General features: G+C 44.9%; 1 pseudogene; it reads left to right on the forward strand.

Annotated features, from left to right (window-relative positions):
* Window positions 1-4,296: 4,296 nt before the first annotated feature.
* Window positions 4,297-45,998, forward strand: LOC141220425 (uncharacterized; annotated as a pseudogene).
* Window positions 45,999-72,089: the final 26,091 nt, after the last annotated feature.

The raw sequence follows: 72,089 nt of genomic DNA on the forward strand, positions 1-72,089 counted from the left end.
TAATAGTTTCCTCCTCCTTTTTTCTTTCTATAAACTCCTCTTTCAGAGCAAGAAATGTTCAGCTAAATTGAAACATAAAGAATGTGCCTTATGCAGCAATCTGCTCCCAGATGCATATAATAAGAAATTGTGCCAGCTGTGTATTAACAAAGTAATGGCGGAGGAAACCCCGGGGTTTTCCCTGGGCCTAAAAACTTTAATTAGAGAGGAAATAGGCAAGGCTTTGCAAGGCTCAGAATCTACTCATATTTCTCAGGAACCTCAGCCGGGTTCAGACTCTGACATATCTGACATTTCCTCCTCTGCTCTCTCTTCTTGTGATAGTGAATCGGATAGACAGTGTTTTCCTCTGCAGGAAGTTGATGCCTTGGTAAAAGCTGTCCAGCCTACCATGGGCATTGTAGACATGAGGGCAGAAAAATTTGTGGAGGACGTAATGTTTGGTGGATTAGGTCAGAAAAAGAGAAAACGTTTTCCCGTGAATACAAGAGTTAAAGACCTCATTGATAGAGCGTGGAAAAATCCCGACAGGAAGGGCAGTGTTCCTCCATATTTCAAGAGGAGGTACCCATTTGAGGATGCCATATGTTCCTCTTGGTCAAAAGCACCAAAGCTGGACGTTGCTGTCGCTAAAGCGGCAAAAAAGACTTCCCTCCCGTTTGATGACATGGGAGCATTAAAAGACCCCCTGGACAGACGAGCTGATACCTTCTTAAAAGGTGCATGGGAGACAGCTGCAGGAGCACTGAGACCAGCAGTAGCAGCCACCTGCACATTTAGAGCCCTGATGGTTTGACTGTTTAACTGTTCCAGTCAGCTAAGGGATGGTGTCTCTAGGAAGGAGATTATTTCTTCCCTTCCACTGGTTTAGGGTGCAGCGGCCTTTCTTGCTGATGCGTCTGCGGACTTAGTCAGATTGGCAGCAAAGTCATCAGCTCTGTCAAATGCGGCTCGACCAGCGTTATGGATTAAATGCTGGCCTGGGGATGTACAGACAAAGTCCAGGCTGTGTACAATCCCTTGTGAAGGGGAATATCTCTTTGGCCAGACTATGGACGAATTATTGGAGAAGGCCGGAGATCCTAAGAAGGGTTTTCCATCGGTACCTCTACCCTCCTTTAAGAGATCGTTTCGGAAAAGAAAATTCATCCGAAGAAGATTCTTCAGGAAACCGGACAAGTCCGAAGAAAGAGGTCGAAAAGGTAGAGGCCTTCTCTTTGGTTCATCTCCAAAAAATGAGCAGAAGCCAGGGAATGCACAATCAGCCCAGGTGGGAGGGAGATTGTCATTATTTTTCCCAGCTTGGGAACAGATTTCTCATAGTAATTGGATTTTGAGCCTGATTAAGTATGGTCTAAAATTTCAATTTCAAGCTTTTCCTCACAAGAGATTCATGATTGTTCCCTCTAGTTCCTCCCCAGAACGCCAGACTGCCCTCGTATCGGAAATTCAAGTCTTAATAAGGAAAAACGTCCTGATTGAGGTTCCAGATTCAGAAAAGGGTCTCGGATTCTACTCCTCGCTCTTCTTGGTCCCAAAAACGCATGGGAGTTTCAGGACAATTATAAATCTAAAATCTTTAAATAGCTTCCTTAAAGTAGACACTTTCAAAATGGAATCCTTGAAAACAGTAATAGAGTTGCTTTTTCCCCACTGTTATATGGTAGTTCTCGATCTCAAGGATGCGTATTACCATATTCCCATTCATAGTTACTATCAGAAATACCTGAGGCTGGCCATTGAAATTGAGGGGGTGGTTAAACACTTTCAGTACTTCACTTCCCTTTGGGTTAGCAATAGCCCCGCGAATTTTCACCAAATTAATGGCAGAGGTTATGGCCCATATAAGAGAAAGAGACATTCTAATAATCCCTTACCTAGATGATCTCCTGATAGTGGGAAACTCTTTTCTCTTTTGTTCAATGCGAGGCCCACCTTCGGGTGACCATGTCTGTCTTGGAGGGCTTGGGGTGGTTTCTAAATTTGGAAAAATCTAGATTAACTCCACTCAAAGCTCCGCAGTATGTGGGGGCCATTTTAGATTCTAAAAGAACAGTTATGTTATTTATCTGAAGAAAAAATTACAAGAATCCAGGGTTTGGTAAGACAGTGTATGGATAAACCCTCTATGTCACTCCGTAAAGCCATGTCGCTATTAGGGACCTTAACCTCGAGTTTTTCCGCAGTTCGTTGGTCACAATTTCATTCAAGGGCTCTTCAGTGGGATGTATTGTATAACAACTCAGTCCTAGAGGGACATTTAGACCGTGAGTTTACCCTGTGTCCTCGGGCCATACATTCCCTTCATTGGTGGTTACGACACGATAATCTTTCTAGGGGGGTCCCCTGGGAGTGTAAGCCGATGGCAGTCTTAACTACGGATGCGAGTGCTGCACGTTGGGGAGCTCACTTCAAAGGAAACTTAGTTCAGGGGACCTGGTCAAGGAGTGAGATACAGTTGTCATCAAATGTTAAGGAGCTTTTGGCGGTGGATTATGCATTCAACAAGTTCCTTATATATTTACAGGGCCAGCATGTCCATATACTCTCGGACAATCAAGTCTCGGTAGCTTATATAAATCACCAAGGGGGAACCCACTCAAGAGACTTAATGAGGGTAGCGGACAGACTTCTTCAGAAGGCAGAAGATCATTGTCTCTCCCTTTCAGTTATTCATCTAAAAGGGAAAGAAAACGTCACAGCTGATTTCCTAAGCCGTACTTCCATAAAAGAGGGAGAATGGTCGTTGAATCCTCAAATCTTCTCCAGAATTGTGGCAATGTGGGGTCTTCCGACAGTGGACTTCTTTGCGACAAAATACAACCGACCTGGAGGAAGTTTTTATCATTTACGGAATTTAAACCAGAGGAGGGGCCCCCTATTGGGAAAATACTAGAGTTTCTGCAGCGGGGCTTAGAATTGGGGCTTACCACTAGTACCTTAAAAGTACAGGTGTCGGCTTTGGGAGCTTTGTTTTCTTCCGATATTGCAGCTAATTATTGGATAGCACGATTTATGAAAGCTTCCTTTAGGTGTAGACCCATTATCAAAGCAAAATCCTCTCCCTGGGATTTGAATTTGGTCCTAGATGCCTTAACTAATCCTCCCTTCGAGCCCCTAGATTTAGCCTCCCCAAAAATTATTTTCCTTAAAACAGCCCTGTTAGTGGCCCTGACTTCCACCAGAAGAGTGAGTGACATACAGGCTCTTTCCATATGTCCGCCATTTACTCAGGATGATAGGATTGTATTAAAACCTGACCCAGCCTTTCTTCCAAAAGTAGTCACTCGGTTCCATAGAACTCAGGAGGTAGTTCTCCCAACCTTTTGCTTTCCCCCAAAAAATCAAAAAGAGGAGAGGCTACACACTTTCGACGTGAGGAGGTGCGTACTCAAATACCTACAGATTTCACGCAGTTTTAGGAAGGATAATTCCCTATTTATATGCCATCAGGGGGCTAGAAAGGGTTGTAAGGCCTCAAAGTCTACGATTGCAAGATGGATTAGAGAGGCCATATCCCTCGCCTACTCCTCATGGAATAAGGAGGTTCCGGAGGGGTTGAGAGCTCATTCCACTAGAGCGATAGCAACCTCCTGGGCGGAGAAAATAGGGCTTTCCATCGAAGAGATATGTAAGGCTGCCACTTGGTCTTCTCCTTCTACCTTTTATAAGCATTATAGATTGGACCTGGGTGTCTCTGCCGATCTCACCTTTGGGAGAAGGGTGCTTCAAGCAGTGGTCCCTCCCTAATTTCCTTTCGTCTCTGTAATTCTCTCGTGGTGCTGTCATGGGAGAACGAATAAAGCCTTAGTTACTTACCGGTAACGGGATTTTTCGGAGCCCATGACAGCACCCGTATATTCCCTCCCTTCACTGGTGTTTTGCACTCCCGTAGAGTTGGCTTTCCTTTGTTTTGTGCACCTTTGGGAGAAGTTGGTGAAAGTAATGTACTTAATGTAATGATGTGTTTATTGTAACTAACCTTGGCGGTCCTCTCATGCTCTGTTAACTAAACTGAGGCGAGAGAGAGGTGCTGCCCTTTTTAACCTGTAGGTTTCCTGTCCTTGATGGGCGGATCCTCTCTCTCGTGGTGCTGTCATGGGCTCCGAAAAATCCCGTTACCGGTAAGTAACTAAGGCTTTTCCATTGACAGATGATGGATCTGAGTGGGGACTTGTTTTTTGTCAAATAAGTAGAAGTTTTTATTGGTATTATTTTCGCCTACATAACATTGTTTGGTGGCTTTTTATTCCATATTTTGGAGGCAGAATGAACAAACAGTTGAACACTACGCTCTACTGGTCCATCCTATGAGGTTTTCTATTAGACAGTCATTGTCCTGGTGAATAAGTGAATTTTTTTATATAACTTGCCTTTTTTACGGACAGTTTATGTAGAAATGTTCAAAAATATAAAATTCAAGGATTTTTTATTAAAAATAATAATTGGTTTTATTCTTGGCAGATGTCTGTACCAGGAGATCAGAGGGACAGCTGACATCTTCAATTTTTAAATCAGATAATTTTCAGATCCAACAGGATACAATTCAAATGAATGACATTTCTCCAGATTTACAATCATCCCTTCACAGCCAAGATCTGTCATCTGATCCTTTGAAACAGGTCCTGTCTTCTGATCCATTACCAACTACTAAGGAAAATCAAAGTCACAAAATAAGCATTAAAAAACAAACTGCTCCTAATGCAAAGAAGCCATTTTCACATTCAGAATATAGAAATAGTTTTCCTCTCAAAAAGTCTTTTCTTAAACCTCAAAAAATTCACACAGCGAATAATAGATTTTCTTGCTCCAAGTGTGGGAGATGTTTTAATCAGAAAACAAGTCTTGTTAGGCACCAGAGAACTCACACAGGAGAGAAGCCATTTTCCTGTTCAGAATGTGGTAAATGTTTTACAGAGAAATCAAATCTTATCGCACATGAGAGAACTCACACAGGAGAGAAGCCATTTTCCTGTTCAGAATGTGGTAAATGTTTTACAGAGAAATCAAATCTTATCGCACATCAGAGAACTCACACAGGGGAGAAGCCATTTTCCTGTTCAGAATGTGGAAAATGTTTTAACCAGAAATCATATCTTAATATACATCAGAGAACTCACACAGGGGAGAAGCCTTTCCCATGTTCAGAATGTGGAAAATGTTTTAACCAGAAATCATATCTTAATATACATCAGAGAACTCACACGGGGGAGAAGCCTTTTCCATGTTCAGAATGTGGAAAATGTTTTAACCAGAAATCTAGTTTTCTTAAGCACCAAAGAACCCACACAATGGAGAAGCCTTTTTCATGTTCAGATTGTGGGAAATGTTTTGTACAGAAATCATATCTTAATATACATCTGAGAACTCACACAGGGGAGAAGCCATTTTCCTGTTCAGAATGTGGGAAATATTTTACAGAGAAATCAACTCTTATCAACCATCAGAGAACTCACACAGGAGAGAAGCCATTTTCCTGTTCAGAATGTGAGAAATGTTTTTCAGAGAAATCAAATCTTATTGTACATCAGAGAACTCACACAGAGGAGAAGCCATTTTCATGTTCAGAATGTGGGAAATCTTTTGCAAAGAAATCAAATCTTATCAAACATCAGAGAACTCACACAGGAGAGAAGCCTTTTCCATGTTCAGAATGTGGAAAATGTTTTAACCATAAATGTAGTTTTCTTAAGCACCAGAGAACCCACACAGAGGAGAAGCCATTTTCATGTTCAGATTGTGGAAAATGTTTTGGACACAAATCATATCTTAATAAACATCAGAGAACTCACACAGGGGAGAAGCCATTTTCCTGTTCAGAATGTGGGAAATATTTTACAGAGAAATCAACTCTTATCAACCATCAGAGAACTCACACAGGAGAAAAGCCATTTTCCTGTTCAGAATGTGGGAAATGTTTTACAGAGAAATCAACTCTTACCAAACATCACAAAACTCACACCGGGGAGAAGCCTTTTTCATGTTCAGAATGTGAGAAATGTTTTACAGAGAAATCAAGTCTTATCAAACATCAGAGAACTCACACAGGGGCGAAGCCTTTTTCATGTTCAGAATGTGGGAAATGTTTTAACCAGAAATCGGATATTGATAAGCACCAGAGAACTCACACAGGGGAGAAGCCTTTTTCATGTTCAAAATGTGGGAAATGTTTTAACCAGAAAGCGCATCTTGATAGCCACCAGAGATCCCACACAGGGGAGAATGCCGCAACTACACCCAACTAGTCTCTGTAGAAACTAGAAAAAAAAAACATAGCAGCACAGCTAAAAATGCCACCACACACCTAACTAACTAATAAGCCGTTGAGGAGTTTCTCATACCTCCTGAGGAACTAGAGAGGAGGCTGCAACACACTCTCAACGAGGGAAAAGGAAAGTATGAAGTAAAATACGAAATCTCTGAATGAGAAACAAAAACACATTCATATAGGGCAAAGAAGGCAGGCTAAGGAGAACCAAAAATAAAAGGAACAAGTATAATCTCCCAGAAACCTATCACTGTTAGAATGAAAAGGTACTGGGAGGGAAAGCAAACTGACCGGGAGGATAGTTTCACCTTTGTGGTGAAGCTTACAAAATTTTTTCTCACCAACTGTATATGTAAAACCCGTCCATTTATAATGACCACGGACAAGATAAAGATTCCCAACTCACATCATGACCACAAGATCCCAGCTACTTTCAGCTGCATCACAACTAATGTAATGTACTTAATTATATGTAGCAAATGTCCAACTGGGGGTCTGTATGTAGGGAAGACAGGGCAAAAAATTAAAACAAGGATGAATTCTCATCGCCACCCAAAAAAAGAAAAAAAAGAATAGATCTACTTGTGTCCACACATATTTACGGCCACAACTGCTTATCCCTTTCCGAAACTGATAGTTCTGCTTCACGTCACTTGTCTTATTTATTGCATTATTGCTGTGCCCTCTTGTGTATAAATATGTGACTCTTCAGATTTTGTGTTATACTATGTCTGCTGAAGAGATCTGAGTAGTCTCGAAAGCTTACTGACTAATGGCTAACTGAAAAGATTGTATCAACCACTGAGGACTCTCAAATTTTAATGTTTTTCTCCAAACAGCAATTTTAAGATCTCTCCACAGGTGTTCAATGGGATTTAGATCCGGATTCATTGCTAATCAGAACTGTCCAGCACTTTGTTTCCATCCATTTTCTGGGTGCTTCTTGAAGTATGTTTGGGGTCATTGTCATGCTGGAAGACCCATGACCTAGCACGCAAACCCAACTTTCTGACACTAGGCACTACATTGTTCCCCAAAATCCTTTGCTAATCTTCAGATTTCATGATTCCTTGCACACAGTCAAGGTACCTGACCAGAGGCAGCAAAACAACCCCAAAACCTCTTTGAAGCTCCACCATATTTGACTGTATGTGTTGTAAATGTATTGATTATGTTGCACATTGGACAGAGGAACATCCGGATCTCAAAAGATGGGCTTATAACCTTGAAATTATTGATATTTTTCAACAATTTTGGTTCTCAAGTCCTCAGACACTTCTCTTCTTCTTTTTCTGTTTTCTCCATGCTTAGTGTGCCACACATATGCACACAATGCAAAGATTGAATCAACTTCTCCCTTTTTTATCTGGTTTTAGTTGTTATTTTCATATTGCCCACACCTGTTACTTGCCACAATTGCGTTTGAACAAGCTTCACATGCTTGAAACAAAGTTGTTTACCCACAATTTTGGCAAGGTGTCAATAATTTTGTCCGACCTATTTTATGTGGTTTTGTGTGAAATTATGTTCAATTTGCCTTTTTTTTCTCTGTTTTCTTGTGCTGTTTCAATACACGCTAAGGAAATAAACGTGTATAATAAAACATGTAATTGCAATAATTTTCATTTTCTGGAACAATTTCAAGAGAGCCAACACTTTTGACCATGACTTGTTTTTGTTGCTTTTTTAATTTGTTGCAGCATATCATCCTCTACGTGTTCAGCTATATTAGGAGGCTTCTAGCAAAGTCCAGTTAGCAGCTTTCCATTATTGCCATTCCATGTACATTACCCATACTGATTTTACATCAGAGATGTAAAGGTCAAAACATGCAGAGGGCCGAAATGAAAAACTTGGATAAAGTTGTGGACCAACCAGTATACAGTATAATGGGCCCCACATAGTCCTCCATACAGAATAATGGGCCCCACAAAGTCCTCCATTCACAATAATAGCCCCACATAGGTGTGGTGGTTCTGGTGTCGTGGGTCAAATATAATCACCAAGAGTTGGGCATGTGTGCTGTACATTGTCGAAGCTGCCCCCCATGTCGTCATTGAGCTTGAGGTCTTAAGTTGGTTTTAACGAAAATACACACCCGTCTACCTATTTTTCTTTCCTATCCGTTTGAATGTAGTGTAACCCTCTATGTTTGACTCCAAGTCATGGCTTTCATCCAACCAGGTTTCTGTAATCTGTGGCTGACCTAAGAGTCTCTGATTCATTCATTTTGTTTTCAAGACTTCTTTCATTTGCCTGCAGACATTTAATACTATTAGCACATTTATTACTGTTACTTTCCTCCTTACTTTCCTTGAATGTCTCACTCTCTGTCTATTCTACCTCCTTATTTGCACGGCTAACCTCTCTCCCCCAGATTCTAGTTTGAAAGCTCCTCCATCCATCTGACCATTTTTTTCCCCAGCACATCTGCATTCTTCCCATTGAGGTGCAGCCTGTCCCTATTGTAGAGCCTGTAGCCGACAGAGAAGTCAGCGCAGTTCTCCATGAACCTAAACCCTTTCTTCCTGACAGTTATCTTCTTAAGTTCCTGCTGACTTTCTAGTGACGTAGTGGAATCAGCAGTATTTCTGAAAACACCACCTGTACTTCAGCTTCTCTCCTAATTCCCTGTAATCATTTTTAAAGACCTTTCACCTCCCTCTAACTTTGTCATTGGTACCAATGTGTACCATGACTGCTGGGTTTTCCCCAGCCCCACCCAATAATCTGTCTATCTGATCCCATGAAGATCCCCGTTAGGGGCACACAAAATGTGTGTGTTCTCGTCTTAGCTGTCTGCCGCCAAATTGTATATAGGATCTATACGGTCGGAGAAATCACAAATGAACACTGAGCAGTGTCTCAAATAGGCTTTTTATAGGAAAAATCAGGAACCTTTCCACACATTACCTCATTGCCTTATCTCATAATTATGGCTGACATCTGTCGCTAATGAGTCATTTTAATATGTAAACAATTAAGTCAAGCTGACTCTCAATTAAATCAATTAAGTCCGTCTTGCACTTAAGGTTCAAAGGTCAATCAGAATAGTCACTTATCTTTTGTTATTCTGTAATTTCCCTAAAAGAAATAAAGATCATTAGCAAGCTCTTATTATCAGATTAATATGTTAGTCAATAATCATTAGGGATTTTCAATAATTCCATGTTCCACATAGTATGTGGATGTTTGATCATTATGAGGTTATTGGTACAATGTGGTACGAACAGGAGGAGGGCATTTTGTATTGTCTGCAATTCTTAACCCCTTTCCGACCATGTCAGTAATAGTACGTAGCTGTGCCCTGGGCCTATTGGGCCAGCTACGTATTATCACGCGCGAAGCGATCCCGCCCGCACACAAGCGGTGCGGGGCATTCGCCGCCGGGTGTCAGCTGATTGTCACAGCTGACTCCCGGTGCTGGGAGTGGTCCTGCACCGCTCCCGGCACATTAACCCCCGCAATGCTGGTGGCAAGGGGGGAGGTGATCGTTACACTCACCTCTCCTGCCGGCGTCCAGCGATGTCTGTGGCGACTTCCGGATGTTGCCATGACAACCCGATGTCGTCATGACAACATCCGGGTCACCAGGAGGCAGGACGTTACTTTGGTCATGCGCAGTGCGCGACCAAAGTAATGTCTCCCCTGTGTGCAGCGCTGACAGGCTGCATGACAAAGGGAGCTGCTGTTCTCTATGCCATGCAGCCGATCAGGCTGCAAAAAGTGAAAGTCCCATAGTGGGACAATGTGTAAAAGTAAAAAAAAAGGTAGAAAAGTAAAAAATAAAAAAAAATTGTAAAAATATAAAAAAAATAATCCCCTAAAAATATATTGAACCCATAATATTTATTTATTATGAAAAAAAAAATAAACCAATAAAAGTACACATATTTGGTATCGCCGCGTCCGGAATGACCTGACCTATAAAACTGTCCCACTAGTTAACCCCTTTAGTGAACACGGTAAAAAAAAAAAAAAACGAAGCAAAAAAACAATGCTTTATCATCATACCGCCAAACAAAAAATGGAATAACACGCGATCAAAAAGACGAATGTAAATAAAAATGGTACCGCTAAAAACGTCATCTTGTCCCGCAAAAAACAAGCCACAATCCAGCTCCATCAGCCGAAAAATAAAAAAGTTATAGCTCTCAGAATAAAGCGATGCAAAAAAATAATTTTTTCTATAAAATTGTTTTTGTGTAAAAGCGCCAAAACATAAAAAACTATATAAATGCGATACCGCTGTAAATGCACTGACCCGAAGAATAACGCTGCATTATCAATTTTACCACATGCAGAACGGCATAAAAAAAAAGCAAAAAAACAATTCCTGAATTGTTGTTTTTTTTTATTTTGCCTCCCAAAAATCAGAATAGAAAGCGATCAAAAAATGTCATGTGCCCGAAAATGGTACCAATAAAAACGTCAACTAGTCCCGCAAAAAAAAAGCCATCACATGACTGTCGGCCAAAATATGGAAAAATTATAGCTCTCAAAATATGGTGATGCCAACACTAGTCTTTGCAAAAAAAGTGTCTTTTAGTGTGTGACAGCTGTCAGTCATAAAAACCCGCTATGAATCTGATATTGCTGTAATCGCACCGACCCGAAGAATAAAGTCGTCTAATCACTTATACCGCACGAGGAATGGTGTAAAAAAATAAACTCTAGGGTTACGGTTGTGCTAGGGTTAGGATGGGCTAGGGTTAGGGTTGGGGCTAGGGTTGGGGTTTTTTCAAAAGTAAAGAAAAAAAAAATGATGACAACATAGTTGTTGACAGTTGTTTTGAGGAGCCCATGATGCCACTCTTCAGAGGAGATTCAAACATGAGAACAACTTGCAAGTGGCCACTTTAAGTAGCTTTTCTCATGATTGCATACACCTGGCTATGAAGTTCAAAGCTAAATGAGGTTACAAAACCAAAAAAAGTGCTTTAGTACGTCAGTAAAAAGTAGGTAGGAGTATTTAAAACAAGAAAATAAGGGTGCCCATACTTATGCACCTATCAAATTTGTTTGAATGCAGATTGCACATTTTCTGTTAGTACAATAAACCTCATTTCAAGGCAGAAACATTACTGTGTCCAACAGTTATTACATATATCAAACTGAAATAGCTGTTGCAAAAACACCAATTTTTATAAAACATTAAGCTTAAGATTAATAGGGGTGCCCAAACTTTTTCATATAACTGTATATTTATCTATAACACCCCAAATTAACTTAGGAATAATCTTAAGGACCATAATCTTTCCACTTGACGAGATAATGCAGACCTGACCCACCTGGAACCAAGAATTCGCCTTACTTCATACTCCCAATACCCTTCCAAATCCACCTCAATTATGTCTTGAGGTCCCCTCAAATTTTTTTAAAAGAGAAGAATCGAAAGAATTATTGGTTTTCCAGGCAATAGGAAGTTGCAACTTAACTGTCACAGAATTTAAAATTGTAATAATTTTATAAGGACCTACAATTTTAGGTGCAAACTTTCTATATGTGATCTTTAAGCACAGATTTTTTGAGAACAACCACACAAAATCCCCCACCCTAAAGACAGCAGCCTTCCTACATCTGCGGTTAGCAACTCTTTTCGCCCAATCACTATCTACCAAAAGATACATTTCGACCTCCCTCCAATCCTTAAAGAGGTTGTCCACTACTATTAACAATGCCCCCATGGATTTAAATTGTGCCAACAAGTTTTTTTGTAAATACCTTGCTTGTTCTTTATTGCCTGTGAGCGGCGCTATTGCTAGCCGCTCACCAGCCATCACGTGACCCCGGCTGCAGCCGGCTCCGGTATCCGCTGATGTCACGTCAAGTTCCGGCTGCAGTCAGGCGTGAGCAAGTGACGCACTCCTCCTTGAGTGATGGGCTGTGGTCGGGGTTTCACCGCACATCACAGCCCAGATCCACCGTGCGCTTTCCCTCTCTGCTTTAGTTGGGAAAGAGCAATAAAAAATTGAATTGCACTCGGACCAATGTTAATGAATGAATGACATCTCATCTGCAATTTTTTTTCTGAGCTGAAATCGGGCTGATTCACAGCATGCTGCGATTTGCCGCGTATCTCAGACGAGACTCGCCAATGCAAGTCAATGAGTGCGTGAAAAAAAACGTACGCACAGCACTCGGACCATGCGAGTGGCATCCAATTTTCACGCACCCGTCTCTTTAAAAGCTGGCAATTAATCAGCCGCATACAGTTACAATACATCGGTGCCCAACAATTTAGAATAGAAAGAATAGCTATACACATAGAATAGATAGAAAGGTGTCAGTCATGTATATAATTAGTACAGTGACTGTGTTGGTTACTGTACTTGTCATTTATTGTTAAATTAAAGGATTTATTAAAAAAAAATTGGTGTGGGGTCCCCCGTAATTTTATAGTCTAGCAGAGGTTAAGCAGACAGCTTGGGTAGATTTTTGAAGCCAGGGAAAAGTGTAATACCCACGGAGCTTCCCAGGCTACTAATATCAGCCCCCCAGCTGAATACTTAGCCTTTACAGGCTATTAAAATGGGGGACCCCCCAAAAAAATTGACGTTGGGTCCCCCTATTTAACAGCTAGCAAAGGCTATGCAGACAGTTGGGGACTATATTTGGCCTAGGAAGGGGCCATGAATAGTGGTCCCCTCCGAGGCTAGAGACAGCAGCCCTCAGCCCCCCCAGAAGTGGCGCATCAATAGGATGCATCAATTCTGGCTCTTCCCACTGCCCTGTAGTGGTGGCAGTGGGGTTATAGGGTTGGGGTTGATGTCAGCTTATAAGGCCAGCTGACATCAAGCCCGGTTAGTAATGGAGAGGCGTCTATAAGACGCCCCCATTAATAACACCGTGGTGAAAGTGATATGTGAAATAACTACAACACCATGAATAAAATATTTTATTTGAAATAAACACAGAGACCTTTTATTGTTCTAAATTAAACCCTACTTACCATAACGCCCATTCCAGATGAAGCCAATGTCCCCTGCAACAAAAGTTAAATAATAAAGCAACCTCATCTTTACCTAACTAGAAACACTAGTGATCTTAGGCCACGGTCCCACTATCAGTATTTGGTCAGTATTTTTTCTCAGGAGTGGGAGCCAAAAGCAGGTGAGGAACAATCAGAGAAAAGGTATAATAGAAACGAGTCACCAATTCTGCATTTATCCCCCATTCCTGAGAAAAAATACTGACTGAATACTGATAGTGGGACTGGGGCATTAGAATAAAAAACTTCATTGTATTGACATCAGGGGTATAGCTTTGAGTAACTAACTCAAAACCAACGAGGAATAAAGTGCAGATTTTTGGGGGCACATGATACAATATATACAGTTGAAATCAGAAGTTTACATACAGTTGAAATCAGAAGTTTACATACACTATATAAAAAGACACATCTACATGTTTTTCTCAATATCTGACATGAAATCATAATAAATCTTTCCCTTTTTAGGTCAATTAGAATTACCATCATTTTTTATATTTGCCAAATGCCAGAATAATGATAGAGAATGTTTTTAAGGCATTTTTATTACTTACTGCAAAGTCAAAAGTTTACATACATTTCATTAGTATTTGGTACCATAGACCTTAAACTGAATGACATGGGTCAATCGTTTGGGATCTCCTTCCACAAGCTTCTCACAATAGTTGGTCGGAATTTGGGCCCATTCCTCCTAACAAAACTGGTGTAACTAATCCAGGTTTGTAGGTCGCCTTGATGCCACCTGCCTTTTCAGCTTTGCCCATAAATTTTCAATAGGATGGAGATCAGGGCTTTGTGATGGCCACTCCAAAACATTGACTTTGTTATCCTTAAGCCACTTTGTTACCATTTTGGCAATATGCTTCGGGTTATTGTCCATTTGGAAGACCCATTTCCGCCCAAGTTTTAACTTCCTGACTTATGTCTTGAGATGTTGCTTCAGTATTTCCACATAATCTTCTTTGCTAATGATGCCATCTATTTTGTGAAGTGTACCAGTCCCTCCTTCATCAAAACCCCACAACATGATGCTGCCCCCCTATGTTTCACAGTTGGGATAGTGTTCTTAGGCTTCCAAGCTTCTCCCTTTTTCCTCCCAATGTAACAATAGTCATTATGCCCAAAAAGTTGAATTTTAGTTTCATCAGACCACAGGACGTCTCCAAAAATTAAGGTCCTTTTTCCTGTGTGCATTTGCAAACATTAATCTGGCTTTTTTATGTTTCTTTTGGAGTAATGGCATCTTCCTGGCATATATATGTTGATATAGTACTCGTTTCACTGTGAATATTGACACAATCTTACCAGCATCCGCCATCATCTTCACAAGGTCTTTTGCTTTGGTCCTTGGGTTGATATGTACATGTCGGACCAAAGCACGTTCATCTCTGGGACACAGAACCCGTCTCCTTTCTGAGCGGTATGATGGCTGGACATTCCCATCTTGTTTGTTCTTGTGTATAATTGTTTGTACAGATGAACGAGGCACCTTCAGGTATCTTGAAATTGTACCCAAGGATGTGCCAGACAAGTGCAAGTCCACAATTCTCTTTCTGGTATCTTGGCTAATTTCTTTAGACTTGACCATGATACTGCACAAATAAGCAGTATGTTTCAGGTGTGCATTAAAATACATCCACAGGTGTGTCTCAGAAGCTTTCAAACACATGACATCATCATATAGGCAGTCCAGAATTGTTTAAAGGCATAGTAATCTTAGTGTATGTAAACTTTTGACTTTGCAGTAAGTAATAAAAATGCCTTAAAACATTCTCTCTCTCTCTCATTATTCTGGCATTTGGCAAATATTAAAAAATATGGTAATCCTAATTGACCTAAAACGGGAAAGGTTTATTCTAAATTCATGTCAGATATTGAGATAAACATGTATTTTTATACAGTGTATGTAAACTTCTGGTCTCAACTGTATATATTTACTTAAGTATAAGAAATGCCTAGTGGCATAAAGTAACCACACCGATCAAAGGGAAAAAACATGCTTTTCGCACCGAGCTTTGTCAATGGGTGATGGTGGACTGAACAACCAGGCTATTTACACATGTAGAAGCCAATCAAAACAGTTGTAACACAGGTGGATTCCTGTGCATACAAAATGAATGGGACATCATCGAAGAAGCGGTAGTGGCTTCAGACGCTATCCTCAGATGGCCCACCCACTGAAAACAAGGTGCAGGAGACACCTGTATTCCCATAGGAGTCACCATACTGGTAAGCACAAGATAGATGATGTGATAGCCATGTGGTCAGTAATGTGACCAACACATGGCTAGAAGAGATCATCCCACCGCTAACACGCAAGACCAATGATGCCGTGGTCATGTGACCAGTAACGCGACCAACACATGAGCGGAAGCAGTTATCTCACCGCTGATGCACCAATACTGAAAGTGTTGATGTATTCGCCACTTAAAAGAAATCACATGATAATGAGTAATGTGGGGGCAGAATGGGAAGTGATGTACAATCACATCATTATAATCATGGTCATGTGGCTGGGCGGAAAAGGTTATATGAATGGCAGTCACATGATCGGCGCGTCACAATACAGATGGACAATGACACAAAACATAGTGTGAAAGGAACCCAGGAGTTTTTTACTGTAAGAAATGGAATATTCTGCAATGGCCGCATCAGTCACCAGATCTCAACCCCATCGATCTGCATTTCACAGACTGATCACAAAACTTAAGGGAGAAAGACCCACAAACAAGCAACAACTGAAGTCACCGCAGTAAAGGCGGCAAAGCCTCACAAAGGAGGAAACCCAGCGCTTTAGCTCCCAACTGTCCCGCATATTGTGGGACCGTCCTAATTTTAAGACTCTGTCATGCAGTCATCCCAGTCAGGACCTTACTTCTTCCACGCAGTGAGAAGCAGACAATATCCCGACACGCACTCCCCCCCCCCCCCATGTATCAGACTACACCCCTTCCATCTCCTCTTCTACCGGTGGTTCAGAGAGTGAGAGAGTGAGCACACCGCATATCCTGATTCCGGCATTCTCCTGGACTAGTCTAAGGTAATAATTTCAGCAGCAAAACTGCAATCATCTTCAGTAGCTCCATTGTGTCTGATTTCTCAGTCTCTGTGTGCCTGCAGCAACCCCACAGCATTGAAGAAGCAGGCATACACAGGGACTCAGAGAGCAGCCACAAAACGGAGCACACAGGCTGTGGCTGCTGCTGGGGGGGACCCTGAGGAGCAGACACGATGGATTGTCTCCTCTTTTGCAGGCAGCATTTTAGTACATACTAGTTCAGTTCCTGTTATCATTACCTTACCATGGGCGTGGAGAAGAGTGAATATTCATTCTCTTTAGTAGTAGGCATAGAAAATCACTGAACCGTAGCAGGAGCTGCAACCGCTGCTAAAAGTGTGCGCTAATAAGGAGAATGAATATTCACTCCTCTCCATGCCCATAGTCCCGGCATGGAGAAGAGTGAATATCCCCGCAGCTCACACCAGCGTCTTAGGGCACATGGCAGTGATGTCATGCGCTGCTCAGATGCTGATGTGAGCTGCTGCTGGCAGAACAGGGCGCAGCGCTAGAACAGAGGGAAGGAATCTGAGTATGAGTGTTTATTTTTTTTATGTGTGCAGTGACGGGGGAGACATGTATACCAGGATTGGGGATGAGGGGACCATGCATACCATGTGTAAACATGAAAAAAACTCAAAAAAAATAATTTTTATTCTGATTCCTTTTAAAACACACCAAAAAACCCCTGTGATATGCAAGTAAGAAGTCGACCCCCTTTGCGGGTCATCGTGGAACGCAAACGTCATTTCCGGTCTAGAAAGCGATGCGTCCTGCTCGTTGACGACGCAACCTCTAGCATCCTGGGTACTGGGCATGCGCAGTCTCAATCTGCAGACAGGAGACAATACAGGATGGGGAGGATGGTATCAGAAGTAGGCGTACGAGATTTACGGGGCTATGATTGAGCACGATATTTAAATACAGCCGTGGCACATACTAGCATAGCCTGCCATATCCTTCATTGAGCGACATCTTCACTCATGCTTTTCTGGAGTTCTGTACATTTGGCCTCCTGATGAACCTACAGGAAGGGGAAACGCGTTGGGGTGATTTCCGGAATATGAGATAAGTTTGACATTATGCTGCATTCTCTATTTGTAATCTATAAGCATAGTATAAAAAATGTATTAGAATAGGCAGTCACTCATTACCTGTTTATAACTCACATTATCAGGGTCTAGCAGAGAAAGTGAGGGACAGCCGCCGTTGAATGGGGGCGCCAGATTCGTATACTAGGGTGCCAAGCTCCATGACAGGCAGTATCAGTTGAGGCTTTCTAAGATAGGGCAGTTTTAAGTCTATATTGTAAATGAATGTTTATCATGTTTAAGACTTCACTGACCCATGTGTGATTATCTATTTCTATTTTTGACTCAATGCTAAGTAGTCCCTAAGGGATTTTTAGACGGATCTTGATATAATCATGAACCTTCTTACTTGCATATCACAGGGGTTTTTTGGTGTGTTTTAAAAGGAATCAGAATAAAAATTATTTTTTAGAGGTTTTTTCATGTTTACACATATTCTAGTTACCTCTATTTCAATAGAGTTTTTTGTACGTTTAGACCATGCATACCATGATTGGGGATGGGGGGGCCATGCATACCAGGATTGGGGATGAGGGGGCCATGCATACCAGGATTGGAAATGAGGGGGCCATGCATACCAGAATTGGAAATGAGGGGGCCATACATACCAGGATTGGAGATGAGGGGGCCATGCATACCAGGATTGGAAATGAGGGGGCCATGAATACCAGGATTGGGGATGAGGTGGCCATGCATACCAGGATGGGGATGAGGGGTCCATGCATACCAGGATTGGGATGAGGGGACCATGCATACCAGGATTGGGGATGAGGGGGCCATGCATACCAGGATTGAGGATGAGGGGGCCATGCATACCAAGATTGAGGATGAGGGGGCCATGCATACCAGGATTGGGACATGTGAACATGGCCTTACAGACACAAATAAGCAAGATGTCGTATAATAGTGAAGCTACATAAAGATGAGAAAGTTCTGGCGCCTCAGACTGTGAATCAAGGAACAAAAAATAATCCTCAGATCCCAACTAGAGATGAGCAGGACGCACAGATGATGTTGTGTTGCCCTGGTGATCAAAAACCGCCAGGGACAGCGGAATATTAGAAATTCACAGCCTCCTGTCCAGTCGCCAGATACCACTGATCTGAACGCTGGACCAGAGACCCGTGAATGCATCCGCTCATCTCTAGTCCCAATGGTCCCAGATACAGTGGACAGTCCTGGATTTGGGTCTGCACCCTGCGTCTGCTGAATGCCCCTCATTACCAGCGCCCCTCTGACAACACCTCCTCCCAGAGGATTAAGTCAAGGTAAATGGGCATGGATTGGGGTGTGGCCAGGGGCATGGCCAAAGTTCCGTACTCCTCGTACACGCGCGGCTCAGCTCCGTACACCTCGTACACGCGCCGCTCCGTACACCTCGTACAGGCGCGGCTCCGCTCTGCTCTGTACACCTCATACACGTGCGGCTCCGCTCCGTACACCTCATACACGCGCGGCTTCGCTCCGCACCCCTCGTACACGCGGCTCCGCTCCGTACCCCTCGTACACGCGCGGCTCTGCTTCGTACGCCTCGTACACGCGCGGCTCCCCTCCGCACGCCTCGTACACGCGCGGCTCTGCTCTGCACGCCTCGTACACGCGCGGCTCCGCTCCGTACACCTCATACACGCGCGGCTTCGCTCCGTACCCCTCGTACACGCGGCTCCGCTCCGTACCCCTCGTACACGCGCGACTCTGCTTCGTACGCCTCGTACACGTGCGGATCCCCTCCGCACGCCTCGTACACTCGCGGCTCTGCTCCGCACGCCTCGTACACGCGCGGCTCCGCTCCGTACGCCTCGTGCACGCGCGGCTCCGCACGCCTCGTGCACGCGCGGCTCAGCTCCGCACGCCACGTACACGCGCTGCTCCGCTCCGCACGCCTCGTACACGCGCGGCTCCGCTCCGTACACCTCGTACACGCGCGGCTCCGCACGCCTCGTACACACGCGGCTCCGCTCCGCACGCCTCGTACACGCGCGGCTCCGCTCCGCACGCCTCGTACACGCGCGGCTCCGCTCCGTACACCTCATACACACGGTTCCGCTCCGTACACCTCGTACACACGCGGCTCCGCTCCGTACACCTCGTACACGCGCGGCTCCGCTCCGTACACCTCGTACACGCGCGGATCCGCTCCGTACACCTCGTACACGCGCGGCTCCGCTCCGTACACCTCGTACACGCAAGGCTCCGCTCCGTACACCTCGTACACGCGCCGCTCCGCTCCGTACACCTCGTACACGCGCGGCTCCGCTCCGTACACCTCGTACACGCGCAGCTCCGCTCCGTACACCTCGTACACGCGCGGCTCCGCTCCGTACACCTCGTACACGCGCGTCTCTGCTCCGTACAACTCGTACACGCGTGGCTCCGCTCCGTACATCTCGTACACACGCGGCTCCGCTCCGTACACCTCGTACACACGTGGCTCCGCTCCGTACACCTCGTACACACGCGGCTCCGCTCCGTACACCTCGTATACACGCGGCTCCGCTCCGTACACCTAGTACACACGCGGCTCCGCTCCGTACACCTAGTACACACGAGGCTCCGCTCCGTACACCTCGTACACACGAGGCTCCGCTCCGTACACACGCGGCTCCGCTCCGTACACCTCGTACACACGCGGCTCAGCTCCGTACACCTCGTACATACGAGGCTCTGCTCCGCACGCCTCGTACACGCGCAACTCCGCTCCGTACGCCTCGTACACGCGCGGCTCCGCACGCCTCGTACACGCGCGGCTCCGCACGCCTCGTACACGCGCGGCTCCGCACGCCTCGTACACGCGCGGCTCCGCTCCGTACGCCTCGTACACGCGCGGCTCCGCTCCGCACGCCTCGTACACGCGCGGCTCCGTTCCGCACGCCTCGTACACACGGCTCCTCTCTGTACACCTCGTACATGCGCGGCTCCGCTCCGCACGCCTCGTACACGCGCGGCTCCGCTCCGCACGCCTCATACACGCGCGGCTCCGCTCCGCACGCCTCGTGCACGCGCGGCTCCGCTCCGTACACCTCATACACACGGCTCCGCTCCGTACACCTCGTACACACGCGGCTCCGCTCCGTACACCTCGTACACGCGCGGCTCCGCTCCGTACACCTCGTACACGCGCGGATCCGCTCCGTACACCTTGTACACGCGCGGCTCCGCTCCGTACACCTCGTACACGCAAGGCTCCGCTCCGTACACCTCGTACACGCGCGGCTCCGCTCCGTACACCTCGTACACGCGCGGCTCCGCTCCATACACCTCGTACACACGCGGCTCCGCTCCGTACACCTCGTACACGCGCGGCTCCGCTCCGTACACCTCGTACACGCGCGTCTCCGCTCCGTACAACTCGTACACGCGTGGCTCCGCTCCGTACACCTCGTACACACGCGGCTCCGCTCCGTACACCTCGTACACACGCGGCTCCGCTCCGTACACCTCGTACACACGCGGCTCCGCTCCGTACACCTCGTATACACGCGGCTCCGCTCCGTACACCTAGTACACACGCGGCTCCGCTCCGTACACCTAGTACACACGAGGCTCCGCTCCGTACACCTCGTACACACGAGGCTCCGCTCCGTACACACGCGGCTCCGCTCCGTACACCTCGTACACACGCGGCTCAGCTCCATACACCTCGTACATAGGAGGCTCTGCTCCGCACGCCTCGTACACGCGTGGCTCCCCTTCGCACGCCTCGTACACGCGCGGCTCCGCTCCGTACGCCTCGTACACGCGCGGCTCCGCACGCCTCGTACACGCGCGGCTCCGCTCCGCACGCCTCGTACACGCGCGGCTCCGCTCCGCACGCCTCGTACACGCGCGGCTCCGCTCCGCACGCCTCGTACACGCGCGGCTCCGCTCCGCACGCCTCGTATACACGGCTCCGCTCCGTACGCCTCGTACACGCGCGGCTCCGCACGCCTCGTACACGCGCGGCTCCGCTCCGCACGCCTCGTACACGCGCGGCTCCGCTCCGCACGCCTCGTGCACGCGCGGCTCCGCTCCGTACACCTCATACACACGACTCCGCTCCGTACACCTCGTACACACGCGGCTCCGCTCCGTACACCTCGTACACGCGCGGCTCCGCTCCGTACACCTCGTACACGCGCGGCTCCGCTCCGTACACCTCGTACACGCATGGCTCCGCTCCGTACACCTCGTACGCGCGCGGCTCCGCTCCGTACACCTCGTACACGCGCGGCTCCGCTCCGTACACCTCGTACACGCGCGTCTCCGCTCCGTACAACTCGTACACGCGTGGCTCCGCTCCGTACACCTCGTACACACGCGGCTCCGCTCCGCACGCCTCGTACACGCGCGGCTCCGCTCCGCACGCCTCGTACACGCGCGGCTCCGCTCCGCACGCCTCGTACACGCGCGGCTCCGCTCCGCACGCCTCGTGCACGCGCGGCTCCGCTCCGTACACCTCATACACACGACTCCGCTCCGTACACCTCGTACACACGCGGCCCCACTCCGTACACCTCATACACACGCGGCTCCGCTCCGTACACCTCGTATACATGCGGCTCCGCTCCGTACACCTAGTACACACGCGGCTCCGCTCCGTACACCTAGTACACACGAGGCTCCGCTCCGTACACCTCGTACACACGAGGCTCCGCTCCGTACACACGCGGCTCCGCTCCGTACACCTCGTACACACGCGGCTCCGCTCCGTACACCTCGTACACACGAGGCTCCGCTCCGTACACACGCGGCTCTGCTCCGTACACCTCGTACACACGCGGCTCTGCTTCGTACACCTCGTATGCACAGCTCCGCTCCGTACACCTCGTACACACGCGGCTCCGCTCCGTACGCCTCGTACACACGCGGCTCCGCTCCGTACGCCTCGTACACGCGCGGCTCTGCTCCGTACGCCTCGTACACACGCGGCTCCGCTCCATACACCACGTACACACGCGGCTCCGCTCCGTACACCTCGTACACACGCGGCTCTGCTCCGTACACCTCGTACACACACGGCTCTGCTCCATACACCTCGTACACACGCGGCTCTGCTCCGTACACCTCGTACACACGCGGCTCCGCTCCGTACACCTCGTATACACGCGGCTCCGCTCCGTACACCTAGTACACACGCGGCTCCGCTCCGTACACCTAGTACACACGAGGCTCCACTCCGTACACCTCGTACACACGAGGCTCCGCTCCGTACACACGCGGCTCTGCTCCGTACACACGCGGCTCCGCTCCGTACACCTCGTACACGCGCGGCTCCGCTCCGTACACCTCGTACACAGGCGGCTCTGCTCCGTACACCTCGTACATGTGGCACCCCAGGGGTCTGGTTTCCACAGTAATGCAATGTTATGTCTGAGAGCAGGTGGGAGGTCTCTTGGTCAGGAATCCTATGCATGCCACACCTCCTGCCCAGTCCTGGGAGGGGAAGGACTTCCCCTATATAAACCTGGGGCTGAGGCAGGGTTAGAGGGTTCGGGGGGGAGAGTTCGGCCAGGAGGGCTGACAGGGAGCTGTGGCTCCGGCTGGGCCCAGCTCCTGGGCCATGCCAGAAGTAGAGACAGAGAAGAGAAGCAGCTATGGGAAGAAACAACAGGAGCTCTGTGGGAGCAGTGTTACAAGGAGTCAGGGGCTGGCAGCTGCAGAGCTCGCCCTGACTGAGAAGATTTCTTACCGGACCCGGAGTCCGAGGCTGTGGGGACTAACTCCTACCCAGCAGCAGAATCCGTCAGGCAGGGGATTTCAGGTCCTCTGGCCAAGAAACCCGAAGGCACGGTCACACGCATGGGAACAGCACCGCCGTCGTGGAGCGGAAGCTACTAGAAGGCCCCGAGTCACCGGCCATACGGGTGAGCACCACACGGTACACTCAGGGACGTGGGCTACTTATACCCGCCTCTAGCAAGGTAGCCAGAAGAGTACAGTTAGTTTGGGAGGCCTACAACTCCACCTGGCCAGGGGAGATCCCATCTGCTCAAGGACTGACCAGGCCCCGATCGCTAGCCAGTACTCCGGGAGGGTCTATCTTTGTCACCAGTAAAGACCCTGAACTACACCGTACCGTCTCTGAGTGGTTCCTGCTACCCCCATCATCCACGTCGGCTGCCCTGAGGCCATACCCCTCCCGTTGGGGGTTATACTATCACGCTGCACAATCCTACCACCGGCCTCAGCGGTCTGCCCTGCAGCAGCAGCTCCTTAGCTGTACTCAACGGGTGGCGTAGTCGTCCAACATCTACCGCTATTACAGCGCCACTTAGTCTGACTCCCTGGGCACGGACCGGATCACCGCCACGAGACTACAACCCTCAAGAGATCCGGCTCCGGGTAAGCTCCCGCGTGCGCAACGCAGCGCGACACAGGCCCAGGGGCGCGTCATACACACGCGGCTCCGCTCCGTACACCTCGTACACACGCGGCTCCGCTCCGTACACCTCGTACACACGCGGCTCCGCTCCGTACACCTCGTACACACGCGGCTCTGCTCCGTACACCTCGTACACACGCGGCTCTGCTACATCCACACTGTAAACCCCTCCTGACCCCACACATAAACTTCAGCTCATCCAGCACCATGACAACCAGCACAGCAGAGTCCTGCATCCACTGAGGCCCCTGATCATGTGACCCCTGACTCCTCCCCTCCTGTGACCTCATCACAGCTCCTGTACGCACAGAGCAGCCATATATGTGGTGGCGGCTCTGCAGGTGGAGGTATGTGGAGACCCCATTACTGGGCAAAGGGGGCATTAACCCCTTCAGCACGGAGACTCTTTTGGGGTCTTGTGTTACCCCTTTATAAGAATCATAAGGTTTTTGGTCTGTTTCCTGTAATAGATACATACGACCCAACTATGGAGACAGGAAGGGAGGAAACGTATTGTTCTCATAGTACAGGACCCCTTTACTGCCCCACAGTGTAATGCCCCCATTATGCCCCTTATGCAGTATGTATGATGCCCCCCACAGTGTAATGCCCCCATTATGCCCCTTATGCAGGATGTATGATGCCCCCACACAGTGTAATGCCCCCATTATGCCCCTTATGCAGTATGTATGATGCCCCCCCCACACAGTGTAATGCCCCCATTATGCCCCTTATGCAGTATGTATGATGCCCCCCACAGTGTAATGCCCCCATTATGCCCCTTATACAGTATGTATGATGCCCCCACACAGTGTAATGCCCCCAATATGCCCCTTATGCAGGATGTATGATGCCCCCAACAGTGTAATGCCCCCATTATGCCCCTTATGCAGGATGTATGATGCCCCCACAGTGTAATGCCCCCATTATGCCCCTTATGCAGGATGTATGATGCCCCCCACAGTGTAATGCCCCCATTATGCCCCTTATGCAGTATGTATGATGCCCCCCACACAGTGTAATGCCCCCATTATGCCCCTTATGCAGGATGTATGATGCCCCCCACAGTGTAATGCCCCCATTATGCCCCTTATGCAGTATGTATGATGCCCCCCACAAAGTGTAATGCCCCCATTATGCCCCTTATGCACGATGTATGATGCCCCCCACACAGTGTAATGCCCCCATTATGCCCCTTATGCAGGATGTATGATGCCCCCCACACAGTGTAATACCCCCATTATGCCCCTTATACAGTATGTATGATGCCCCCCACACAGTGTAATGCCCCCATTATGCCCCTTATGCAGGATGTATGATAACCCCCCACAGTGTAATGCCCCCATTATGCCCCTTATGCAGTATAGTAGATGAAATTCATAGGAACAATAGTAGGGAGAGCAATATTTATCATATATCAATCACAATAATGTAATAATAGACTCCTACCATTTATTAGGGCTAAATATCATGGCCAATCGCTATAAACATAACAAACAAAATACTGAAGAAAGACGATCTAGAGGACGTATTGTAAAACCACAATAAGCTTTATTAGTATCTGTAAAGATGTGCTGTTGTGGATTTTAATAATCACCTAGGCAGGTTATCGATGCAATTAGTTTTATTCCTTCCGGCCACGGTGAACAGCAATTCCAGGTAAATGTCCAACAGGCAATTCTCTTAGTCCTCGAGTTTCCAACCTGGGATCAGTAGTTCCACTGCCCCGTACCAGGTGATGCCCACTGTCCCCCAACTTTTGGTTGGCCCACAGCTTTTTGTATCTCCCGCCGGTATATTGGCAGTCACAGCATCTGCTCCTTCGGATGATGGATATCAGGACCGCAGCCCATGATACCACCCAGCTCTCAGTCCGACTAGCCATGAATCTTCTGTTCTCCACAGGGTTCAGCCCCCTGAATTGGCAGAAGTGCTCATCCCTCCCTCCCCCAGCTAACTGTGCCTTAGTGGAGATATTTTCTCCGGTGGAACCCATCCCCTGGGTTTGCATGTAAGACTACCAGTGGTGACGGAGAGAACAATGGCCCAAGGTCTCGGAGATAAGGTCACTGAATGGAATAGATACCTGAGGTTGAACTGATGAGCAAACAAATCACTAACAAAACACAGCAAGCAAATTTCTAACAAAACACAAAATTAAGATTGACGAAAAGGGGTGCTCATCAGTGCTGGAAAAGTATTTAGTAAGTGGCCAAGTCCTCACAGTATCAATAATCAATCACAGGGCATGGAAGTGAACAGAGCACAGTGCATGGCTATGCACAAAGACACGCAGCAGGGAAGATACATAGTAAGAGCAATAAGTTAAAGTGTATAATTTATATATATGTGTACACCCCCTACATATCCAGGAATCAATACATATAAGAATGAACAAGTATAAATCTGTCTTAGTATGATATGTCACTCTTAAGGGTAGTGTGGAACCACCAGTATGTGCAAGGCTATATGTACCCACATACTGGCCAATCATTATAGGGTAAATTGCAGTATCAATTTGCCTTACAATCAATTTACCCCATAATGATTGGCCAGTATGTGGGTACATATAGCCTTGCACATACTGGTGGTTCCACACTACCCTTAAGAGTGACATATCATACTAAGACAGATTTATACTTGTTCATTCTTATATGTATTGATTCCTGGATATGTAGGGGGTGTACACATATATATAAATTATACACTTTAACTTATTGCTCTTACTATGTATCTTCCCTGCTGCGCGTCTTTATGCATAGCCATTTGCACTGTGCTCTGTCCACTTCCATGCCCTGTGATTGATTATTGATACTAATAAGGATTATTGTAGTTTTACAATACAGCCTCTAGATCATCTTTCTTCGGTTTTTTGTTTGCCATTATGCAGTATATATGATGCCGCCACACAGTGTAATGTTCCCACAGTACCGCCATCCCCCACACACAGTATAATATAATTCCAGTGCCAGTAAATGCGACGAGAATTAGCTTTATGGAAGATGAGTCTATGAGAAAGGTATTCAGCTGCAGACTCCGAGGAAGAAACTGCTTGTTGTCTGTGGCCTAAAATATATAGGTTATATTAGTAGAAGTCAATGAAAATAACTGAATGTTGTAAAATAATAAAAATACCATTGCTGTTAGGGTCCCCCGCCAATCTCTGTATTTCCTGGTCAGCCCCAACGAACTTGTGATTATTACAGCCAATCAGCTGCTGACGCAGTGAGTAACACAGCCAGTGATTGGGAGCATAGAGGAGATGTCTTAGTCAGCAATTCAACTTATGTTCCAGTCCATACAAGACTAGAGAATACAACATCTGCACCTTCTATCTCCTGATATATTTCCCCTTATTATCTCCAGTAATTGTATTATTTACAGGATTTTTATGATGTTACATCGGCTCATCATCTTCTCATTCAGGTCTCTGCAATATCAGATCCTCTCAGTGAAGATCTCCTATATAAGAGAATTTTTCAGAATTACCCATCAAAGATGGATATGGACAGAGACAAGATGGCGGAGAGGATATTCCACCTCACCCTAGAGATCCTCTTCCGGGTTACTGGAGAGGTGAGAGATTCTGATGACGTCACATTACATCATTCTTATCTATGGGAATAACAGATGGACAGAACTGGAGAGGTGAGGACTCTGGAAATGTCTGGAGTGAGATGTATTAATGTGTCTCTCCATAACCAGGATTACACAGTAGTGAAGAAGACCTCTAGTGAGCGCTGTCAGGACCCTGTGTCTGAGGGATGGGGAAGACCCCAAGAGCCCAATCACAGGACCTCCCCCTCACCCCCTGATACATGAAGATATCAATGTCCAGAAGATCCTAGAACTCACCTACAAGATGATTGAGCTGCTGACTGGAGAGGTGACACTGCTGGGAATGCTGGGACATTATACAGTAACGCTATGAAGTGATTGGGGGGAATGATGGTATCATTGTTATGTGTCAGGTTCCTATAAGGTGTCAGGATGTCGCCGTCTATTTCTCCATGGAGGAGTGGGAGTATTTAGAAGGACACAAAGATCTGTACAAGGACGTCATGATGGAGGTTCCCCAGCCCCTCACATCACCAGGTAATAGACTGGACTAAATACACACGGCCTATAATTATCTGTATGTAAAGAATTGATTCAGTCCCTGTATGTGTTTCCTCCAGATCTATCCAGTAAGAGAACAACACCAGAGAGATGTCCCCGTTCTCTTCTTCCACAAGACTGTAAGCAAGAAGACCCCAATGTTCCTCAAGATCATCAGGTAGATGGAGAGAAGGTGTCATGAGATCTCCCCTGTGATTTGTAGATGGATGTGAAGGTCTTGTTATCAGTTTTGTTTTATCCACCAGTATTATATGTTTTCTATTTGTGTAAAGAGAACGGTGGAGATGACAGGATTAGAGCTGATCATAGATGGGACTTCTCCATCTGTCTGTGACTTTTACAATATTTGTTTCAGGGTAAAGATCTGACCCATATTAATACTACAGAGACATATGTGAGGGGTGATGAGCGGTGTAAAGAGGAGATTCCTACATATGACTACCCAGGTGAGTAGTAACCACTAAATGCTGAGAAGTCACAGATTCTTCTCAGTCACCGGCTGTGGCTGCCTTATGGGTGATGTAGACCGGCCGTATCACAATCGTGTGATCACCATTTCCCTCTAGACCACAACATTCTCCTCCACCCAAAACTGTCCAAATGACTTTGGGCATTAAAAGCCCTTTTCTATAGAACTTACAATCTGGAGGATCCACCTACCCACTGTGATTAGGAGACGTTGACCCTTACCTGCCCAGATCTGTAAACTACAAAGCCAAATGTCAGCGTATTGTGATCGACTCACTCAGCTTCTTAAAGAGGCAGACACAGGAACAGTTTCTATTTAAAGTGCGGCTGTTACCTCCAGGCCCACCCCACAAATACTCTAAAGGCTGTGAATTTTATCCTATGACCTCCCTCTCTACAGGTGTTCAATCATTCTAGCACTAAAGATGGCTGATTTACCACCTCGTGTGCTGGAACCTTTTTCCTATGTTTAATTACTGGAGCTAACAATCTCAGTGCTACACATCTCTCCTCCAGTACTTTACCAGTGACTTTGTCACATTATGTAGAAAGTGCTGAGAAGTTAGAAAATCACTTGAAAAAAAATATTATGATGGGCCTGTAAAAGAAAGCGGAGGGTAATGATGCTGTTGGCTTCCTAGATCCCTGATATCTTATTGGATGAATCTACCTTCTCTCCCTTCTGTGCTGCTGAATGTGCTCATATGGTCCCTACAAGACCAGGTCCAGTCTTTCTGGCCAAACTTCACTTTTATGATCGACAACATTAAATGTGCAGTGAGGCCAAGTGTGAATTTCTGTCAGTAACAACAGAGTTTCCCTTTATCCTGACTTTTCAATTTCTTTTAAAACCAACTAACTTCAAACAGGATTGTGATAAACTATAGAGAAAACATTACACCTGTGCCATGATATATCTCTAAGCTGTGCGCGGCTGATGTCTGTAATATACATTTATTCACGCCTGCAGGAGATGTGTTGGCTCGAGCCCTGGTTTCATGGATTCACTCAACGTCATTAATTCCATTATGTTTTCAATCCTAAGGAATTCAGATTACTGCACAATCTCTCCTGAAATGGGGGCACTAATACTTTCTCTACTTTTCTGGTCAGGACTCATAGTAGCTCCAATGGTCCACCATAAATGAGTGTGACTCCAGTTTAGTGTTGGAGCTCCCCCCTCATACATTTATTGTTGTTGGGGATGTAACATTTTTTTTATTCTATGTCTATTGGTTTACAGATTTTCATTTTGTATGATTGTGGTGGGATCGGCTTGCCTCACTTATATTACTCAGTAACTCCTTGGTCTCTTTAAAAAAGGTCTCCATTGCCTCTTCCAAATGCCAGATATTCAAATTTAAGACTCCTCAGCTCTGCTCTATTATAAAAAGTTCACTTTAAATGTCTAATATTTCTTCATGAAGCTCATCTGACAGAAAATATTGGATTTTAGGATAATTTAGAGTTTGTTGCTGCTGATAATCTATTTACTCCAGAGAGGTTTCTCCACTAGTTACTCTTCTCATTTTTTTTTACTGATTAAGGCTATGTGCCCATGATGCAGAAATGCTCCGGATTTTTCCTGAGCGTTTCTGCATCTCCCTGGCAGAAAAAACGCATGATGATTGTACATGCGTATTGTACATGCGTTTTTCCTGCCAGGGACATGCGGATGTGAATTGTTCTTCACATGCATTTCCGCATGCGGGTTGACATGCGCTTTCCAAGCGATTTTAGCATCACTTGGAAAGTGCTTGACAACTTGGTTACACTATGCAAACGGCATGGATTTATATAGTGTGACCCCAAAGAATGTCAAAAAATAAAAAAATAAATCTATACTTACCTTCTGATGGCCCCCGGAGTCTTGCTTCGTTTGGTCCTGGCTTGCCGGCAGCTTGCGGTCCACTACACTGAAGGACCTGCCGTCACATGACTAAATGACGTCAGCGCAGGTCCTTGAGTCCACCGCGATCTGCCGGCAAGCTAAGACAAGGAGACCGGGGGCCATCAGAAGGTAAGTATATTTATTTTTTATTTTATGCTTTTTTTCACAGGTTCTATGGTACCCGGTGTAAAGATGTGCGGTTGTGGATTTTAGTAATCACCTAGGCAGGTTATCGATGCAATTAGTTTTATTCCTTCCGAACACGTGAACAGCAATTCCAGGTAAATGTCCAACAGGCAATTCTCTTAGTCCTTGAGTTTCCAACCTGGGATCAGTAGTTCCACTGCCCCGTACCAGGTGATACCCACTGTCCCCCAACTTTTGGTTGGCCCACAGCTTTTTGTATCTCCCGCCGGTATTTTGGCAGTCACAGCATATGCTCCTTCGGATGATGGATATCACGACCGCAGCCCGTGATACCACCCAGCTCTCCGTCCGACCAGCAAAAATGTTCTCTTTCTCCTGCACAGGGTTCAGCCCCCTGAATTGGCAGAAGAGCTCACACCTCCCTCCCCCAGCTAATTGTACCTTAGTGGAGATATTTTCTCAGGTGGACCCATCCCCTGGGTTAGCATGTGAGACTACCTGTGGTGATGGAGAGAACAATGGCCCAAGGTCTGGGAGATAAGGTCAGTGAATGGAATAGATACCTGAGGTTGAACTGATGAGCAAACAAATCACTAACAAAACACAGCAAGCAAATTTGTAACAAAACACAAAATTAAGATTGATGAAAAAAAGGTTGCTCAGTGCTGGAAAAGTATTTAGAAAATGGCCAGGTCCTCACACTCCTCCCCCACTTTTCCAGCACGGCCAGCGCTGGTCTCCATTTCCTGGGATTGACTATCCACCTTCTTCTGGCGGCAATTACCGGGGTTCAGGGCTTCCTCAGTTTGTCTTGATAGGCCATCAGCGTTGCCATGGTCTCTCCCCTTTTTGTGAGAAATGGTAAAGTTAAATGGTTGCAATGCCAGGCTCCATCGTAATAATCGCCCATTCTCCCCCGCCACCCGATGCAGCCAGGTCAGTGGATTGTGATCCGTTACTATGGTGAATTCCCTCCCATACACATAGGGTAATAGTTTTTTCAGTGCCCAGACAATAGCCAAGCATTCCTTTTCTATGGTGGCATATGCTTTCTCTCGGTCTAACAGTTTCCTTGAAAGATATACCACTGGGTGTTCCTGCCCTGTGCCATCCACCTGACTAAGGACAGCGCCCAACCCACTGTCTGAGGCATCAGTCTGCACCAGGAACCTCTTGGTGTAATCGGCTGCAGCCAGCACGGGGGCCCCCGCCAGGGCTTGCTTCAGCTGCACAAAAGCCTGTTCACATGATTCAGTCCATTCTATCTGGCTTCGGAATTTCTTTGTCGTCAGGTCAGTCAGAGGCTTTGCTATAGTACTGTACCCTGCAATGAATTTTCGGTAATACCCGGTGGTACCCAAGAAGGCTTGCACTTGCTTTTGGTTGCGTGGTCGGGGCCACTGAGTTATTGCTTCCACTTTGGCTGGGTCAGGCTTTATCATACCACCCCCTACTCGATGTCCTAGGTACTGGACCTCAGCCATCCCCATTTGGCACTTGTCTGCCCGGATGGTTAACCCAGCCTGCTGAACTCCCTCACATGCTGCAGGTGCTCCTCCCAGGTCTTACTGAATATGGCAATATCATCCAGATAAGCCTGGGAAAACTCCTGACAGCCTGCAAGCATGACATCCACCATTCGTTGAAAGGTAGCTGGTGCATTCTTCATCCCAAATGGCATGACCGTAAATTGGAACAGACCAAAAGGAGTGAGGAAAGCTGAACGCTCCTGGGCATCTGGTGACAAAGGGATCTGCCAGTATCCTTTACTGAGATCTAAGGTGGACACAAATGTTGCTCCCCCCATTTGGTCTAACAGATCATCTATTCGGGGCATGGGGTAGGCATCAGTGATGGTTATCTCGTTCAGCCTCCTGTAGTCTACGCAGAACCTTGTGCTCTGGTCCTTTTTTGGAACAAGGACTGCGCTGGCCGCCCAGGGACTGCACGAGGGAACCACCACTCCCAACTCTAACATTTCTTCCACTTCCCTCCGAATCATCTGCTGAACCTCGGGTGCCACTCGGTACAGCGGCTGTCGAATCGGCCTTGCTGTCCCAGTGTCCACTCGATGCTCAGTCAGAGTGGTCCGGCCAGGCTGGTTAGAGAAGAGCCCACCATACTGGTCTAATAACTCCCGTAGTTGGCTGGATTGGGCAGGGGAGAGATGATCCCCTAAGGTGACTTGCTCCACCCCTCCCTTTTCTTTGGTGTGCTGTAATAAGTCCAGCAGGGGATCAGGTTCTGAGGCATCTGGAGGAGGACAGCATATAGCTACCGCACATGTATCTCTGGCCTGGTACGCTTTTAATCGGTTAACATGAATAACCTTGGTTTGGGTGTGGTGTGTGTCGAATGCTACCCGATAGGTGACTGCACCCTTTTTGTCGACTATGGTATAAGGACCCTCCCAGTTGGCCTGTAACTTGTCATGGTGGACAGGAGATAGTACCAGCACTTGCTGGCCTATCGGGGCTGGGTGCCCCTATCATAGTAGGTTTTCTGTTGCCCTTGTACCTCCCCTAGATGTACCCGTGCAAGACGCCCAAGGTGTTGTATCCTCTCTCGCAACTGCCTCACATAGCGGAGCACTGGCACCCCCCCAGAATCTGATCGGTCTTCCCAGTGTTCTCGCACCAAGTCTAGCGGGCCCCGAGGCTGCCTGCCATATAATAGTTCAAATGGTGAAAAACCGGTAGAAGCCTGTGGCACCTCTCTGTAGGCAAACAGAAGCTGGGGCAGAGCTTCTTCCCAGTCCCCCCCCTCTGCCTCTAAGTATGCGCAGATCAACCGTTTCAGGGTCCCATTGAACCGCTCACAGAGTCCATTTGTTTGTGGGTGGTATGCAGAGGTGAACACTGGTCTTACCCCGGACCGACTCCACAGGGTACGCAATACCTCACCCGTGAATTGGGCTCCCTGATCCGAAACAACCTCCTTCGGGAAACCCACCCTGCTAAATATTTCAACTAATGCGTGGGCCACCCTTTTTGCATCTATTCCTCGGAGAGCTACCGCCTCAGGGTATCGGGTGGCATAATCTACAACCGTTAATATATATCTCTTCCCTGATCGACTGGGTCGAGGCAGGGGACCTATCAAATCCACCCCTACCCGTTGAAAAGGTTCTGCTATTAATGGCATGGGTTGTAAAGGAGCTCTGCGCGGGGGGCCTCCCACTCTTTGACAAGTCTCACAGGAGCTTACAAACTTTTTTACTTCAAGGGTCACCCCGGGCCAGAATAACCTGCTCATAACCCGGCGTTGGGTCTTCCTCACTCCCAAGTGTCCCCCTAATGGACCTTCGTGGGCTAAGGACAGAATCTCCCTTCTGTATTTCTCCGGCACCACCAACTGCTTGTTATCTCGCCCCACTGTGTCTCGTGTCACCCGATACATCAACCCCCTTTCCCATATAATGCGGACCCCCTCTTCGGACCCTTCGGCAGCCGCTGCACTCCTCAATCCTGCTAGGGATGAATCTCCCTGTAACTCCTCCCTGATGTCATTTACCTCCCCCAGGTCACATTCTGTCATGCTAACAGGCGTTGTATTTTGTGCATTACTCACCACTGGCGGGGGGGTTGTCAGCCTGTCGAGATCACTCTGTTCCCTCTCGGCTGATGCAGTGTGAACTGGTCCTTGACTTCGGGTTACAACATTGGCCCAGTGGCAAACCAAACCTGCTCCTAGGTTGTTTCCCAGCAACACATCTACTGGTAGATGCCGAACTACTCCTACATCCACTATTCCATGACTGTGACCCCAGTCTAAATGTAGTCGGGCCCTTCGAATGTTCAGAGATTCTCCCCCAGCTACGTGGACTAACATCCGGCTGGTGGGAACAATACATTGGTCCGGTATTAGATGGTCTTTTATCAATGTGACTGAGGCTCCGGAGTCACGGAGCCCCACAGCCTCCACACCCTCTACCCAGACCGGCTGCAGATGCTGGTTCAAGGACGCGGAGGTGTCCCATCTAGTCCGAGACACTTGTCCTTGTACCACATGGGCCTCTTCCTCTTCTGGTCGGGGTAGTGGAATCCGCTCTCCCTCAGTATTCCAGCCCCATTGCTGTACAGTGTTCACTTGTTGGGGACGTGGATGATGTGCGCTAGAACGTTCCCGGCATTCCCTGGCAAAGTGTCCCATGCGTCCACAGTTATGGCAACTTAACCCTCGTCGCCCTGACGTGAGACGTACTTGGGGGCTTGAGAAACCTCCCCCTCTTTGTGAAGTACAAAATCCCCGCAGTGCCTCCTCTCGGTGGTCCATGGGTGTCACTGGCCTCCGTGTAAGCCCTGGTTCCCGACTCACTGGGGCTGTACTTCCACGTTGCCCTGGTCGATTAGAAGACCAATCATCAGCCAATCTGGCAGCCTCATCCAGGCTGAGTGGTTTTCTATCTGCCACCCATTCCTTTAAATTACCTGGGAGCTTTGACATAAATTGTTCCAGCATGACTATGTCCATTACATGGTCTGCTTCCCGAGCCCCCAGTCCTTCTATCCATCGAGTGCATGCCGTACGTAGCGTGTTGGCAAACTCCCGATGTGTGTGTGCAGTGGGCTTGTCAGTCTCCCGAAACTTCCTCCGGTAGGTTTCCGGCGTGACGGCATACCTCTCTAGCAATGCACTGCGAGTGGTGGAGTAACATCTCTGATCCACCGAAGACAAGTTATTAAAAGCTTCTCTAGCTTTTCCGGTCAGGCCAACACTCAAATATCTGGGCCAGTCACTGACTGACACCTCATGCAGCAGGCACAGGTTCTCAAATAACCGGAGATGTTCATCAATATCTGAGGTGTCCTCATTAAACTGTGGTATATCTCGGTACCTTAAAGATGTAGGCCCCTCTCTCCTGTTATCCATTGTCCTCTGTGTTGGGGCGTGTGGGGGTATCGCTACATGCACACCCAGATATTTGCTTAGCACTGCCGCCCGCTCCATCTCTGTGGCCCGCTCTCCTAGTGCGCCCAGCATCCTCCCCAACTCCGTTGATTGATCCTCTGCCATCTGGATGACAGTCCTGGGCTGTGGTGCCTCCAGGGAGATGCCCTCCTCCACGTCTGAACTGACCTCCTCCTGTGGTTGTTCACGGTCCCAATCGTCCAAGCGTTGTATTAGGGTCGCACGGTTATCCTCTGGCATCCACTCTAGCTCTCTCCCAGAGCAAAGGGTTCTCAGCTCCTCCTTTTTTAGTCTCTTGTAGATGGAGTCTGCCATCTCTTCTGCCAAGTCACCACTCAGTAACTTTCCCTGGTATGCTGTCCAGAGATAGGTGATCCCACCGCTGCCACCACTTGTAAAGATGTGCGGTTGTGGATTTTAGTAATCACCTAGGCAGGTTATCGATGCAATTAGTTTTATTCCTTCCGAACACGTGAACAGCAATTCCAGGTAAATGTCCAACAGGCAATTCTCTTAGTCCTTGAGTTTCCAACCTGGGATCAGTAGTTCCACTGCCCCGTACCAGGTGATACCCACTGTCCCCCAACTTTTGGTTGGCCCACAGCTTTTTGTATCTCCCGCCGGTATTTTGGCAGTCACAGCATATGCTCCTTCGGATGATGGATATCACGACCGCAGCCCGTGATACCACCCAGCTCTCCGTCCGACCAGCAAAAATGTTCTCTTTCTCCTGCACAGGGTTCAGCCCCCTGAATTGGCAGAAGAGCTCACACCTCCCTCCCCCAGCTAATTGTACCTTAGTGGAGATATTTTCTCAGGTGGACCCATCCCCTGGGTTAGCATGTGAGACTACCTGTGGTGATGGAGAGAACAATGGCCCAAGGTCTGGGAGATAAGGTCAGTGAATGGAATAGATACCTGAGGTTGAACTGATGAGCAAACAAATCACTAACAAAACACAGCAAGCAAATTTCTAACAAAACACAAAATTAAGATTGATGAAAAAAAGGTTGCTCAGTGCTGGAAAAGTATTTAGAAAATGGCCAGGTCCTCACACCCGGGTCTGGATGAGAGTCTCCTCTCCTCCACACCCGGGTACCATCCGCACATTGAAACGCTTGGATTCCGCATGTACAGATGCAGTGATGCGGAATCCAAGCTTTCCAATGCAAGTCAATGGTGGCAAAAACGCAGCGCTTCCACAAAATAATTGGTAGTGTTGCGTTTTTTTCCGCAATGATAACCCGCAGCGAAAATTTCTGCAGCATGTGTACAGCACATGCGGATTATCATTGGGGAACATGGCAGGCCTTCTACCATGCGTTTTTTGAGCGTTTCTGCAGAGTTTTTGCCGCTGCGGAAATGCTTAAAAAACGCATCGTGGGCACACAGCCCAAGACTGTTCAGCCTAATCTTTTCAGTAGAAAATGTGATGTGTTATTGTCTATAGTCACAGTTTTTCCCATCAGCCTTTAACTTCTTTAACCCATCTACATGAATCTGGACTTACACAGAGACACCTAGGCTTGGGCCTTGGTGTGACCTGTTGTTCTGTGGAGTGAGAGATGAAAAATAGTCATCTTAGCTGGGTCAGAACCAGGAGGGCAGAGAAAATACAAAATCGGAAGACAAAAGAGTAATCAGTAGGCCCATTTTTTTCAGGCCTCACTATTTATAAAGCACCATCAGGCGGCCCTTACTATTGTTAGAGTACCCTGCGGCGGCCACTAAAGCTAGACAGCCAAGCTCCGCAAGTAAGCACATCCGGCCGACGGAAGCCACTGGCACCGATAGCAGCTGATTGGCAGGGTTGCCGGGTGCAGGACCCAGGTCAATCAGACATTGATGCCCTATCCTACGGATGGGGTATAAATGTAAAATTAGTGGACAACTTCTTTAATATGGTAAAGTTTGAAACTTGCATGGCCATATATTGCTTCTGCAATATAACGTATCCATCTGAGGTGGTCAAATTTTCTTTTTTGTATATATTATATAAAGTTTGAAACTTGGAGGTCCACCTGGCGGCCCTCACAATTTATAGAGTGCCAGCAAGTGGCCTCCACTATTTTTACAGGGCCAGTAGGCATCTTGTGGACAGATGAGACCAAGATAGTGCTTTTTGGTAAAACACATCATTCAGCTGTTTACTGTAAATGGAATGAGGCCTAAAAATAAAAGAACACAGAACTTACAGTCAAGTATAGTGGAGGGTCAAAGATATTTAGGGGTTGTTTTGCTTCTTCTGGCACTGAATGCCTTGACTGTATGTAAGGCATGATGAAATCTGAATATTCCCAAACGATTTTGGGTAGCAATGTAGTGCCCAGTGTCAGAAAGTTGGATTGGCATCCTAGGTCAAGGGTCTTTTTGCAGGACAAGGACCCCAAGTTATGAATTTCTGTCAACCATGATAAATTTCTGTGAACGATGATGAATTTCTGAGTACAGATCACCGTAAAAATGTTGAATTGGTCAGTGAGTGAATGGAAGAAATCATTTAAGTTATGAACTGTGGAAAGATGTGTGTGACCAGAATGAACAGTCATTTCCAGCAGATGCTACAACCTAGCACCTATCCCTATACTAAATGTAGCTAACAGTGGTATTAATAAGGAATAGCATAGATTTTTTTCTCTTTTTTGCTTGCAGCAGCACGGAGTATAAGGCTATAATCCCTAACTAGATAACCTGTAATACGCTATCCCTAGTGCTATAGCTCACTCGTACACAAATTGCAGATAAGAGAGGTAATATTGCAGAATATAAAATAGATTTTAACCCGCCCCCAAAGAGTATTTTTTTGGGATATGGCAGCACCAAACTGTAAAGGAACGCAAGCAACCCTGCCTGCTTTGTTGAATTTCTGAGTGTGGATTACATTAAAAAACACATCTGTCAATGAGTTTTTTGAAGAATGCAATCAAGTTATAGACAGTGTATGCAACGACAATGAACACTCATTTCCATCAGGAGTATACATGTATATTGTAAAGAATGTTAGAAGTAGGTCTCTAAAAATTATTCATGCGGGCGTCCTAAATACCTTTAAAATAATTAATGGGGGTGTTGCATGATGATCACCCTGTTGATATTGTGGTGTAGGATGAGAAGAAGGAATAGAACAACATAAAAAGAAGAAATCTTCACACCTATCTGGGTGTGAAGATTTGCATGGGAATAGACCAGAAAAAAAATGGATTTGAGTTTATGTTCTGTTGCTGTCATCCGGTGGTGTTGAGAAGTCTGGGCCAATCAAGGCCTTGTTTATTTTGATATTAGTCAGCCTGTCAGCATTTTTAGTTGACAAGTGGGCGCACCTATCAGTTATAATACCCCCGGCGCACTAAAAACCCGCTCTGACAAAACGCTAGAGGCAGGGCAGGCCAGGACCTCCAAGCTGTAGTGAGACAGTTCATGTCACGTGTCTAACTTGGATATCTGATAGTTGTAAGGCACAGAGGAATCACCAAGGACGGTGGTACAGTCAGCAAGATACTCCTTCAGTATCTTCTAAAACTTTTCCCTCGTTGTCAGACTACCCCGTGTATCAGGGCCTGGGCACTGGGAGGGTCTGAGAAAACTGTCCCAGACCTTTGAGAGTGTTCTCCTGCTTCTCCTGCATATGGCTTTGTGTGTCTGTCTCCCTGTACTCATTGGTTGTCCAATGAACTGTGACCTCTACCATCTAAGTTGTCAGATGGGAATTTTTTATATTCTTCAACTAGGGCCTTCTGGTACTGCAACATTTTATTAGACCTCGCTGCCACTTGAAGGAGAGATAGAAAGTTCTCCATGTAGCATGGATCTATAAGGGTGACCAACCAGTAATTACTGTTGCCCAAAATGTGTACAACGCGAGGGTCACGGGAAAGGCAGCAGAACATAAACTCAGCCATATGTGCCAGACTGCGAAGAGCCAAGACTTCCCTGTCCCCACCAAGATGGATGATTGTCCATCATCTCCTCCTCATACTCCTCTTTTGTCCTCCTCCTCTTCAGCCACGGTGAACAGACGGGATGAAGGTGGTGCAGGTTGTACCGTCTGTAGCGCAGGAAACCTGCCTGTGTTCCTCATTAGCACCCAATCCACGTTGAAAAGATGATACAAGGCTGGGCTGTGTAGCATCACCCTGTATAGTTTCTTGCCCATCTCAACTTGCTGCGCCTGCAAAACCTCCTCTTTAATTGTGAGCAGCGAGCGTTTCAGTAGGCAGAGAAGCGGGAGGGTGACGTTGATTATGGCGTCACCACCGCTCACTATCTTGGTGGAGTCCTCAAAGGAATGGAGAACTGCACAGATGTCAGACATCCATGTCCACTCATCAGCTCTTATGTGCGGAGACTGACCAGAATATTGACGGGCGTGTTGGAGCTGGTACTCAACAACTGGCCACTGCTGCTCACAAGGCCTTGTTAACATATGCAACGTTGAGTTCCAACGCATGGTAACATTGTACAACAATCAGTGAGCTGGAAGTTGCAAAGGCTGCTGAAGCACAGCCAGGGCGGCGGAAGCTGTAGCTGACTTGCGGAAATGGGCACACGCAGTGTACTTTCACAAGCAGCTCAGGCAGATCATGGTAGGTTTTGAGAAACCGCTGAACTACTAAGTTGAGCACGTGGGTCAGGCATGGTACATGTGCTCGGTTGCCAAGCTTCAGTGCCACTTGCAGGTTCCAGCCATTGTTACACACGACCATGCTTGGTTGTAGGTTCAACGGTGAGAGCCACAGATCTGTCTGCTCTGTTACAGCTTTCAACAACTCTGCAGGGGTGTGCAGTTTGTCACCTAAGCAGATTAGCTTCTGCAGAGCCTGTTGCTGCTTGGCCAAGGCAGTGCTGAAGTTTCTAGCTTCATATTATTGATGTTTCAGAGATATGGAGGATGAAGAGGCGAAGGAGGTGCAGGAACTGCTGTACAAGGTGGGGGCAACCCTGATTGAACCAGGGCCCGCAATCCTCGGCATCGGTAGCACATGTTCCGTCCCAAGATCCGACTGGGTCCCGGCTTGCACAATATTCACCCATTGTGCCGTCAGGGAAATGTTGCATCCCTGGCCACAAGCACTTGTCCACATGTCTGTGGTTAGGTGGACCTTCCTAGTAACTGCATTGTGAGGGCACGGGTAATGTTAAGGGACAAGTGCTTGTGTAAGGCAGGGATGGTACATCGGGAGAAATAGTGGCTGCTGGGGACTGAGTACCTAGGTACAGCTGCGGCCATGAGGTTGCAGAAAGCTTCCTTCTCCACAAGCCTAAAATGCAATATTTCCAGTGCGAGCAGTCTGGAAATGTGGCCGTTTAGTATTGTGGCCTGTGGGAGTGCAGGTGGCTGCGTATTTCCGCTTGTGTTCCAAGGGACAACTGAATGCTGCGCTGGGACAAGGACGTGAATGTGGTTGCTACGACAGGTGGAGAGTGGGAGGCATCTTCGCCTGCATCATGGACAGGGGATTGGCATGCACATACAACAGGTGAAGAGGCAGTGGTGTCACCCACAGACACTGTTTCTGGTCCTGGCGTTTGGCCCAGCTAGTTGAGTGCTTTGCTGTCGTGTGCCTGAGCATGCTGGTGGTGGTCAGGCTGGTAGCTGTGCTGCCCCTGCTGATGCTGGCACAGTATATGTTGCAAATAGCCTTTTTTGGGTTAACTGGACAGTTTTTAAAAAAGCGCCAGACTCAGGAAGACCTAACCCTTGGACTGGCAACTTCCCTCGTGCTGGTGTTCTGGGGAACAGTTGCCTGCCTTGTCTCTATGGTCACGTCACTACCTCTTCCTGCCTGTTGCGGTACTATGGATCCCACCTTCTCTGCGCTGCTGTCTTTGCTCTGCTTGTCACCTTCCCAGATTGGGTAAGTAACCTCATCGTCCACCATCTCGTCTTCCCCGTCCACACCCTTGTCTGCCTACTGACTTACAAATATTTGGGTATCGCTAAGTGTGATCTCCTCATATCCTGCTTGAAGCGAACAGGGCAAGAGGACAGAAACTATAAATGGAAATATAAACAGCCCTTCGGAGTGTCTAAGTGTGAGATCACTTGTCTCCGGGCGCTCGGCATGGTGAGAGGAAGGAGGCTCAGGGTGAGGATTATGTGGTCCAGACTCAAGACTACTGAGACTGGACCGTGTGGAAGACAGGGTGGTGCTGAAAACTGACTGGAAGCATTGTCTGCTATCAACCCAACAACCTTTTCATACTGGTCTGGCTTCAAGACTGTTGTTCCACAAAGTGGGACAGGACGCTAGGTCGACATGATGTGGGTGTTTGTTGTGCTACTTCAGCAGGCACAGTTTCCCCTTGCCCCGTCTCATGCTGCACATAACACATCTGCATCTCTGGCTGCTATAGGCGTAAAAGGGGACAAACTTATGGTGTGGCACCCATGCTCCCCTGACCTCAACCCCATTGAGAACCTCTGGAGCTTCATCAAAAGGAGTGTCTATGATGGCGGGTGGCAGTTCACATCTAAGCAACAGCTCTGGGAGGGTATTCTGTCCTCATGCAAAACAATTAAAGCAGAAACCATCCAAAACCTGACAAATTCAATGGACGAGAGAGTTCAGAAGCTCCTTTCGAACAAGGGGTCCTATGTGCAAATGTAACATCACCTAGAATAAAGTTTTGAGGTGAAAACTGTTTGATTTCAGTTTGTAATAACCTGCTAATGCTTATAATTTCAAAACTGACCATTTTTTTGTTCTTTATTAAAATGAAAAGGTTGAAAACTCTGCTGTGCATAATAATTTGGAACATGCATTTTGAGTGCAGTTTGAGTGTTTTATTTTTTAAAAAATATACTGTTATCATAGGCAGTTTGTACAAAAACCTTTCAATTGTACTCTAATAGTTATTTGACTGGAAAATTACAATGACTGCAATTCATATAGGTAATTTGGGAAAATCTGAAAAAATATTATTTGCATAATAATTTGGAACACAGTGTATTTGGCAGCTTCAACAAAATTTCACGATTATTAATGCAGTAAAAATCTGACCACTTCAGATGAGCAAGTTTTACTGCAATAGCAATATGCTATTGGTTAGCGGCCAAGTCAGGATGTATGTTTTCAACACACAACTGTCACATTTTAAATGGAGTATAATATTTCGCAGATTACAAAAAATTTCAGGATCATTACGCAGTAAAATCTGACCACCACAGATGGACTTTTTCAATGCTTGCACTACATAGCAATGCTAGTCAAATCAACTAAGTGTGGCTGTATACTGTTAACAAACAAATGGAGCAGTAAAATAGTGTAGTATATTGCTTTTCACAAAAATTAGCAGGAATAAGAGCAAAAAGGAATATTATTATCCCTGAGAACTAGGGCTATTGATATGAGTTACAGCAGCAGAAAGAACATGCAATGAAGCCTAACCTGTAGTGCACTATCTCTCCACAAACTCTGCCTAACCTGCTAACAGCAGTATTAATATACATCAGAATGAGCCCTTACAAGGGCTGTTGGTTCAGATGAAATAAATACAACTAGTGTGGAATCCCTGCCTAAAAGAAGCTAGAATTCTCTCCCTCGCTCAGCCGCAGCTCTCCCTACTCTGCCTATTTCCGGGGTAGACTGTGATGAGGGCAGGGTCCCTGGTCTTATATAGACCTGATGATGCTATGCGGCCAGCCATTCACTGTAATGTCACTACCAACATGGCTACGGCATTACAGTGACTGGCAGGCGATCCCTACATGTTAATTGGCTGCCTAAAAAGTGCCAAACATGTGAGGCCGGCACTCGAGCTCGCTCCCGAAATTTTAAGAAAAAAAAATACTCGCTGAGTACTGAGCATTTCGAGCACTGTGATGCTCGGGTAAGTAACGAGTAGTGACAAGCATGCTCGCTCATCACTAATAGTCAGTAAATGGGCCAAAGCCATATCAGGAACCAAACACACAAGCCGGGTGCTGAGTACAGAGGACTGAACCAGAGGAGAACAAGGCTGTATCAGGCAGTTTCTGGCAATATACTCTGAGCTTTAGTAGTGTGACTTCAGCTGGATTGCACACACTCATACTGCCAGACTGGATGGTACTACAGGTCCCAAGCACCCTAATCTTAATGGCTGGACAGGGCCTGTGCGCCCAGAGCTTCTGGTTCCAACATCTCCATCACCAATGCCACCCGCAGAATGAATAAGGCGGCTCCTGGTGACAGGAGAAGATCCCAGAGGAGATGGGATTCACCATTTGCAGAAGCCCTAATATGACAAAATGGCAGAAAACCAGAACATTAGAAATCCCCATAAAGTGACTCCATTTTGGAAATTATAACCCTCAATGAATGAATCTATAGGACTAGTGACTATTTTGACTCCACAGACACTTTCCGGAAATTAGCACGCAGTGGATTTTGGAGAGTGAAAATTGCACATTGGCCATTTTATTACCCAACACATAGTGCCCATATTGTGCTCCAGGAGGCACACACCATAAATTAACTGTGTTCTTCTCACTATAGTAATGCCAAATTCATGGATGCTAAATGTGGTTTGGCACACTGCAAGGGTCAGAAGCAAGGGGGGCATTTGTTTTTGGGAGTGCGGATATTGCTGGATTGGTTTATGGAAGCCATGTTTCTTTTTAAGAGCCTTTTGAGCCACTAATAATGTGGAAACCTCTGTTTTTCCACTGACAGATAATGGACTTGAGTGGGGACTTTTTTTTTTTTGCAGGATGAGTAGAAGTTTTTATTGGTATTATTTTCGCCTACATAACATTTTTTGGTGGCTTTTTTTATTCCATATTTTGGAGGCAGAATGAACAAACAGTTGAACACCACGCTCCACTGGTTCATCCTATGAGGTTTTCTATTAGACTGTGAACTGTCATTGTCTTGGTAAATAATAATAATTTTTCTACGTAACTTTCAATTGTTACCGACAGTTTAAGTAGAAATGTTCACAAATATTACATTCAAGGATATTTTATTCAAAAATGATAACTGTTTTTATTCTTGGCAGATGACTGTACCAGGAGATCAGAGGGACAGCTGACATCATCAATTTTTAAATCCGATGATCTTGAGATGCCACAAGATACAATTGAAGTGAATGCCATTACTCCAGATATACCATCATCCCTTCACAGCAAAGATCTGTCATCTGATCCTTTGAAACAGGTCCTGTCTTCTGATTCATTACCGACTAGTAAGGAAAATCAAAGTCACAAAATAAGCATTAAAAAGCAAACTGCTCCTAAAGCAAATAATCCATTTTCATGTTCAGAATATGGAAATAGTTTTCCTCTCCAAAAGTTTTTTCTTAAGAATCAAGACATTCACACAGCAGAGAATATATTTTATTGTTCCAAGTGTGGGAAATGTTTTAACCAGAAATCGAAACTTGTTCGACACCAGAGAACTCACGCAGGGGAGAATTCATTTTCATGTTCAGAATGTGGGAAATGTTTTATGAAGAAATCATCTCTTCTTAGTCATCAGAGAACTCACACAGGGGAGAAGCCTTTTTCCTGCTCAGAATGTGGAAAATATTTTAGACATAAACGTAGTCTTGTTTTGCACCAAATAACGCACACAGGGAAGAAGTCTTTTTCATGTTCAGAATGTGGGAAATGTTTTAACCGAAAAGCGTATCTTGATAGCCATCAGAGAACCCACACAGGGGAGAAGCCTTTTTCATGTTCAGAGTGTGGGAAATGTTTCAGATGGAAACAGCATCTTGATAACCACCAGAGAACTCGCACAGGGGAGAAGCCTTTTTCATGCTCAGAATGTGGGAAATGTTTTAACCGGAAACAGAATCTTGATAACCACCAGAGAACTCACACAGGAGAGAAGCCTTTTTCATGTTCAGAATGTGGGAAATGTTTTAAATGGAAATCAGATGTTGTTATGCACAAAAGAACCCACACAGGGGAGAAGCCTTTTTCATGCTCAGAATGTGGGAAATGTTTTAGCTGGAAATCGCATCTTCGTAGCCACCAGAGAACCCACACAGGGGAGAAACCTTTTTCATGTTCAGAATGTGGGAAATGTTTTAACCGGAAACAGAATCTTGATAACCACCAGAGAACCCACACAGGGGAGAAGCCTTTTTCATGCTCAGAATGTGGGAAATGTTTTAGCTGGAAATCGCATCTTCGTAGCCACCAGAGAACCCACACAGGGGAGAAACCTTTTTCATGTTCAGAATGTGGGAAATGTTTTAACCGGAAACAGAATCTTGATAACCACCAGAGAACCCACACAGGGGAGAAGCCTTTTTCATGTTCAGAATGTGGGAAATGTTTTAACCTGAAACAGAATCTTGATAACCACCAGAGAACCCACACAGGGGAGAAGCCTTTTTCATGTTCAGAATGTGGGAAATGTTTTAACCAGAAATCAGATTTGATTAAGCACCTGAGAACCCACACAGAAGAGAGGCCTTTTTCCTGTTGAGAATGTGGGAAATGTTTTAACCAGAAATCAGGTTTGATTAAGCCCCAGAGAATTCACACAGGGGATAAGCGTTTTTCATGTTCAGAATGTTTGAAAAGATTTAACTGAAAATTGTATCTTCATAAAGGGGTTGTCCACTACTAGGGCAACCACTTGTCATTCCTCATGTTTGGCCTCATTAAAATAAAAACACTCATACTCACACTCTGTGTCATCGCTGTTCCAGCCGTGTCTGCACTCATGTACCCGGGGCTATTGTGAGGTTGTTACATCACCCGAGCCCTGCGCCCAATCAGTGCCAGCTTCACTGTCCCCGCCTTCAGACAGATTGAACATCAACAGGAAGCCACGGCTACAGCTGCTTTCTGACTTTCTGTTATTGTTCGATGTGTCCAAAGGTGGGGACAGTGACTCCAGGGCTGATTGGGCACAGGGCTTACATGACGTAACAACGTAATATAATCCCTGGAAACGCAAGTGCTGACACCGCTAGAACGCCGCAGGCATGGGAGGTTTGTATGACTTTTTATTTTAACAGGACCAAACATGAGGAATGAGAAGGAGTTGTCTAAGTAGTGGACAGCCCCTTTTAAAGATCAAAAATCCCACACACAGAGAAGACATTATCATACCTAGAGTGTGAGAAATGAATTACTGGAAAATCGTATTTTGTTGACCATCAAAAATAACCCAGACGGGTAGAAACTATATATGTTATTGACAAATTGTACATGCGTATTGTGTGTATGTAAATGTGAATCAGAGCTCTGTGTATATAAATATGCATACAAGTGGTGTTCAAAAGTTCTGCATAGGCGTGAAGAAAACTATATATTTCATACTTCTGCATCTCTACAGTGAAACTGGTGGAACATATATGTTTTTGTAATCCCTCATTGTATGCCATACTCATTTTTGAATGTCCCAAGTGTATAAATTGTTATGGTATGTGCATTTTTGATAATTTTTTTTTACAGCATAACCATCATAACCATACCTACACCAGTACAGTGTGTAGAATGGTGAACAGGTTTCTAAGTTCATTAACTTCCAATGCAAGTTCACACAGACTTAAATTTTACTTTTTAAGATTTATTGTTTTTTATTTAATTCAGAGTTCTGAAAAGGGCCTTTTGAGTGCATCTTTAGGCTGCCTGCCCACGTTGCGTATTACAAGCGTATATGCTGCGGAATTTCCGCAGCGTAAACGCTTGTAAAACGCATGTATATCCGCACCCCATGGTCCCCAATGTCATTCCGCAATGTCAATGCCCATGCTGCGGATTTTTCCGCAGCGTATATACTGCGGTCAAAAATCCACAGCATGTTCATTAATTTTGCGTTTCCGCATGCGGAATCAATGTGCGGATGGTACCCAAGTCTGGAGGAGAGGAGACTCTCATCCAGACCTGGGTACCAAAGAACCTGTAAAAAAAAGAATAAAATAAAGTTTATACTTATCTTCTGATGTTTTCCCTCCGTTGCGCTGTTGTGTGAAGGACCTGCCACGTCATTGAGTCATGTGACCTATCACATGACTCAATGACTTCACCGAAGGTCCTGCACACAACAGCGTGAGCCGCTCAAGACTCCGGACGGGGCAGAGAATGCATCGGAAGGTGAGTATAAACTTTATTTTTTTATTTTTTACCATTCTGATTTTTTTTTTTAACTATTACTTGGTCACACTATATAAATCCATGCCGGTTGCATGGATTTATATAGTGTGAACAAGTTGTCAAGCACTTTTCCAAGTGATGCTTAAATCACTTGGAGAAGTGCTTGATAACCCGCATGCGGAAATGCATGCAAAGACACCTCACAAACGCTTTTACCTGGCGGGAAAACCGCATGCGATTTTCCCGCCAAGGAGAAGTGTAAAAAATATGCTTCAGTTCCGCAACGTGGGCTCTTAGCCTTAGCTTCTAATACTTTATTGGCCAGACTTTGCTCTTGAGCACCAACTTGCATCTCTGTGGCATTGAGTGAACAAGCTTCTGCAGATGTTCACGAGTGATGATGTGCTTCCAGGCCTGTATCAGAGACTCAATCAACTCTCTCTTGGTCCTTGGCTATTTTTTAGATATCTCTATTGATACCTTGTGCCACAAATTTTCAATTGGATTGAGGTCCGAGGACTGGGCTGGCCAGTCAATAGTAGCCACCTTGTTCTATTTTTCCATTCTTAGCTCTGTGACAAGGAGCATTATCATCCTGGAAGATATAATCCCCTGAAAACAGGTGTTGAGCAGAAGGCAGCATTTTCTTATTAAGGATGTCTATGTATTTTTTTGCATTACCATACCCTCCACAATATGAAGCCTTCCAACACCATTGGCTGCCATACAGCCCCAGACCATTACTTTCATCGGATGTTTCACAGAGAAGCTCAAACACTGGCTTGTACTCATCATGTGGAAACCTTCTCAGATAAGACTTGCCATCATTTCCTAAAATGAAAAAAGTGCTTTCATCACTAAATAGCACTTTTTCCCCACTCCTCCTTCCTCCATTTTGAATATTTCAATGCCCACAGTTTTCGCCTTTGTCTTTGTATGGCTGTCATCAATGGCTTCTTTCGGGCCTTGTACCCTCTCAATCCTGCTTCCAAACATCTCTTCCTAACAGTTGATGTTGATACCTCAATATTGCACTTTTCTTGCCATTCTCGCAGAAGCTGAGGAGAGGTGAGCTTTCGATTGGCAAGGGATGTTCTTATCAGTACTCTATCCTCCCTTTTAGTTGACTTTCTGGGCTGACTAGATCTGGGCCTGTCCTGGGTAATTCCAAGCTGCTTATGTTTCTGCAAAATTCTTACGACTGTACTCTGATTACAGCCGACCTTCCTTGCGATCTGGGGGCCAGTATAACCCTCTTCATGTAGCACCACAACTCGCACACGATCCTCCGCTGACAAAAATCTGAAGGCTCCCATCATAAAGCTCTACAGTATGATTCACTAGATAGACCAACAGATAAAACAAGCAAACAAAGCAGCAGATGTGATGCAATGTAATGGAATGTGATTGGCTGCCATATCCAGGTTATGATTGGTCACAAGAACCTCATCTGTGATTGGCTAATTTTGGATCTGAAGCTGTACAATATTTAGTTGTGCTTTCAATTCCCATATTGTTGCAATAATTTCAGGCAAAACTGCTTCAAAAGCTAAAAATATTACAGGGAGAGAATGCAAAATTGTATTCTGAACAAAACCATATATAATGTCTTATTAGCATCGAAGATATTCGACAGAAAACGTTTAAAACTTGAAAAATCAATTTATCCTATGCCTATGCAGGACTTTTGAACACCACTGTATGTAGCAGAGCTGTGCGTATGTAGCAGAGCTGAGTGTGCATGCACTGTCCATGCAGCAGTGTTAGAAAGACCACATGGGCCAGGGTTCATCCTATTGATTGCCGTACTCCTTTCCGTTGGTATAACACTTCTCAGACAATGCAGGATAGGGGACCACACTCAGATAAGACTTTATTGGGTCAACAACAGTTAACATCATATATTACAATCCCATTGGCTCGCTGGGGATTAGAACCTCAGCGACTTTGGGGCATTTAGAGCCAATCTGCTGCCAACTACCAGGATGATGAAGATTCCCCATGGGACCTTCAGGATTTTAAGAGTGTTAGTGTGGAATAATGGGCCAAAATCACACCTGGGCAATGCATGTGACTAGTTTCTCCATACAGGAGGCATCTTGAAGCTGTCATCTCCAGCAAAGGCTTTTGTGTGAAGTATTATATTAAACTTAAGTGAGTGAGTTAAATACTTATTCCCTGTGTCATTTCTCATTATTACAAATAGCTTATTTTTTGGCCATCTTTGGTTTGATTTCTTTAAATAGTTGGGTCCAGAAAATATTTGGACAGTGATACGAGTTTGGGCATTTTATCGGTTTACCAAAACATATTTAGGATACAATTATATAATCAGTCTGGCCTTAAAGTTCCAACTCTCCGCTTTAATTTGAGGGTGTTCACATCATAATTGGATGTAGGGTTTAGGAATTACAGCTCTTTAATATGGGGCTGCATCTTTTTCAAGGAACCGAAGGTAATTGGACAATTATTTCAAAAGCTCTTTCACTGGCTGTATGGGCTCTTCCCCCATTAATCCATCATCAATTAAGATGGTAAAAGGTCTTGTGCTGATTCCAGGTGTGGCTTCGTATTTGGAAGCTGTTGCTGTGAACCCATAACACAGAAATGAGCTCTCAATGGAAGAGAAAAGATCAAATCTACCAATGATCAGAAATATTAGGAGTTGCTAAATTAACAGAATGGTATATTTTGCAAAAAAAAAAGTTCACTTCTGAGCTTGGGGACTCAAAAAGGTGTGCACGCCCACTGAAGGAAACCGTGGTGGATGATTGCAGAATCCTTTCAATGGTGAAGAAAAGCCCCTTCACAATATGAACCTACGTGAAGAAAACTTTCCAGGAAAAAGGTGTTTCAGTGTTTAGGTCCACCATAAAAGAGCAGACTTCATAAGAGCAAATACAGAGGGTTCACCACAAGGTGCAAAGCATTCTTTGGACAGATGAAACTAATATCAACCTGTATAAAAAAGATGGGAAGAATAAAGTTTGGAGAAGGCTTGAAACGGCTCATGATCCAAACACAGCACATCTTTTGTAACACATGGTGGCGGCTGTGTGAAGTTGCAGGCATGCTTGGTTTCCAATGGCCGATATTTTCTGCTCAGATACCACCAAACGCAGTAAGGTTGATTGGACGGCATGCTACGATACCGGCACAGTACTGCAGGAAACCAGTGGCCAAAGGAGCACGAGCAGAAGAGCAAGCAGTAGCAGAAGTTCTTGTAGTTAGCAAAAGGAGTTGTAGGAACAATCCGTAGATGGGTGAGAACAATCTAGGAAAATGTTCAGGAGCTTGGAGACTGGAAACTAGGCTAACACCTAGACACAATACTACTTGTCACATACATCATCAAATTCTTTATACACAGATGGTAGTTTAGAAGATTATTCAGGATTGTGAAGACCCGGGGTCTTCCATGGGCGTAACGCTACTCAGACAGCACAGGGTGAGGGTAAAACAGCGTGGCAATACTTTATTGACCCACAAACTGACAAACACACAGAACAATCCCATCATATACCCAAGATGGAACATTACACAGTCTCACCCTTCCTTCTTCGACTGCCTAGGATAGAACAACTGCGCCTTTGGAGACTTCCAGGGCCGACTACCTCAACCAGTGGCCCCCCGCTTCTGGTGGGCCCCCACAGAGAGGAGGTAGCAGTAAGCTTAGGAAGCTAGCAGTCCATCAAGGTACAAGGCCAGGAGACCCGAGGGTCCCAACCTGGCCTCTCCGAGAGTTTCCATGGGGCCAGGTGACCGGTGGGTCCCTCCTGGCAACTCTAAATGTCTCCATGGGTTCTAGGTGACCGGCGGGTTCACCCTAGCAACGCCCAAACAACATCCATGGGACCAGGTGACTTCTTTGTCCTCTCCTGGTCTCCCCAAAAGTATCTATGGTATCTCTGATGATTAAATGGAGCAAATCCATATCTTTCCAGTCAGGGAGCATACCCTTAGACCAGAATCATGTGAAATACAAATCGGTGTCTCTTTGGATGCCATGCAATCCATCTGCTGTCCTGAAGGATGTCTCTCATTCTCCTTTCATCTTTCTGATGTTCCTTGATTCTCTGTCCCAAGTCCCACAGCTACAGAAATACATGCTCCCTTCTGCTTCTCTGGGCTCAAGTCTCTTGAATGGGCAGAACTCCTTTCACCCACCCCCTCCAAAGCGAAGTGTGCATTAGTGGAGGTATCTTTCTCAGGTCGACCGCATCACCTGGGTCTACAGAACTTAAACACATGCTAAAAAGAAAGAAAGAAATGTTTATTAAATGGAAAGAGGGAGGCATATCTAAAGAAGATTATAATGCAGTCTGCAGATCCTGCAGGGCACGTATCAGGTTAGCTAAAGCTGACAATGAATTAAGGCTTGCAAGAGATGTCAAAAGCAATAAAAAAGGATTTTGGGGGTATGTCAAAAGTAAAAGAAAAGTCAAAGATGCTATAGGATTTTTACAGGATGAAAATGGAGAAATGGTAAGAGAGGATGTTGAGAAGGCCAAACTTTTTAATTCCTATTTTGCATCTGTTTTCTCTCAGAAAGAAAATGTAACATCAACTGATCTTCACTGTCCTTTTAAAGGAATAGAGGAATCCAAGTTATCTGTAAACAGAAAGATTGTGAGGGAATATTTAGCTAACATAAATGAGTTCAAGTCTCCAGGTCCAGATGAATTACACCCCAGAGTACTGAAGGAGATCGTAGAAGAAATTTTAGAACCACTCTCCATAATCTTTGAAAATTCTTGGAGAACAGGAGAAGTCCCAGAAGACTGGAGAAGAGCAAATGTTGTTCCTATCTTCAAAAAGGGGAAGAAGGTGGACCCAGGGAACTATAGGCCGGTGAGTCTGACTTCTATACCAGGAAAGATCTTTGAACAAATTATTAAACAACATGTATGTAAGTACATGGATAAGAATGAAGTGATTAACCAGAGTCAGCATGGGTTTGTAACTAACAAGTCATGTCAGACTAACTTAATTTCCTTCTATGACAGAATCACTGACTGGGTGGATCAGGGAAATGCTGTAGATATAGTATATCTTCACTTCAGCAAAGCATTTGACAAAGTATCTCACACCATCCTTATTGAAAAAATGACCAAGTATGCAATGGACCAGGCAACTGTTAGGTGGATTCATAACTGGCTTAGTGATCGGACTCAAAGGATGGTTGTAAATGGCTTCACATCCAGCTGGATGAATGTCTCAAGTGGGGTACCACAGGGCTCCGTCCTGGGACCTGTATTGTTCAACATCTTTATCAATGATTTAGATGAAGGAATTGAAGGTAAACTGATTAAATTTGCTGATGATACAAAGCTAAGAGGGATAGCTAATACTAGAGAAGAGAGAGAGAGGATTCAAAAAGACCTAAATAAACTGGAGCAGTGGGCAGCAACCAACAGAATGGTTTTTAACAGGGAAAAATGCAAAGTACTACATCTGGGCAATAAAAATGAAAAAAGCATATACAGAATGGGAGGAATAGAGCTAAGCAACAGTACATGTGAAAAAGACTTGGGTATACTAATAGATCATAGACTGAACATGAGTCAACAGTGTGATGCAGCAGCAAAAAAGGCAAATACAATTCTGGGATGTATTAACAGAAGCATACAGTCTAGATCACGTGAAGTCATTATCGGTCTTTACTCCTCTTTGGTCAGACCTCATCTGGAATACTGTGTACAGTTTTGGGCACCACATTTTAAAAAAGACATAGACAAACTGGAGCAAGTTCAGAGAAGAGCGACCAGAATGGTGACTGGTCTGCAAACCATGTCCTATGAGGAACGGTTGCAGGATTTGGGAATGTTTAGCTTGCAAAAAAGAAGACTGAGAGGAGACTTAATAGCTGTCTACAAATATGTCAAGGGCTGTCACATTGTAGAAGGATCATCTTTATTCTCATTTGCACAAGGAAAGACTAGAAGCAATGGGATGAAACTAAATGGGAGGAGACACAGATTAGATATTAGAAAAAACTTTTTGACAGTTAGGGTGATTAATGAGTGGAACAGGCTGCCACGAGAGGTGGTGAGTTCCCCTTCAATGGACGTCTTCAAACAGAGGCTGGACAGACATCTGTCTGAGATGATCTAGTGAATCCTGCTTTGAGCAGGGGGTTGGACCAGATGACCCAGGAGGTCCCTTCCAACTCTACCATTCTATGATTCTATGATACATGTGAGATTCCCTGTGGTGAAGGTTCTGCCGGATCTTCTTTCAACACTTACACAATAGGCCTAGACGACTTTTGAAAAATGGTTAGAGGCTGCTTAGATAGTAATGAAATTAGTGGAATGCTGAACACTTTACAAGTTAAATTAGTGTACATAAACTGAAGAGCAAGCAGAACATTAATAAAACAGCCAGCAATCTCTAATAAAACCCAATAATGTATTTCTTTTGGATTACCACATCTAATCATCTGGCTAATTAAAGTATTACACTGTATCGGCACAAGAATCCTCTACAAACTCTTCATTTGGTGAAGCCTGTGGGAAGGGTACAGTAGATGGAAAAGACATTTCTTTGGTTTCCAAATTGATAGTGGGATTTTGAGTCTGTAGCCATGGAAACCCGAGGATTATTGGAAAATGTGGAGATGAGATTAGTAGGAAGGATAAAACCTCATGGTGATTAGGTTCCATAACATCTCTAAGGGTTCAGTCTCTTGATTCACTGGTTCCGAATTTTGTGGAGATCTGTCAACAGTTTCCATGATAATAGATGAAAGTCTGTTTTGAATTTTTACCCCATGTTCATTTGCGAAAGAGATGTCCATAAAATTGCCTTTTGCTCCTGAATCATCCATGGCAGATGTGGAAATCATTTGAGAATCAACTTGAAACTTGATAAAAATAAAGCAATGAGAGTCCTTGTTTTCTTTTTTACTGTTGGGTGCAATAGAAGAAATTGAATGGATGACCACATTCACTGGAGGCGCTGATTCAGACAAGACTGATTCTTCTTCGGAAAAGTTGAGATCCACTGCCACTGCTTTATGTAGTCGAGAAGGACAATTGACGAGAAAGTGGTCAGTCTTGCCACAATAAAAACACAAATTTTCCCGAAGTCTCCGTTCTTTTCTCGCAGCACTTTCACGTTTTAATAGGCGGTTAACTTGCATGGGTTCAGCTTCAGATACGTGAGGACTTTTTATAATTTTAGCCTCCACTGTAGACGGCTCACTAGTGAGGAGACTAAAATGGAGTTGCTAGAGTGAGGTCCTCAAAAATCAACTGAAAACTAAAAGTTTGGGTATAAATTTGCAGGGAGGGTCGTGACAGTGATGGAGCAGAAAACCAAATCATAAGCATTGACAACACAAAAGTGGTGTAAATTACAGCAGAAGTGTCCTCCAGTGACCCTGGACTTTCCTGTATATATACAGGTGCTTCTCACAAAATTAGAATATCATCAAAAAGTTAATTTATTTCAGTTCTTCAATACAAAAAGTGAAACTTATATATTATATAGAGTCATTACACACAGAGTGATCTATTTCAAGTGTTTATTTCTGTTAATGTTTATGATTATGGCTTACAGCCAATGAAAACACAAAAGTCATTATCTCATTAAATTAAAATACTTTATAACACCAGCTTGAAAAATGATTTTAAAATCCAAAATGTTGGCCTACTGAAATGTATGTTCAGTAAATGCACTCAATACTTGGTCAGGGCTCCTTTTGCATCAATTACTGCATCAATGTGGCAATGTGGCATGGAGGCAATCAGCCTGTGGCACTGCTGAGGTGTTATGGAAGCCCAGGTTGCTTTGATAACAGCCTTCAGCTTGTCTGCATTGTTGGGTCTGGTGTCTCTCATCTTCCTCTTGACAATACCCCCATAGATTCTCTATAGGTTTAAGGTCAGGCTAGTTTGCTGGCCAATCAAGCACAGTGTTACTGTTGTTTTTAAACCAGGTATTGGTACTTTAGGCAGTGTGGACCGGTGCCAAGTCCTCCTGGAGAATGAAAATTCCATCTCCAAAATGCTTGTCGGCAGAGGGAATCATGAAGTGCTCTAAAATTTCCTGATAGATAGCTGTGCTGACTTTGGTCTTGATTATTGATGAGCGAGCATGCTCATTATTTGAGATTTACAAGCATGCTCGGGCGAACACAGAGTATCTTCAGAGTGCTCTGTGTTATGTTTGAATCACTCTTGTGTGCCTGATTTGCAACTGTTAGGCATTCCTCACATGTATTAAAGTTGTCAAAGAAACATACATTCCTCACATTTATTAAAGCTGTCAAACAGTCGCAAAACATGCACACAGTAGTGATTCAAACATAACACAGAGCACTCTGAAGATACTTGGTGTTTGCCTGAGCATGCTCTGCGAAATGATTAACAGAACATACTCGCTCATCACTAGTCTTGATAAAACACAGTGGACCTACACCAGCAGATGACATGGCTCCTCAAACCATCACTGATTGATTGGAAACTTCACACTAGACCTCCAGCAGCTTGGATTGTGGCCTCTCCACTCTTCCTCCAGACTCTGGGACCTTGATTTCCAAATGAAATGCAGAATTTACTTTCATCTGAAAACAACACCTTGAACCACTGAGTAACAGTCCAGGTCTTTTTCTCCTTGGCCCAGGTAAGACGCTTCTGGCGTTGTCTATTGGTCATGAGGGGCTTAACACAAGGAATGCGATAATTGTAGCCCATGTCCTGGATACGTCTGTGTGTGGTGGCTCTTGAAGCAATGACTCCAGCAGCAGTCCACTCCTTGTGAATCTCCCCCAAATTTTTGAATGGCCTTTTTTAACAATCCTTTCAGGCTGCGGTTATCCCGGTTGCTTGTGCACCTTTTCCTACCACAATTTTTCTTTCCACTCAACTTTCCCTTAACCCCTTTACCCCTGAAGGTCGTTTGCATGTTAATGACCGGGCCAATTTTTACAATTCTGACCACTGTCACTTTATGAGGTAATAACTCTGGAACGCTTCAACGATCCCACTGAATCTGAGATTGTTTTTTCATGACATATTGTACTTCATGATAGTGATAAAATTTCTTCGATATGACTTGCGTATATTTGTGAAAAAAATCGGAAATTTGGCAAAAATGTTGAAAATTTAGCAATTTTCTAAATTTTTAATTTTCATGCTCTTAAATCAGAGAGATATGTCACACAAAATAGTTAATAAATAACATTTCCCACATGTCTACTTTACATCAGCACAATTTTGGAACCCAATTTTTTTTTGTTAGGGAGCTATAAGGGTTTAAAGTTGACCAGCGATTTCCTATTTTTCCAACAAGATTTAGAAAACCATTTTTTTAATGACCACATCACATTTGAAGTGACTTTGAGGGCCCTTTATGACAAGAAATACCCTCCTTAATAACCATTGGACCCCCGCGATGAGAATCGCGGGTCCCTATGGTTACCATGGTACCCTGAGATCATGTGATGATCCCAGGGTACGGTGGCCTGTGAGATCCAGCAACAAGCTGGCTCTCACAGGCACAGTCAGTGAGTCAGACATGACTCACTGACAGGTCTCATACACTGCAGTACAGAGTTACTGCAGAGTATGAGACCACATATCAAAGTGACAATCACACATGTTCCACAGTGGGACTTGGTAAAAAAGTTAAAAAAAAAAACACAAAGTGCACACATCACTAAAATCCGTTTTGCAGCTCAAAAATAAAGGAAACATACACATAATTGGTATCACCGCATCTGGAACAACCTGCTCTATAAAACTGTTGTGTTATTTAGTTCGTTTAGCAAAAAAAAAAACACGCCAAAAGTGATGCTTTTTCATTATACTGACTCACAAAAAAGTGAATAAAAAGCGATCAAAAAGTTGTATGTAAAAAAAAATTATATAAATAAAAACGCCAAATCATCCCGCAAAAAAGCCATAATATGGCTCATTTGGCAAAAAAATAAAAAAGTTGCAGCTCTCAGAATGCGACGATGCAAAATCAATTTTCTTTTTTGTAAAATACAGTTTTTAGTCTGTAAAAATTGCAAAGCATAAAAAAAATATATAAATCTGGTATCGCTGTAATCGCACCGACCCAGCGGACAAATCAGTCTCATCACTTTTACCACACGGCGAACAGCGCAAAAAATAAAAACAATAACTGAATTGCTGGTTTTTGTTCATCCTGTGTCTGAAAAATCTGAATAAAAAGCGATCAAAAATTATTATGTGCCCCAAAATGGTACCAAAAAATCTGCAACTCGATACGTAAAAAATAAGCCGTCATTCAGCTCTGTTCACCAAAAAATAAAAAAGTTACAGCTCTCAGTATATGGCAACAAAAATAACTACTTTTCATAAAAAAAAAGGATTTTTACTGTGTAATAGCAACAAAACCTAAAAAAAACCATATAAACCTGGTATCATTGTAATTGCACCGACCCGAAGAATAAATCCGCCTTATCACTTATACCGCATGGTGAACAGCGCAAAAACAAGAACTATTCTGGTACTGCTGTCTATTTCTTCATTGTGCCTCCAAAAAAATCGGAATAAGTCTCGACTCACGTTTATCCTGCGCTCTCCACTGAGCGCCTACGTTGGGGTTTCCGTGTAAATTCACCAAAACTGCAATTCAGACAAAAAAACCCAGATGGAGCCACTCATTTATGAGGCTGATGGAGTCCATTTGGACTGGTTTCTGTTCCAGCGGTGTACCATCATTTTAGGCTTTTTTTTTAGTGCACAAGTGTGGACAACCACAGGTCTGTGTGCGCCTAAAAATATGGAGACCACTGGAGCAGATGTCAAACAGGCTCCAAAGTGTCTCCATCTGCCTCTTTGTGGTGGGTGGTTCCGTTGGGGGTTTCGTCTGAATCACATTTTTGTGGGATTTACATGGAAACCCTGTCGTAAGTTCTCAGCGTAGACTGGCGATCCAGTCTTATTCTGGAAGCAATCAATAATTATGTACCCCAAAATGTTACCAATAAAACCCCTAATTTATCCCACACAAAACCAGCTGCCTCTCAGGTCCGTCATCTGTCACGAGGACTATAGGGGGTCCCACGTTACTGGTAGAACAAAGTCTCTGGAAAAGTGACAGCTCCCGTCCCCTCAAATAAAATCCAGTGAATTCTGATCTCCCAAATCCAAATGCCCCACTGTACCTAAACTGCATTAAGTGGCCACATGTTTGGCATTATTGTAGCGGGGAGAGTACTTAATTTACGAGGTGTGTGAGAAATGTATGGGGGCGCTATGTATGGGCACTAAACTGGTATATTTGGAATTCTCCAGAATAAAGCCTGGCGTGGATGTTACATAATAGTCACTGCAGCAGTAGATGAATTCATTGAGATGTGTACTTTCGACAGTGGGGCCACTTTTGTGTTTTTTCTGCTGTTCTGGCACCTTTGGGGCTCCGCAAATGTCATCCACAAACTATTCTACCAAAATCTATGCTCCAAAAGCCAAATAGCGCTCCTTCCTTCTCAGCCCTGACGTGTGGCCTAACAGTAATTTCTGATGACATATGGGGCATTATCGCGTTCGGGAGAAATAGCATAACAAATTATGGGGTCCATTTCCTATATGATGACCTAATGGTATTAAATTCTGTGTAGTACCTGTAGGTTAAAAATGCTCACTATACCCCTGGATAAAATCCTTGAGAGGTGTAGTTTCCTTCCTTGCCGTCCGCCCAAACAATAGTTTTCCCCTACATATAGGGTATGTCCGTACCCAAGAGCAATTGCACAACAAATTTTTGGGTCCATTTTCTCCTGTTACCCTTGTGAAAATAAAAAAAAATTGGGGTTTAATTACATTTTTGTGGAAAAAAATTAGATTTTCTTAATTTCACGGCTTTACATTATAAACTTCTGTGAAGCTCCTGGAGGTTCAAGGTGCCCACCACACATCTAGATAAGTTCCCTGAGGGGTCTAGTTTCCAAAATGGGGTCACTTGTGGGGGGTTTCCACTGTTTAGTCACATAAGGGGCTCTCCAAATGCAACATGGCGTCCGCTAATTATTCAAGCAAATTTTCCATTCAAAAAGTCCAATGGCGCTCCGTCCCTTCCGAACCCTGCCGTGCGCCCAGTGGTTTTCCCACCAGTGGTATCTACGAGATCAGGAGAAATTGCACAACACATTTTGGGGTCCATTTTCTCTCATTACCCCTGTGAAAATAAAAAAATTGGGTCTGAAGTAAATCTTTTGTGAAAAAAGTTAAATGTTCATTTTTTCCTTTCACGTTGCTTCAGTTCCCGTGAAGCACCTGAAGGGTTAATAAAGTTCTTGAATGTGGTTTTGAGCACCTTGAGGGGTGCAGTTTTTAGAATGGTGTCACTTTTGGGTATTTTCTGTCATAAAGACCCCTCAAAGTGACTTCAAATGTGATGTGGTCCCTAAAAAAATGGTTTCTACATTTTGTTGTAAAAATGAGAAATCTCTGATCAACTTTTAACCCTTATAGCTCCCCAGTAAAAAAAAATTTTGGTTCCAAAATTGTGCTGATGTAAAGTAGACATGTGGGAAATGTTATTTATTAACTATTTTGTGTGACATATCTCTCTGATTTAAGGGCACAAAAATTCAAAGTTTGAAAATTGCTAAATTTTCAAAATTTTCACCAAATTTCCATTTTTTTTTCACAAATAAACGCAAGTGATATCAAAGAAATTTTACCACAATCATGAAGTACAATATGTCACTAAAAAACAATCTCAGAATCAGGGGGATCCGTTGAAGCGTTCCAGAGTAATTACCTCATAAAGTGACAGTGGTCAGAATTGTAAAAATTGGCCTGGTCATTAACGTGCAAACCACCCTTGGGGGTTAAGGGGTTAAGGACTTAATTGGCTTCGTCCTTAAGGGGTTAAACACCTGAACAATTTCCTAAAAAAAAGCATCAAAAAGCAGAAGAGGCGGCTACACAGCAGAGTGTATGAGGAGCCGGGAGCAGCGCCATCTAGTGGTGGCAGTGCAGAACTGTCTACAGCGGAGGCCCGCGCTCCAGCAGCTCCAATCTCCTCCCCTCAGCACTGAGCGGCTACAGCGGAGGAGACAGTGAGGAAAGAGCAACTCCGAGCTACACAGCAGTGTATGAGGAGCCGGGAGCAGCGCCATCTAGTGGTGGCAGTGCGGAACTGTCTACAGCGGAGGAGACGGTGAGGAAAGAGCAACTCCGAGCTCCACACAACTCTGCTATCACGCCTGCGCTGACTAGGCTCCGCCCTCTTACGGTGACACAGCCTCGCATGGCGACATTGGTCTGATGTCAGCAAAGGTCCTATAGCACACTTCACTTTAGTCTCTACCGCAGTGGAATGGAGAAGGCCCCGCCCCGTCCGGTGACGTCACCTCACACAGCCGCCTCCAATCTACACGCTGCCCTTCCCCAGGTGGCTCCGTCTGTCCCGGTGTGCGGCTCTGCAGCTGGAGGTCTGTGCAGACTCCGCGTTATTCTCTATGCGGATTATTTCTTCCTCTTCCGTCTATATCGCCGTCACACTCCACAGCGCTGTACACATTATTATCACATGCACTATAGTCCTTATTATTTCCTCCTCTCCTCCAGAGAGTAATGTCCCCTCTGTACCGGCCACTGTAATAATTCTCCCTTCTCCCCCTGTGACCCCACAAGATAATATTCCCCTATTCACCTGCAGCGGCCACAACTCCTCCTGTGTGCCCGAAATAGTATTACTGCCCCCTGTGTGCCCCCCATATATTAGTAATGTCCCCTGTGTGCCCCCATATATTAGTAATGTCCCCTGTGTGCCCCCATATATTAGTAATGTAGCCTGTGTGCCCCCATATATTAGTAACGTCTCCTGTGTGCCCCCATATATTAGTAATGTCCCCTGTGTGCCCTCATATATTAGTAATGTCACCTGTGTGCCCCCATATATTAGTAATGTCCCCTGTGTGCCCCCATATATTAGTAATGTCCCCTGTGTGCCCGAAATAGTATTACTGCCCCCTGTGTGCCCCCATATATTAGTAATGTCACCTGTGTGCCCCCATATATTAGTAATGTCACCTGTGTGCCCCCATATATTAGTAATGTAGCCTGTGTGCCCCCATATATTAGTAATGTCCCCTGTGTGCCCCCATATATTAGTAATGTCACCTGTGTGCCCCCATATATTAGTAATGTCACCTGTGTGCCCTCATATATTACTAATGTCACCTGTGTGCCCCCATATATTAGTAATGTCCCCTGTGTGTCCCCATATAATAGTTATGTCACCTGTGTGCCCCCATATATTAGTAATGTCACCTGTGTGCCCCCATATAATAGTAATGTCACCTGTGTGCCCCCATATAATAGTTATGTCACCTGTGTGCCCCCATATATTAGTAATGTCACCTGTGTGCCCCCATATATTAGTAATGCCCTCTGTGTGCCCTCATATATTAGTAATGTCACTTGTGTGCCCCCATATATTAGTAATGTCACCTGTGTGCCCCCATATATTAGTAATGTCACCTGTGTGCCCCCATATAATAGTTATGTCACCTGTGTGCCCCCATATATTAGTAATGTCACCTGTGTGCCCCCATATAATAGTAATGTCACCTGTGTGCCCCCATATAATAGTAATGTCCCCTGTGTGCCCCCATATATCAGTAATGTCACCTGTGCCCCCATATATTAGTAATGTCACTTGTGTGCCCCCATATATTAGTAATGTCACCTGTGTGCCCCATATATTAGTAATGTCACTTGTGTGCCCCCATATATTAGTAATGTCACCTGTGTGCCCCCTATATATTAGTAATGTCACCTGTGCCCCTATATATTAGTAATGTCACCTGTGCCCCCAGTTTATGTTTCCTTGTACTTGCTGTAATTTTCCCAACACCTGGACCGCATAGCTCTATTATTAATGGTTAGTGAGAATGATGTTTATATTAGTTAGCGATATTTGGTGAGAATATGCTGTGCTTATAGAATGGTAAGACATCAGGTACCAGGAGCATTTGACATGTTTCATCTCCGGTGATATATTTGATATATTTGTTCGGTGTGAATTGACGCCTGAAGAGCCGGCCACTCAGAAGAAAGATACTATACTGAACAAATAGAACCTGTCAGGATTTGTGTAACATTTGGTTAGGCTGGCATTTGTTTTTGAACAATATATAAGCTAGTGAAGTTTTCAGCTAAGACAGAAGCCTGTTGACCTGTGGACTGAAAGGGGACGCCCTGACGTCGCAGTGTGGATTCATCCCAGGACTTTTCTCTGTCTTCGCTGTTTTGCTTCTCACAGATGATGTTTCCCGGACAGATGATGTATGTTGCTCCTGGTGAAGTTTTTCCTGTACCGTGTGCGCTGTAACTACTTTACCTTTGTGATTTATATTATGTAAAAGTGTCCGCAATATCAGATTATTTCCTATTTTCTGTAATCATTTAATTATAATAAAAATTAATCGCCTTCTTTAAAGCCGTATCCGAGCCCTTTAAATACTTGCCAAAACATTTGGTGTCAGAAGTGGGATACGCAGAAGGCTTAAAATTTAAATTTTAGCTAAATTCCGATAATCCGGAATTTTGAGACCAAATTCCGATAGTCCTGAAAAGTGTGTGAAATTGCGTAAAACATGTCTCTATTAAAGAAAAAAGAGGTTGTAAATATATCTGTTGATGTTCCAGGCTGGGAGCAGGCTCCCTACTGTGTTTTGGCCAATGAGTGGTCGCAATGTGTTGGATTAAGTGAATCATAGGATAAGTGTAGGAAAGATGCTGAACCAGCGAATGTGGTGACATGTTTGCAAAGGATGAGAGTTGAAAGGAACAAGGAGCTGATTGCAGTGAGAAGAAGAGGCTGGATCTTGTTCTGGATCTGGCTCTCACAGGCAGTCAGTGAGTCAGACATGACTCACTGACAGGTCTCATACACTGCAGTACAGAGTTACTGCAGAGTATGAGACCACATATCAAAGTGACAATCACACATGTTCCACAGTGGAACTTGGTAAAAAAGTAAAAAAAAAAAACACAAAGTGCACACATCACTAAAATCCGTTTTGCAGCTCAAAAATAAAGGAAACATACACATAATTGGTATCACCGCATCTGGAACAACCTGCTCTATAAAACTGTTGTGTTATTTAGTTCGTTTAGCAAAAAAAAAAACACGCCAAAAGTGATGCTTTTTCATTATACTGACTCACAAAAAAGTGAATAAAAAGCGATCAAAAAGTTGTATGTAAAAAAAAATTATATAAATAAAAACGCCAAATCATCCCGCAAAAAAAGCCATAATATGGCTCATTCGGCAAAAAAATAAAAAAGTTGCAGCTCTCAGAATGCGACGATGCAAAATCAATTTTCTTTTTCGTAAAATACAGTTTTTAGTCTGTAAAAATTGCAAAGCATAAAAAAAATATATAAATCTGGTATCGCTGTAATCGCACCGACCCAGCGGACAAATCAGTCTCATCACTTTTACCACACGGCGAACAGCGCAAAAAATAAAAACAATAACTGAATTGCTGGTTTTTGTTCATCCTGTGTCTGAAAAATCTGAATAAAAAGCGATCAAAAATTATTATGTGTCCCAAAATGGTACCAAAAAATCTGCAACTCGATACGTAAAAAATAAGCCGTCATTCAGCTCTGTTCACCAAAAAATAAAAAAGTTACAGCTCTCAGTATATGGCAACAAAAATAACTACTTTTCATTAAAAAAAAGGATTTTTACTGTGTAATAGCAACAAAACCTAAAAAAAAACATATAAACCTGGTATCATTGTAATTGCACCGACCTGAAGAATAAATCCGCCTTATCACTTATACCGCATGGTGAACAGCGCAAAAACAAGAACTATTCTGGTACTGCTGTCTATTTCTTCATTGTGCCTCCAAAAAAATCGGAATAAGTCTCGACTCACGTTTATCCTGCGCTCTCCACTGAGCGCCTACGTTGGGGTTTCCGTGTAAATTCACCAAAACTGCAATTCAGACAAAAAACCCAGATGGAGCCACTCATTTATGAGGCTGATGGAGTCCATTTGGACTGGTTTCTGTTCCAGCGGTGTACCATCATTTTAGGCTTTTTTTTTAGTGCACAAGTGTGGACAACCACAGGTCTGTGTGCGCCTAAAAATATGGAGACCACTGGAGCAGATGTCAAACAGGCTCCAAAGTGTCTCCATCTGCCTCTTTGTGGTGGGTGGTTCCGTTGGGGGTTTCGTCTGAATCGCATTTTTGTGGGATTTACATGGAAACCGTGTCGTAAATTCTCAGCGTAGACTGGCGATCCAGTCTTATTCTGGAAGCAATCAATAATTATGTACCCCAAAATGTTACCAATAAAACCCCTAATTTATCCCACACAAAACCAGCTGCCTCTCAGGTCCGTCATCTGTCACGAGGACTATAGGGGGTCCCACGTTACTGGTAGAACAAAGTCTCTGGAAAAGTGACAGCTCCCGTCCCCTCAAATAAAATCCAGTGAATTCTGATCTCCCAAATCCAAATGCCCCACTGTACCTAAACTGCATTAAGTAGCCACATGTTTGGCATTATTGTAGCGGGGAGAGTACTTAATTTACGAGGTGTGTGAGAAATGTATGGGGGCGCTATGTATGGGCACTAAACTGGTATATTTGGAATTCTCCAGAATAAAGCCTGGCGTGGATGTTACATAATAGTCACTGCAGCAGTAGATGAATTCATTGAGATGTGTACTTTCGACAGTGGGGCCACTTTTGTGGTTTTTCTGCTGTTCTGGCACCTTTGGGGCTCCGCAAATGTCATCCACAAACTATTCTACCAAAATCTATGCTCCAAAAGCCAAATAGCGCTCCTTCCTTCTCAGCCCTGACGTGTGGCCTAACAGTAATTTCTGATGACATATGGGGCATTATCGCGTTCGGGAGAAATAGCATAACAAATTATGGGGTCCATTTCCTATATGATGACCTAATGGTATTAAATTCTGTGTAGTACCTGTAGGTTAAAAATGCTCACTATACCCCTGGATAAAATCCTTGAGAGGTGTAGTTTCCTTCCTTGCCGTCCGCCCAAACAATAGTTTTCCCCTACATATAGGGTATGTCCGTACCCAAGAGCAATTGCACAACAAATTTTTGGGTCCATTTTCTCCTGTTACCCTTGTGAAAATAAAAAAAAAATTGGGGTTTAATTACATTTTTGTGGAAAAAAATTAGATTTTCTTAATTTCACGGCTTTACATTATAAACTTCTGTGAAGCTCCTGGAGGTTCAAGGTGCCCACCACACATCTAGATAAGTTCCCTGAGGGGTCTAGTTTCCAAAATGGTGTTACTTGTGGGGGGATTCCACTGTTTAGTCACATAAGGGGCTCCCCAAACGTGACATGGCGTCCGCTAATTATTCAAGCAAATTTTCCATTCAAAAAGTCCAATGGCGCTCCGTCCCTTCCGAACCCTGCCGTGCGTCCAGTGGTTTTCCCACCAGTGGTATCTACGAGATCAGGAGAAATTGCACAACACAAATTGGGTCTGAAGTAAATCTTTTGTGAAAAAAGTTAAATGTTCATTTTTTCCTTTCACGTTGCTTCAGTTCCCGTGAAGCACCTGAAGGGTTAATAAAGTTCTTGAATGTGGTTTTGAGCACCTTGAGGGGTGCAGTTTTTAGAATGGTGTCACTTTTGGGTATTTTCTGTCATAAAGACCCCGCAAAGTGACTTTAAATATGATGTGGTCCCTAAAAAAATGGTTTTCTAAATTTTGTTGGAAAAATGAGAAATCGCTGGTCAACTTTTAACCCTTATAGCTCCCTAACAAAAAAAAATTTTGGTTCCAAAATTGTGCTGATGTAAAGTAGACATGTGGGAAATGTTATTTATTAACTATTTTGTGTGACATATCTCTCTGATTTAAGGGCATAAAAATTCAAAGTTTGAAAATTGCTAAATTTTCAAAATTTTCACCAAATTTCCATTTTTTTTCACAAATAAACACAAGTGTTATCGAAGAAATTTTACAACAATCATGAAGTACAATATGTCACGAAAAAACATTCTCAGAATCAGGGGGATCCGTTGAAGCGGTCCAGAGTAATTACCTCATAAAGTGACAGTGGTCAGAATTGTAAAAATTGGCCTGGTCATTAACGCGCAAACCACCCTCGGGGGTTAAGGGGTTAAGGACTTAATTGGCTTCGTCCTTAAGGGGTTAAACACCTGAACAATTTCCTAAAAAAAGGATCAAAAAGCAGAAGAGACGGCTACACAGCAGAGTGTATGAGGAGCCGGGAGCAGCGCCATCTAGTGGTGGCAGTGCAGAACTGGCTACAGCGGAGGCCCGCGCTCCAGCAGCTCCAATCTCCTCCCCTCAGCACTGAGCGGCTACAGCGGAGGAGACAGTGAGGAAAGAGCAACTCCGAGCTACACAGCAGAGTGTATGAGGAGCCGGGAGCAGCGCCATCTAGTGGTGACAGTGCGGAACTGTCTACAGCGGAGGCCCGCGTTCCAGCAGCTCCAATCTCCTCCCCTCAGCACTGAGCGGCTACAGCGGAGGAGACAGTGAGGAAAGAGCAACTCCGAGCTCCACACAACTTTGCTATCACGCCTGCACTGACTAGGCTCCGCCCTCTCACGGTGACACAGCCTCGCATGGCGACATTGGTCTGATGTCAGCAAAGGTCCTATAGCACACTTCACTTTAGTCTCTACCGCAGTGGAATGGAGAATGCCCCGCCCCGTCCGGTGACGTCACCTCACACAGCCGCCTCCAATCTACACGCTGCCCTTCCCCAGGTAGCTCCGTCTGTCCCGGTGTGCGGCTCTGCAGCTGGAGGTCTGTGCAGACTCCGCGTTATTCTCTATGCGGATTATTTCTTCCTCTTCCGTCTATATCGCCGTCACACTCCACAGCGCTGTACACATTATTATCACATGCACTATAGTCCTTATTATTTCCTCCTCTCCTCCAGAGAGTAATGTCCCCTCTGTACCGGCCACTGTAATAATTCTCCCTTCTCCCCCTGTGACCCCACAAGATAATATTCCCCTATTCACCTGCAGCGGCCACAACTCCTCCTGTGTGCCCGAAATAGTATTACTGCCCCCTGTGTGCCCCCCATATATTAGTAATGTCCCCTGTGTGCCCCCATATATTAGTAATGTCCCCTGTGTGCCCCCATATATTAGTAATGTAGCCTGTGTGCCCCCATATATTAGTAATGTCTCCTGTGTGCCCCCATATATTAGTAATGTCCCCTGTGTGCCCCCATATATTAGTAATGTCCCCTGTGTGCCCTCATATATTAGTAATGTCACCTGTGTGCCCCCATATATTAGTAATGTCCCCTGTGTGCCCCCATATATTAGTAATGTCCCCTGTGTGCCCGAAATAGTATTACTGCCCCCTGTGTGCCCCCATATATTAGTAATATCACCTGTGTGCCCCCATATATTAGTAATGTCACCTGTGTGCCCCCATATATTAGTAATGTAGCCTGTGTGCCCCCATATATTAGTAATGTCCCCTGTGTGCCCCCATATATTAGTAATGTCACCTGTGTGCCCCCATATATTAGTAATGTCACCTGTGTGCCCTCATATATTACTAATGTCACCTGTGTGCCCCCATATATTAGTAATGTCCCCTGTGTGTCCCCATATAATAGTTATGTCACCTGTGTGCCCCCATATATTAGTAATGTCACCTGTGTGCCCCCATATATTAGTAATGCCCTCTGTGTGCCCTCATATATTAGTAATGTCACTTGTGTGCCCCCATATATTAGTAATGTCACCTGTGTGCCCCAATATAATAGTTATGTCACCTGTGTGCCCCCATATATTAGTAATGTCACCTGTGTGCCCCCATATAATAGTAATGTCACCTGTGTGCCCCCATATAATAGTAATGTCCCCTGTGTGCCCCCATATATCAGTAATGTCACCTGTGCCCCCATATATTAGTAATGTCACTTGTGTGCCCCCATATATTAGTAATGTCACCTGTGTGCCCCATATATTAGTAATGTCACTTGTGTGCCCCCATATATTAGTAATGTCACCTGTGTGCCCCCTATATATTAGTAATGTCACCTGTGCCCCTATATATTAGTAATGTCACCTGTGCCCCCAGTTTATGTTTCCTTGTACTTGCTGTAATTTTCCCAACACCTGGACCGCATAGCTCTATTATCAATGGTTAGTGAGAATGATGTTTATATTAGTTAGCGATATTTGGTGAGAATATGCTGTGCTTATAGAATGGTAAGACATCAGGTACCAGGAGCATTTGACATGTTTCATCTCCGGTGATATATTTGATATATTTGTTCGGTGTGAATTGACGCCTGAAGAGCCGGCCACTCAGAAGAAAGATACTATACTGAACAAATAGAACCTGTCAGGATTTGTGTAACATTTGGTTAGGCTGGCATTTGTTTTTGAACAATATATAAGCTAGTGAAGTTTTCAGCTAAGACAGAAGCCTGTTGACCTGTGGACTGAAAGGGGACGCCCTGACGTCGCAGTGTGGATTCATCCCAGGACTTTTCTCTGTCTTCGCTGTTTTGCTTCTCACAGATGATGTTTCCCGGACAGATGATGTATGTTGCTCCTGGTGAAGTTTTTCCTGTACCGTGTGCGCTGTAACTACTTTACCTTTGTGATTTATATTATGTAAAAGTGTCCGCAATATCAGATTATTTCCTATTTTCTGTAATCATTTAATTATAATAAAAATTAATCGCCTTCTTTAAAGCCGTATCCGAGCCCTTTAAATACTTGCCAAAACATTTGGTGTCAGAAGTGGGATACGCAGAAGGCTTAAAATTTAAATTTTAGCTAAATTCCGATAATCCGGAATTTTGAGACCAAATTCCGATAGTCCTGAAAAGTGTGTGAAATTGCGTAAAACATGTCTCTATTAAAGAAAAAAGAGGTTGTAAATATATCTGTTGATGTTCCAGGCTGGGAGCAGGCTCCCTACTGTGTTTTGGCCAATGAGTGGTCGCAATGTGTTGGATTAAGTGAATCATAGGATAAGTGTAGGAAAGATGCTGAACCAGCGAATGTGGTGACATGTTTGCAAAGGATGAGAGTTGAAAGGAACAAGGAGCTGATTGCAGTGAGAAGAAGAGGCTGGATCTTGTTCCATGCTTATAGGAAGCAGCATGAAGAGCGTATTCAGCTGTTGCAAAAAATGCAAGAATTAGGACAGCAAGTGTGTGAGATTCAGAGTGCTCTGCCAGCAGCACAATGCCCGAACAGGCTGCTTAGGGATAAATGTGAAGGATATCAACATAGTAACATAGTTTTTAAGGTTGAAGGAAGACTAAGTCCATCTAGTTCAACCCATAGCTGTTAGAACCTTGCTCTTAGGTTTTTTTTCCTTTGCTGGTCACATGACCTTGTTGGCCTATTTAATCCTGCTCCGCCCTTCTGGCTTTGCTGGACTTCATTGTATATCTACTTTCTAGCTAGCCTGTGCTCTGTGTCTTGCTCTGTTAGTTTGCTTGGTCTACTGACCTCTATGTTCTATATATTTTGTTTGTTCGTCTGTCTGCTACTATTTCTGTTAGGAGGTGTCCCATATTCCTCCCAGTCCTTAGTACTTGTAGGGATTCCTTCCCCACATCTATAGGTCTCCGTACAGACTAGCTTAGGACTTTAGCAGGTCTGATCGCAGGATCAGGTTCCCTGTTACATCGTAGGGATTAAGCTGAGATCTATCGTAGGGACAGATCTCCTCTCTTTCCTTAGCTCTGGTAGCAGAACATAACAGTAAGTCCAGCCTGCAAATTCTCTAAGGAAAGATTTTTCTGTTCCATCATGGTGTCGGTTCAGGATTTGGTTCATCGCCTGCAGGGACTCTCTCTGGAGGTGGCCGAGCTCCGTCAGCACGTGAGTAACTGTCCTGGAGCACATTTCTTGGAGCCTAAGGTATGTTTGCCGGATTTATTTTTTGGTGAACACCGAGAATTTTTTTCATTCAAAAATGCTTGCTTATTGTATTTTCGTTTGAGACCTAAGTCCTCTGGGGATGAATCCCAGCGCGTAGGGTTCATAATGTCACTTTTGCGCAAAGAGCCTCAGGAGTGGGCCTTTTCTTTGCAACCTAGTGATACATGCTTCAGATCAGTGGATAGTTTTTTTCTGCTTTGGGACTATTATATGATGAACCTGACCGTGTCGCATCAGCTGAGACTGAGTTGAGACGTTTAAAACAGGGATCAGGTAATGTGGAAAAATATTGTACTCATTTCCGTCGTTGGTCTACTCAAACAGGGTGGAACGATTCTGCTCTGAAAAGTCTATTTCTTGCTGGGCTCAGTGAAAGGGTTAAAGACCTGCTAATTGCTTATCCTACACCTGAAGATTTGCAACAGGCTATGCAATTAGCTATACGGGTGGATAGGAGACTGCGTGCTAGGGTTAATGAGAGCAAATCCTCTGCTATGTCAGTTTCTGGTTATGAGAATGTGTGTACTAACAGTGGTGAACCGATGGAGATTGGATCGGTGGCACCTCGCTCTCAAGAAAAAGACCGTCGATACTCTGAGGGCTTGTGTTTCTATTGCGGAAAGTCTGGTCATTTGATTAAAGGCTGTGAGCTTCGTATGAAGAAAGAAAAAAAATGGTCAGTCACGCCCGTATTGCCTGTTTAAATTCCAAGGGTATATTTTTAGCTGCTTCCACGATTGCTCAGAAAAAATTAATGGAATTTCGGGTGTTTGTTGATTGCGGGTCTACTCTGAATGTAATTGATGGGGGATTCGTGGAAAAACTCAATTTAGAACCTGAACCTTTATCATCCCCCATTGCTGTGGTTTCTGTGGATGGTTCCCCTTTGAAGAATATTACTCTCAAGGTCTGTGAATTTCCTCTCACTATTAATGGTGTTCACCATGAGAAATTGGATTTGGTAGTGTTGAATAACTTGCCTTCTCCAGTAATATTGGGATTGCCCTGGTTAAAATTTCACAATCCTGTACTGGATTGGTCTACCAGTGAAATTAAATCCTGGAGCCATAAATGTTATGACAAGTGTTGTAACGGGCGTATTGCAGCTTTGGATAGGGGAGAATTGCCTGTTCCTATTCAGGATTTTTGGAGAGTTTTTTCTGAGAAGGAATCGCAGGTTTTGCCTCCCCATAGAGACTATGATTGTTCTATTGAATTTGTCCCTGGAGCGACTCTTCCTAAAAGTCGTTTATTTAACCTTACTATTCCTGAGAGGAAGGCTTTGGAGGAATACATACAGACAAGTTTGGCCGCCGGTCACATTAGGCCCTCTAAGTCTCCTGTGGCGGTTGGATTTTTTTTTGTATAAAAAAAGGACGGCGGTTTACGTCCTTGTCTGGATTTTCGTGAGATTAACAAAATTACTGTACGCAATCCTTACCCACTGCCATTGATTCCTGATCTGTTTAACCAGTTAATGGGGGCCAAGTGGTTCTCTAAAATTGACCTTAAGGGGGCATACAATCTGTTGCGCATGAAGGAGGGATGACATTTTGATTTATTCGCCGGATCTGGAGTCTCATTGGCGGAGCGTGCGTGAGGTATTACAGTTATTAATGGACAATTCGCTTTTTGCTAAGCTGGAGAAATGTGAGTTCGCTGTACAGAGAATTAGTTTTTTGGGCTACATTATCTCCAGCAAAGGTTTTGAGATGGATCCGGTTAAGGTTCAGGCTGTGCAGGAATGGCCTAGGCCTATTGGTTTGAAATCGATACAGAGGTTTTTGGGTTTCACCAATTACTACAGAAAATTCATAAAAAATTTTTCTAGTATTGTCAAACCTCT

The sequence above is a fragment of the Phyllobates terribilis genome, unplaced genomic scaffold (genome assembly GCF_046119375.1).
Source record: "Phyllobates terribilis strain yellow unplaced genomic scaffold, ASM4611937v1 Scaffold_292__1_contigs__length_2399606, whole genome shotgun sequence".
NCBI classification, from domain to species: domain Eukaryota; kingdom Metazoa; phylum Chordata; class Amphibia; order Anura; family Dendrobatidae; genus Phyllobates; species Phyllobates terribilis.